At 39.0% G+C, this 72,089-nt stretch overlaps 1 long non-coding RNA gene across 1 annotated transcript in view; it reads left to right on the forward strand.

The window, feature by feature from the left end:
- Positions 1-70,171: 70,171 nt before the first annotated feature.
- The window catches only part of LOC110905478, a 2,776-nt gene continuing 858 nt past the window's right edge, over positions 70,172-72,089 (forward strand). The window contains exon 1 of the long non-coding RNA XR_002573159.2: positions 70,172-70,348. This is a non-coding gene — a long non-coding RNA (uncharacterized LOC110905478). The remainder of the gene's footprint in view (positions 70,349-72,089) is intronic.

Below are 72,089 nucleotides of genomic sequence, written 5' to 3' on the forward strand. Positions count from 1 at the left end.
TGTAATAGAGGTACGGTGGACGCACCAATAATGCTTTATATACTTGTATATAAGTGACCCTCTCACGTTGCAAGCATGATGTTATTTAAGGTTACTAGAAGTTCAGGACTCTAACCAGTGTTGTTCGATCTTTTCAACTTCATGTTTCAAGCTCTCACAAGTTTCCTCTAAATAAATTTCGGGACGAAATTTCCTGAAGTAGGGGAGACTGTGACACCTGTGTCACTTCAGCCATCAAACAAATACCAACCTAATGAAATATTGTATTTCATACTTGGGATTTGTATAAACATGTGTATCATTTGCACATATCAACTCTTGTTCGATTTCGGGCTTTAGATCGCTTTTTGGAGGGTTATAAGCGCACTGATGCGTAAATATAACCAGTTTAATGCAACAAACACTCCGGAATAGTGACATAGGCTTAACATACCTTAAATAACCTTTACATAACTTAGAAATAAGTTTTGGAAGGTTTGGTATGCCGAAATCAAGTTTATTCGCTTACAGGGATTAAATTCGACAAACTGCGAAAGTATGCCAATTTGAACTGTAACGAACCTTCTGGAACTTGACCATAAGTTAAACATACACTAAATATCCTTTACATTGCTTAGAAATAGGCTTTGAGGTATTCGGTGTGCTAAAATAAACTTTTTGGTCATTGAGGGACTAAAAGCGTCAAAAAGTGCATAAGTTTGCATTTTCGCGCATAACTTACGTTCTGAATATATCCAGACATCCAAAAATTTATGTAATCATTAAAATATTTTATTTTAGTGATTGGCATAATAAAATTCCATTCGTCGCGTAATTTGGATCATTTTTGCGTTCATTACGATTTCCGTCGTAATTAACCGAACAACGCAACCGTACGACCAAACAAACCGACATCCAAGATGTTTTTGAGCATATTTTAAGTTCCCTATACTTTATCTTTATTTTATAGCCTTGAAATGGGGTTAACGGGGCTTAAAAGTGCAAAACAATCAAGTTTTACAAGTGCAGGGACCATTTTTGAAATTTCTGGCAGATACATTGAACTTGGTCCACTTTTGAGATTTGATGGTTTTAAACCCATGGTTTTGCAATACCATGGGCTGATATTTAATGCTTATTACAATTCTATGGGCTCATATTAGGGGCTCCCATGGTTTTACAAAACCATGGGCACATGTGTACGGTTGAGATTAAATCACGTTTTTCGACGAACGATCTTAATGGTTCAAGGAAATCTATAAATACCCAACCCAACTTCATTCATTTCCCACATTTAATCTGATTCAAAGCTTTCTAAGTGGAAGTATATACTTCCTACCTGAAAGCGAATCGGGTTAAATCTTGCGGGGACCTTCTGTAAGTATTCTTTCGCGTTTTTCATTCGTTTTAGCGTTAAAGTCAAACTGCGTTTGACTTTCTGCATTGACCAGTTTATGGTCAATGCGAAGTTCGTTTGAACTTCATAACGTGAGCGTAATCACGATGGTTATAGTCCCTAGTGACTATACCTACTGATTTCCACGTTATCTAGGCTCAGTGACGAGTCGTAGTATCGGCCAAAATGCGTTTCCTCGCGTATTTTGTAACCAAACTACTCTAGGGTATCAAAACCGTTTGTTTTGATACCAAACCTGTTTTCTAACCATACTAAACATGTTCTAGCATGTTTAGCTCATCGCTTTTAGATTTGTGCTTGTTTAGGTTCGTAAAGGTAAGGGATCTAATCAATCGCTTATACTTTTGAACCCGACCCATTTATTCGATCATTAGGATCCTTCCAAACACTATAGGTGGCCATAGTTGTATATAAAATAACCTTTTAAGGTTATACCTTATGGTCACGTCGTTTAAGTAGTTGTATGATAAGTAATTCTTATGCCTTAGGAAAATTACCAAAATGCCCTTTTTACGCATAAATTCATTTTAAGCATATGTAACCTAAGTTTTGACATCTAAACTGATTAGACAATAATATTAGACATGTTAAGGCATACATTACTTGTCATAGGACTAGTTAGGCGTTCCGAACGCGTTTTACACGAACGACGCGTTAAAGTAGCGTAAGCTACCTAAACGGGTCGTAATGGGTCGTAAGCACTTAGGTTAGGTTTCATTTTAGTATGTAGGCTTTACTAGACCATATCATATGAGTTCCAATACTCATTTGGTTTACGAAACCTCATACTATCCGATCCCCCAATTTAGGTCCGGTTATTTATGTAGTTATCTATATAGGGTGCTGTTTGATTCCGTGATCCCTCTAGCTTTGCTTGGTTGTTGTTCAAGACTTCTAAGCACCCTCAAGTGAGTACATAGTCCCCTCTTTTACTGTTTTTCAAACGTTTTGGGGTGAAACACATGTGCCTACTTGTTACTTTCATGTTTTCATGTTTTCATATCATATACTTGCTATTTTCATTAGTACACTATTAGTACATGATTTCATTATGTTTTGCTATGTATGTTTACTTAACATGCTAGCACATTGTTTTACATGACTTTTCTGCTTTGTATGTTAACTTAGCATACTTAGTACATTTGATTTACATTACCTTTTCATGCTATGTATGTTCATCATACTAGTACATTGTTTTACATCACATCACATGCTATGTATGTTCATTTAGTCCATACTTAGTACATTCACATCACATCACATGCTTACATTGGGTATAACATTTGGTTTGTAAAAACGGGACTTATATACATTCATTAACATTAGCTACGCCGCTCAGTAGTAAGTAATGGTACCATAGGACTTGAAAAATCCCGTTCCTGACATCCTGGGTTGGTTTGGATGAAAGGAATGACTGAATCCGAAAACATTTCACATTGATAACCTTTACTTAAGGTTATCCGTCTGTCTCAAGGCTTGAATGTATGCGTTTAACACACCGCATAAATGTTAGTATCAGTATAGCATGCATTTCCACAAAACATAACATTGATTTAAACTGAGTTTTACTTCAATACTTTGTTTTGTGCATTTTCACCTATGGTTTAGTGATACATATTTCACTTGCCATACATGACATTTTGTTTACACATTACATGATTGACATTTGACATAGACATTTTTGACATGGTTTTCAAAATGACATTTGACAATTGGTTTAGACATGGGCAATTTACATTGGTGGTTTGTTTGGGGAAGTGATTTAAGTAACGTGATGTGTGTAATATGATGCAAGCATGGTGGATACGCCGGTGGTACTTCCTATATATAAGTGCTTGTATCATATTACATATCGTAGCGTTATTTGAAATATCTCAATTTGGACTTATACATTTTACACAAATAACCTATTTTTCACAAGACTTTGTTTTACAAAACATTTTATTTTACAAACTATTTTACTTGGTTATTCATTTAACCATACATTATACATTATTTATATATATCATTTTTATCGCTTTTCAAATGATTTTCAAAACAAAACATTCTACAAGGATCATGACTGACTTTTGTTAAACAACTTTTTTTTCCAAACTTATAAGTCATGAATCCTAAATCAACAAAACCTATGTACTCGCCGGCATTTTTATGCTGACGTACCTATTTTCACATGTGTTTCAGGAGATGATGCATAGGATTGATCAAGATACACATAGGCGGACTTGGGCCTTAGTGACAATAAAAGATGCAAGATGTCACACCCCGACCACGTAGAACATACAAAACGTGGCGGAAACGTCGGGGAGTGTTGTAACAGAATCAATTGTTTCAAATCCATGGCAAATGAAGTTTCGTTTTATAAATCAAACATGAAAGTTTACATTGTCTAAACAAGAATCAAAGGGTACATAACATAAATTAACTAGTTCTTGTCTCGTTTTAAGTCACTAAGGCACAGGTCCGCCTAAGTATGTCTTGATAAGTCCTATGCATCATCTCCTGAAAACACATGTGAAAATAGGTACGTCAGCATAAAAATGCCTGTGAGATACATTGGTTTTGTGAAAACGGAATTCATGACTTGAGTTTGAGAAAATGTTAAGTCATGAACCTCGTATTTTGCTTTGTCTTGTAAATCATTTGAAAAATGGTAAGATCAAATGATATGTATAAATAAGAGAACAATGCATGGTTAACTGAATAACCATGTAAAAAAAAAGGGTTTGTATAAGATTTGTTGTTTGTAAATCAATGTCTTGTGAAAAGCATGTTATTTGTATAAAAAGTTCTATGTCTCAAATTGAAATGATTCAAATAACGCTACGATATGTAATACCATACAAACACTTATATATAGGAAGTACCAGCGGCGTATCCACCATGCTTGTATCATATTACACATGCCTCGTTACTTAAATCACTTACTCAAACCAAACCATCAAGATGAAATGTTTAACAACAGTAGAAATGTTCATGTATAGTCAAATGTCTATTGTCAAATGTAATCCATGTCAACGGATACAACTGGTTTACACGGTTCAATGGTTACAGACGGTTCATGAAATCAAAGGGGTAAGACGGCTCACATAGTCAAATGGTTACAACGGTTCAAAATGTAGTGTAGTGTGTTCATATGCTGGATGAGCATATGCAACAGAAATGCAATGTGAAACAATGTACTACGTATGCACACAATGGGCGTACGTAGCATGAAATGTATTGTAGAGTACAACGGTTCAAAATGTAGAATAATGTGTTCATATGCTGGATGAGCATATGCAACAGATATGCAATGTGAAACAATGTACTACGTATGCACACAATGGGCGTACGTAGCATGAAATGTATTGTAGAGTACAACGGTTCAAAATGTAGAATAATGTGTTCATATGCTGGATGAGCATATGCAACAGATATGCAATGTGAAACAATGTACTACGTATGCACACAATGGGCGTACGTAGCATGAAATGTAATGTAAGCAATGTACTAAGTACGCACACAATGGGCATACATAGCATAAACACAATGAAATCATGTACTATATATGTACTATCGAACATAGCAGTATATGATGTGAAAACCGGAAAGCATGAAAGTAGCAAGTAGGCACATGTGTTTCACCCCAAAACAGTTTGGAAAACAGTAAAAGAGGGGTTCAATGTACTCACCTGAGATTGCTTTGGAGTTCTTGTATAATAACCAGATAATGTTAAAGATCACGGGATATCAAACGGCACCTAATAGGTAGCTATCTTAATATACCGGACCAAGTCGGAAGGATCGGATAGTACGCGGGTTCGTAAACCAAATGAGCATGGAGACTCGTGTAATATGGTTTAACAAAGCCTACATACTAAAATGAAACTTAACCTAAGTGCTTACGGTCCATCACGACCCGTTTAGGTAGCTTATGCTACCGTAACGCGTCGTTCGCGTAGAACGCGTTCGGAACGCCTAACATCGCGACCACTAGGTATAACCTCGGAAGGTTATAGCTATGGTCACCTAAGGTGTTTGGTCGGATCCTAATGATCGATCAAAAGGGTCGGGTTCGAAAGTATAAGCGATGGTTTAGATCGCTTACCTTAGGACCCTATATAAGCACTATACAAAAGTGACGAGCTAAGCATGTTAGAACATGCTTAACTAAGTTTAGAAACAGGTTTGGCATCAAAGCAAACGGTTTTGATGCTCACGAGTAGTTTGGTTACAAAATATGCAAGAATGCACATTTTGGCCGAAACTACGACTCGTCACTGAGCCTAGATAACGTGGTAATCAGTAGGTATAGTCACTACGGACTATAACCATCGTGATCACGCTCACGTTATGAAGTTCCATGAACTTCGTGTTGACCATAGGCTGGTCAATGCAGAAAGTCAACAAAACGTTGACTTTCGGACTCGAAAAGCGAATAAAAGAGCAAAAGAAGACTTACGGAGGGTCCCCGAGTGCAAATCTAGATCAAATAGCTCAGGTATGAAACAATGGTTCCAACTTAGAGCCTTAAGATCAGATTGTGTGGGTTTTTGGAACAAAGGGGGGGGGGGGGTATTTATAGGAAAAGTGGAACCGTTAGGATCGTTTATCGAATATCGTGCCAGATCTCGTGCGTACACTTGTCGCAATGTTGTGGTAAGTCAGAAAATGCCCCCTGGCTCTTGATTGGGTGAAAGGGCATTGCCCCTTGATCGATCGAAAGGCCAAACTGCATTAAATGCAACATTTATTCTGTCTGACAGTCTCACGCGGCCCGCCTAAACATTTAGGCAAAACTCACGCGGGCCGCCTGAAGCTTCTGATCTGCACATACTTTCAAAAATGGCAGTTTTGGTCCCTGTTGCGTATTTAAGCCATTTCCGACACTTCTAAGGCCCGTAAAGCAAATTTTAAGGCCCTAAAATGATGCCTAAACATTGTGGACATGAAAGATGCTAAAAAATGTTCCGGATGTTGGTTCGTTTGGTCGTACGAACGCGATGTTCGCTTAATTACGACGGAATGCGCATAAGCGCGAAAAACGATCCAAATGACGCGACGAATGGATTTTTCTCATGCCAAACACTAAGGCATAATATAAGGATGCTTACATAAATTTTTGGATGTCCGGATGTATTCAGAACGTAAGTTATGCGCGAAAGTGCAAACTTGTGCACTTTTTGACACTTTTAGTCCCTGAATGACCCAAAAGTTTATTTTAGCATACCAAACCCCTCAAAGCCTATTTCTAAGCTTTGTAAAGGATAATTATGGTATGTTTAACTTATGGACATGTTCCGGAATGTTCGTTATAGTTCAAATTGGCATACTTTTGCAGTTTGTCAAGTTTAGTCCCTGTAAGCGGATTAACTTGTTTTTGCCATACCAAAGCCGTCAAAACTTATTTCTAAGTTATGTAAAGGTTATTTAAGGTATGTTAAGTATATGTTGATGTCCCGGAGTATTTGTCGCATTAAACTGAGTACGTTTACGCACCAGGTTGCGTATAATTCTCCAGAAGGTGATGTAAAGTTTGAAATTGAACAAGAATTGATATGTGTAATAGATACACATATTTATACAAGATCCCAAGTATGAAATACAATATTTCATCGGCTTGGTATTTGTTTGATGGTCGCGGTGACACAGGTGTCACAGTCTCCCCTACTTTAGGAAATTTCGTCCCGAAATTTATTCGTAGGAGTCTATTTGTGACTTTGCCAAATAACCACCAGCGATATGCAAGGCAATATCCTGTCATTTCCTTAACGGTCATTCCTCAGAAACGAATATGAACAGACGGAGTCATCTTCAACGGTTGCTTCCTCAGAGTTGTAAATGAAGGATTTCACAACGAATATTCATTTCCTCAACGGATAACTCCTCAGAAACGAAAACGAACAGACGGAGTCACTTTCAACGGTTGCTTCCTCAGAGTTGGAAATGAAGGATTACACAACGGATATTCATTTCCCCAACGGATAAATCGTCAGAAACGAAAATGAACTAACGGAGTCATTTTCAACGCTTGCTTCATCAGAATTGGAAATGAAGGATTACACAACGGATATTCATTTCCCCAACGGATAAATCGTCAGAAACGAAAATGAACTAACGGAGTCATTTTCAACAGTTGCTTCATCAGAATTGGAAATGAAGGATTTCCCAACGGATATTCATTTCCTCAACGGATAAATCTTCATAAACGAAAACGAACAGACGGAGTCATTTTCAACGATTGCTTCCTCAGAGTTGGAAATGAAGGATTACACAACGGATATTCATTTCCCCAACGGATAAATCGTCAGAAACGAAAATGAACTAACGGAGTCATTTTCAACTGTTGCTTCATCAGAATTGGAAATGAAGGATTACACAACGGATATTCATTTCCTCAACGGATAAATCTTCAGAAACGAAAATGAACTAACAGAGTCATTTTCAACGGTTGCTTCATCAAAATTGGAAATGAAGGATTACACAACGGATATTCATTTCCTCAACGGATAAATCTTCAGAAACGAAAATGAACTAATAGAGTCATCTTCAACGGTTGCTTCCTCAGAGTTGGAAATGAATAGGGTTAACTCTAGACACATGACAGAACTTGCTGTGATTTCTGTGCACTAAATTCCATAATTATGTATGCATCCATAATTACGTAATCCCTTGCACAGTCCGCACAGTTTGTTTTGTAATGTTTCGGGGAAGGATATCAAACTTGTAATGAGGGTGACTAGACTTCCATCGGTTCCTTTTTAATTAGATCGACAGGGGATCTTCTTAGTTAGGCCACCAAGGAGTCCTTTCAGCTATATCATCACATGATATCCCTAGCCAGATTTTTTTTGGATCAATCTGTTTATCTAGACCACTCAAGGGGTCTAATTATGAAGTAGTACTTTATAATCCAAAGGACTTAACTATAACATAGAAGTCCATTGAGGATTTTAAGTAATACCCCTGGGTATCCTACGATGAATCTCTTGTACAAGGATATGTAAGATTCTACGAGGATTTGGATAGCATAATTTGGATCACACAACAACACATAAGGGAACATATAAGCACAAAGTCACATACTTGTTTAACTTGATCATAATTTGTTTTTAACTTGTTATTGATTGAATACGGATATGGAAACCAATCGACGGGTCTTAATGTTCACTGGAATCTATCTGAGAAGATAGGAAGATCTCCCAAAATTTGATTTTTGATTACAAGGAATCACCACATTCGAATTAAGGTATACAACAATTAAGGACTTACGGGAAATCCTTAGGTACCCTATTAAGGATTTATAGTGGTACTTTGGGTATTCGTCACGTGTTGTAACCTGCGCCTTGTACTTCGTTTCCTTAGAATAGACGGGTACTTAGGAATTTCGTGGAAGACGCAAGAGATCATAGGATGGGAGAATTTTGGGGGTAGTTTGTTCTTTAAGGAATACGGTTCCTTGATTGTCGGTATTGTAAGGGGGTATGTCGTTTATATATGTAACCACACAAATACATTGCAATGTAAATAAAAATTTATTTACAAACAACGATAACAACGGTTTCTTGGACCTTGACAACAAAAGAAAATAATACATAAGACGTGATTATTTCTAAACGATGTTGTCTTCTTGTCAGTCAGATGCTTATCCCTGTGCTGGATTTGCATTAGCAAGCTTTGGGCAATTTCTTCGGAAATGACCCATCTCGCCACAGTTGAAACAAGAGCCTGGTAGACAACGACCTTGAGCAGGATTGTTGCCAGCTTGGTTTGGCGCAGCTGCAGCTGGGCAGACTCTTGCTGTGTGGCCTATAAGTCCACAAGTTTGGCATTTGCGGCATTGTACATTGGCGTGATGATGGAGGCCACATTGGTTGCACAAAGGTGCAGTTCCATTGTATGGTTTTCTAGCAGGGGGTTGAGCTGGTTGGTTGGGGACGGCTTGACCATTGTGAGCGACCATCGCGAAGTTCTGAGAAGCCTTTCGCTTCTTTGACTTCTTAGGAGATTGAGTCTGTTCATCCATGGTCTTTGATTCCTCGATTGGCTTCTTGTCACCCTTTCGAAAAAGTTTATGCTTTCTGATCTGCGATTCAGTCAAGGTTGCAGATAGCTCAATGGCTTGACGGAGTGTGGTAGGGTTGCTACCAGTGACAATGTCTTGTACCGAGTCAGGCAGGCCGTCGATGTACCTTTCGATAGCCTTGTCGAGTGGGGCGACCATAGTCGGGCAAAGTAGACTCAACTCCTCAAACCTATCTGTATATGCCCTGTGTTCGCCACTATCTTGTTTTAAATCATCAAACTCCTTCTCCAACGCTCGTTGTTCATGACGAGGACAACACTCTCTCATCATAAGAGCTCTCAGTTCAGCCCATGTTTGTGCTAGAGCAACATCTGCACCATGGTCTCTCATTACCCCATTCCACCTCTTCTGAAACACACTCGAAGAAAACTCGACCTTGCGATTTTCCGGACACTGCACGTGGCGAAAGGTATTCTCGATGCTCTCGAACCATTGGAGAAGCCTAGTTGCTCCCTCAGAACCACTAAACTTGAGTGGTTTAGCCGAGTTAAAGCTCTTGAAATTGCATGTACCATTGTTGTTGTTGTTGGCTTGGTTCCATTGAGCAAAGAGATTTGGGAATTTGAGCAGCCATCTGCTGCGCAATAATTTCTGCCAGCTCGGCAGTTGCTATCTGGTGTTCGTGTCGAGGAGGCATTCTAAAAGAGGAAAACATGAAAGGAAACAAATAAAATGGTATTGGGTAAGAATAGGATGTTACAATCACTGACCATAATCACGGTTGATGGTCACTTGTTTGAATCATGAAGCAAACAAACAACACCAAGGCTGAATCAAAGCAAATAGATCCTCATAGTGTATCGCGAAGACATGCTCGCCTATAAGTGGACACTCACCCCAAGAGTTCCCAGGTAAGAGTGACTGGTCCGATTATGTGGATTTGTACGAACACTCTAACCTTAGACAGAAAACCCAGGGTACAGGATTCACTCTTCCAGTTCGCACGTGTTCACACTAGTTAGGACCCAAAACTTTGACGGGAGTTTTGAAAATTCAAAGGGGTTCAAAACCTTATAACAGAGGGTTCAAAACCTAGTAATCAATCATCCTAGAACAGATGATTGGTTTTCAAAGCGGTTTTGAAATTTATGTTCTTGTTGTGGTCGTCGCCTAAGGATAGGTGACGGTATTATTTTGTGACTAAACGCAAGTAAACTCGCGTTAGGGTCCTAGGAAGGTTATAGACTAGGTCAAAGCATTACTAATAACCTAATTCCCTATAACCATTGGCGCTGATACCATCTTTTCTGTCACACCCCGACCACGTAGAACATACAAAACGTGGCGGAAACGTCGGGGAGTGTTGTAACAGAATCAATTGTTTCAAATCCATGGCGAATGAAGTTTCGTTTTATAAATCAAACATGAAAGTTTACATTGTCTAAACAAGAATCAAAGGGTACATAACATAAATTAACTAGTTCTTGTCTCGTTTTAAGTCACTAAGGCACAGGTCCGCCTAAGTATGTCTTGATAAGTCCTATGCATCATCTCCTGAAAACACATGTGAAAATAGGTACGTCAGCATAAAAATGCCTGTTGGTTTTGTGAAAACGGAATTCATGACTTGAGTTTGAGAAAATGTTTAGTCATGAACCTCGTATTTTGCTTTGTCTTGTAAATCATTTGAAAAACGGTAAGATCAAATGATATGTATAAATAAGAGAACAATGCATGGTTAACTGAATAACCATGTAAAAAAAAGAGTTTGTATAAGATTTGTTGTTTGTAAATCAATGTCTTGTGAAAAGCGTGTTATTTGTATAAAAAGTTCTATGTCTCAAATTGAAATGATTCAAATAACGCTACGATATGTAATACCATACAAACACTTATATATAGGAAGTACCAGCGGCGTATCCACCATGCTTGTATCATATTACACATGCCTCGTTACTTAAATCACTTACTCAAACCAAACCATCAAGATGAAATGTTTAACAACGGTAGAAATGTTCATGTATAGTCAAATGTCTATTGTTAAATGTAATCCATGTCAACGGATACAACTGGTTTACACGGTTCAATGGTTACAGACGGTTCATGAAATCAAAGGGGTAAGACGGTTCACATAGTCAAATGGTTACAACGGCTCAAAATGTAGTGTAATGTGTTCATATGCTGGATGAGCATATGCAACAGAAATGCAATGTGAAACAATGTACTACGTATGCACACAATGGGCGTACGTAGCATGAAATGTATTGTAGAGTACAACGGTTCAAAATGTAGAATAATGTGTTCATATGCTGGATGAGCATATGCAACAGATATGCAATGTGAAACAATGTACTACGTATGCACACAATGGGCGTACGTAGCATGAAATGTATTGTAGAGTACAACGGTTCAAAATGTAGAATAATGTGTTCATATGCTGGCTGAGCATATGCAACAGATATGCAATGTGAAACAATGTACTACGTATGCACACAATGGGCGTACGTAGCATGAAATGTGATGTAAGCAATGTACTAAGTACGCACACAATGGGCATACGTAGCATAAACACAATGAAATCATGTACTATATATGTACTATCGAACATAGCAGTATATGATGTGAAAACCGGAAAGCATGAAAGTAGCAAGTAGGCACATGTGTTTCACCCCAAAACAGTTTGGAAAACAGTAAAAGAGGGGTTCAATGTACTCACCTGAGATTGCTTTGGAGTTCTTGTATAATAACCAAATAATGCTAAAGATCACGGGATATCAAACGGCACCTAATAGGTAGCTATGTTAATATACCGGACCAAGTCGGAAGGATCGGATAGTACGCGGGTTCGTAAACCAAACGAGCATGGAGACTCGTGTAATATGGTTTAACAAAGCCTACATACTAAAATGAAACTTAACCTAAGTGCTTACGGTCCATCACGACCCGTTTAGGTAGCTTATGCTACCCTAACGCGTCGTTCGCGTAGAACGCGTTCGGAACGCCTAACATCGCGACCACAAGGTATAACCTCGGAAGGTTATAGCTATGGTCACCTAAGGTGTTTGGTCGGATCCTAATGATCGACCAAAAGGGTCGGGTTCGAAAGTATAAGCGATGGTTTAGATCGCTTACCTTACGACCCTATATAAGCACTATACAAAAGTGACGAGCTAAGCATGTTAGAACATGCTTAACTAAGTTTAGAAACAGGTTTGGCATCAAAGCAAACGGTTTTGATGCTCACGAGTAGTTTGGTTACAAAATATGCAAGAATGCACATTTTGGCCGAAACTACGACTCGTCACTGAGCCTAGATAACGTGGTAATCAGTAGGTATAGTCACTACGGACTATAACCATCGTGATCACGCTCACGTTATGAAGTTCCATGAACTTCGTGTTGACCATAGGCTGGTCAATGCAGAAAGTCAACAAAACGTTGACTTTCGGACTCGAAAAGCGAATAAAAGAGCGAAAGAAGACTTACGGAGGGTCCCCGAGTGCTAATCTAGATCAAATAGCTCAGGTATGAAACAATGGTTCCAACTTAGAGCCTTAAGATCAGATTGTGTGGGTTTTTGGAACAAAGGGGGGGGGGGGTATTTATACGAAAAGTGGAACCGTTAGGATCGTTTATCGAATATCGTGCCACGATCTCGTGCGTACACTTGTCGCAATGTTGTGGTAAGTCAGAAAATGCCCCTTGGCTCTTGATTGGGTGAAAGGGCATTGCCCCTTGATCGATCGAAAGGCCAAACTGCATTAAATGCAACATTTATTCTGTCTGACAGTCTCACGCGGCCCGCCTAAACATTTAGGCAAAACTCACGCGGGCCGCCTGAAGCTTCTGATCTGCACATACTTTCAAAAATGGCAGTTTTGGTCCCTGTTGCGTATTTAAGCCATTTCCGACACTTCTAAGGCCCGTAAAGCAAATTTTAAGGCCCTAAAATGATGCCTAAACATTGTGGACATGAAACATGCTCAAAAATGTTCCGGATGTTGGTTCGTTTGGTCGTACGAACACGATGTTCGCTTAATTACGACGGAATGCGCATAAGCGTGAAAAACGATCCAAATGACGCGACGAATGGATTTTTCTCATGCCAAACACTAAGGCATAATATAAGGATGCTTACATAAATTTTTGGATGTCCGGATGTATTCAGAACATAAGTTATGCGCGAAAGTGCAAACTTGTGCACTTTTTGACACTTTTAGTCCCTGAATGACCCAAAAGTTTATTTTAGCATACCAAACCCCTCAAAGCCTATTTCTAAGCTTTGTAAAGGATAATTATGGTATGTTTAACTTATGGACATGTTCCGGAATGTTCGTTATAGTTCAAATTGGCATACTTTTGCAGTTTGTCAAGTTTAGTCCCTGTAAGCGAATTAACTTGTTTTTGCCATACCAAAGCCTTCAAAACTTATTTCTAAGTTATGTAAAGGTTATTTAAGGTATGTTAAGTATATGTTGATGTCCCGGAGTATTTGTCGCATTAAACTGAGTACGTTTACGCACCAGGTTGCGTATAATTCTCCAGAAGGTGATGTAAAGTTTGAAATTGAACAAGAATTGATATGTGCAATAGATACACATATTTATACAAGATCCCAAGTATGAAATACAATATTTCATCGGCTTGGTATTTGTTTGATGGTCGCGGTGACACAGGTGTCACACAAGACTAGTTAATTATGTTATATTTCTTTGTTTGTTTTGACATTGTAGCACACTTAATCAATAAAACAAAATTTCAATTTTCCTTGTGTGATGTAACAATGATTCTGTTACAACACTCCCCGACGATTCCGCCACGTTTTGTTGTTTTACGTGGTCGGGGTGTGACATATCGAAGCTGCTCCATTCGAAGCACTGTATGGACGCAAGTGCAGAACTCCAGTTTGTTGGGCGGAAACAAGAGAAAGTCAATTATCAGGTCCAAAGATTGTACAAGAAACCACAGACAAGATAACTCGAATCAAGGAAAGACTGAAGACGGCTCGAGATTGCCAGAAAAGATATACAGACAATCGCCGCAAGCCACTAGAATTCCAGATAGGAGACAAAGTACTTTTGAAAGTCTCTCCTTGGAAAGGAGTAGTACGATTCGGTAAGAAAGGAAAACTAAGTCCAAGATACGTAGGACCATTTCCAGTAATCCAACGTATAGGACCTGTTGCTTATCGATTACAACTACCAGAAGAATTAGCTGGAGTACATGATGTATTTCATGTATCCAACCTCAAGAAATGTTTATCAGACGAATCCCTGGTAGTACCTCTTCAAGATATAGAGGTAAATGAAAAGCTGAAATTTGTAGAGAAACCACTGCAAATAGAAGACAAGAAAATCAAGTTTCTCAAACACAAACGACTAGTGCTAGTCAAAGTCAAATGGGATTCAAAGAGAGGGCCAGAATACACTTGGGAATTAGAATCAGAAATGAGACGCAAATATCCTCATTTATTCTAGTAAATCTCGAGGACGAGATTTTTCTTAAGGTAGGGAGAATGTAACAACTCTCACTAAAAATAATAATTAGAATGATAATTAGTCAATAAGAAAACCCTAATTAAGACACCCAAGTAATTCTGCATTAACCCTAAAATTTTCAGAACAATCAGAATCAGGATCAGGGCCCCTAAAACCAAGGGGGGTAAACCCTAGCTAACGATTATCTAAAATATTCGTTGTCCAAATTGAATTTTGTTTAAGAGTTGAGTTAGCAAGGCTAGTCCCGAACCCAGCTAGCCTATATAATTAGACTGCTTCCCTTACGGACCGTAAGGGAAATGGCATACGGTCCGTAAGCGTGTCCAAAAATCAGTATAAATAGCAGACATTAGCACTTCCTTTCTGAAGTTAAAACGACGTAAGAATTCTCTGTGTACGTCGAATTATAGCAACAACAGTCCACACCACACACTAATTTACGAAGTGCTGCCACAAAACAGGGTAATAACTCGATCGCTATTACGATTCATTTTCCGACCGATCAATATATCCAATGGATGTTTAAGTGCCGCCCACATTAGGGTTATACTTTGTCGTTCGTCGTTAATTTGATGGATGTTTAAGTATCGCACTTTGTCGTTCGTTGTGAGAATTTGATCTCGTGAGTTATCGTAAATGCTGTATTGATCACTAACCCGGTTTTGTGTACATTGTTATTTAAATTAGGTTAACAAGACTAATCCATATTCTGTCCGTGTTAAATCTGCAATGTGAGTCATTCTCTTTTTATCAAATGTTTTACAAAACTCCAAATTATTTTCAGAATTATAATTACAGTGATTAAGTTTATGTAATCACCAAATTACAGCCGGTATGTGGGGTATTGTGCACATTACTACTGTTGTTATCACTTTAGGTGGGCGAGCCTAAAATTTGTGATACTCGTCACTATTGGGGCAGCCAATAGTGGTATGACCATAGTCACAGATCCGGTCGAGTGACAAATACTGTTGGTAGTTGGTAGATATCAGAAACATTGTAATCTCTCTTAACACTGTAAATTATAATAAACGGGTCATTTTAAATAGGATGATTCACTCAGTATTTCCCGCTGACAAAACCTTTTTCAAACATGTTTCAGGTGATCTATTGTAATTCAGGAAAAATGCTGGGGAACATTTCAAGCTTAAGAAAGTGGCTCATTATAAAATAACGAAATATGTTTTGTAAAAATAAAGATTTCTCAGTGAAATCATGTTATTGTAAATTACCGGGTTTATATCCCGAGTTGTGAAATAAAATAATAAGGAAAAGTTTTTAGCTTTAAAAAGATCCTGATGATAAACTTCCGCTGCTTAAATCAAATGGATATCACGAGATTTCTGTCCCGCGGCTCTTGAAACGGGTCAAACCGGGTCGGGGCCGTGACATTCCTGCTGATGATGAGGTCCCACCTATTCCCCCTCAGATCACTGATACACGTCACGTTGATACCTCTTTTACTTTCCCTCAGTTTACACCTCCAGCGCGACCTGGAGAGGGTTCTTCGGCCCATCCTTTTGGACACGTGCCGATGTATGTTCCCTTTACGTCACAGTTTTCACCTGTCTTACCCCCTGTATCTCCATTTCATGTGGCACCTTTTGATCCAGCCAGGGAGCCGTTTCTCTGGTCATCACCACCTGTTATGCCACCGACCGACCCCTACCATCCTTTCCATATGGGGCACTCGATTGAGGACGTTTTGATGTCTTTTGTTTTTCAGCACGAGGCACACACACAGCGCATTCAGGAGCTTGAGAGAGCTCAGCCGCCGCCGTGTCAGTGCCAGGGTCAGACCCACTCCCCTTTGCAGCCCTCTCAACCTTTACCACCGGATTATGCTGCACGCCTTCTCACTTTAGAGCGGCAGGTTGCTTCTTTCTTACGTACTCAGAGAGCCATGGAGGAGGACTGGCTCCAGTTGCGTCGTTTGTTTTACACTCACTTTCCCCCTCCTCCACCGCCATCTGTGTAGAGCTCATCAGTACCGTATGGGTAGACGTTGGTGAGAAGACGGCGATTGCTTTTGACTGCACAGCATTTTTGGAGACTACATTATGATTCTGACTTTTGTTGACATGTATTTGATGTATTGACACTGATTTGAGATAGTTTTTGGACTAGGGTGATGTAGCCCTTAGTCGACTGATGTTCTATGACACTGTGATGTACTTGTACACTTGCTATGTGGTCTCGATATATGGCAATCGCAGTATTCTCATCATATTTGATGCTTGATTGATTATTTATATTTTTATGACATGGGATGTTGTGTGAATGATATTTGTGACATGAGATGATATGTGAATGATATATTGATAACATGAGATGTTATGTACTATTACTATCATTATATACGTACGCTTTACTATAGCCTGACCAACGTAAACACATCTTTAGAAGATGCCGCCGAGACGTCAACAACCACAAATGCCTAACAATGAGGCAGAACTCCAGCAAATCATCGCTGCTGCCATCGCACAATACGCCGCCTCTCAAGGAGGGACTAGTGGAAGTAACTCAGGCAATACTGGCAACAACAACAACCCACCTCATGGTAATACTAAGTCTTTAAGACATACCATGACCTAATTGGATATCTTTAGCAAAGATGTTAATGTCGTTCACATGTTATACTGTACGTGCAGGGTGCACCTACAAGCAGTTTCTAGACTGCAAGCCGGTCAACTTTGATGGCACAGGAGGTGCTGTCGCCTTTGTTCGTTGGGCTGAGAAAACTGAATCTGTTCTTCGCATGAGCAAATGCGCACTAGATCAGCAAGTCACTTATATCTCTGGGCTATTCTTGGATGGAGCCCTATCTTGGTGGAATTTGCAAGTACAGACACTTGGTGAAGCTGCTGCCTACGCACTAACCTGGACCGAATTGAAGGAACTTATGCGCAAAAAGTACTGTTCCCGCGCTGAAATCCAAAGATTGGAAACAGAGTTCTGGCATTTAAAGATGGAAGGTCCAAAGATCGCAGAATACGTTCAGAGGTTTCATGACTTATCGCATGTGGTACCCTACATGGTCACTCCAGAGTTCAAAAGGACTGAACGTTTTATTTGGGGATTAGCTCCTCAAATCATAAGCATGGTGACCTCCTCCAAGCCTGCGACTATTACTGAGGCAATTGATTTGAGCATGGCTCTCACAGAGGAGCTATTCGCCTGAACAAGTTTGATGATACTGAGCCTAAGAAGAAAGAGACTCATGTGGAGTCATCAGGGGGTAACAAGCGGAAGTTTTCAAACTTCAAGCAGGGCACCAGTGGTGTTGTCAAGAAAGGAGAAGCAAGAATGCCAGCTCAGGTTACAGCTGGTAGTGGAAAGAAAGGAAAAGGATACATGGGCACCTAGCCCAAGTGTAATACCTGCCAGCGCCACCATTCTGGCCATTGTGGGTTGAAAGTATGTGAAGCTTGTGGGAAATCTGGCCACTTGAAGGACTCTTGTTGGGCCACTGTTGGCCAGGGAGGCCAAGGAGGATTTGGAAACAGAAACAATAACCGGGGTGGTAATGGAAATCGCCCACAAGGAAACATTGGAGGAAATGGGAATCGAGGCAACATTGTGAATCAAGCGGGCACTGTGAATCGTAACCAGAGGAATAATCAAGCGGGTGGAAATGGGCAGAGATCCGGATGCTTCAACTGTGGTGATCTTGGGCACTACAAGAGGAACTGCCCAGGGTTGAACCAAGCCCGTGGAAGGGTTTTCAACATAGAAGCGAGGGAAGCGCGCCAGGATCCCAATGTCATTACTGGTACGTTCCCTGTAAACCAACACTATGCATCCGTTTTATTTGATACTGGCACCGACTATAGCTTCGTGTCGTTAGAGTTTAAGAATATGCTTGGTTTAGCCGCTAGTAAATTAGATATTCCGTACTCAATCGAATTGGCCAATGGAAAGTTAGTAGAAGCCAATGAAGTTATCAGAGGTTGTGTGATCGAATTGGGAGAGCGCGAGTTTGCTCTGGATCTACTACCAGTCCAGTTGGGAAGCTTCGACGTGGTAGTAGGAATGGATTGGTTATCAGGCAACAAGGCTGAGATAGTTTGTCATGAAAAGGTTGTTCATATCCCAACCGAAGATGGTGAAACAATTGTGGTTCATGGAGAGAAGCGTGAGATGCCTTTGAGGATTATCAGCTGCTTGAAAGCGCGAAAGTGTTTGCAGAAGGGATGTGCTGCCTTCCTGGCACACATTGTAGATAAGAAAGCTGAAGAACCGAAGATCGAAGACATCCCTGTCGTGAGGGAATATCCATAAGTCTTCCCAGAAGACTTGCCCGGACTGCCGCCTCTGAGGCAAGTAGAATTTCACATTGATTTAGTCCCAGGCGCCGCGCCTGTGGCTAAGGCACCCTATAGACTTGCTCCGTCTGAGATGCAAGAGCTGTCGACACAACTTCAAGAGTTGTTAGACAAGGGATTTATCCAACCAGGCTTCTCGCCTTGGGAAGCTCCAGTTTTGTTTGTCAAGAAGAAGGACGGTAGTTTTCATATGTGTATTGACTACAGAGAGTTGAACAAGCTGACGATCAAGAATAGATACCCTCTGCCAAGGATTGATGATCTATTCGACCAACTGCAAGGTTCAAGCTTTTATTCAAAGATCGATCTTCGATCTGGATACCATCAGTTAAGGATACAGGAGGAGAGTATCCCGAAGACAGCCTTTAGAACTCGATATGGACGCTGCGAGTTCCTAGTTATGCCGTTTGGGTTAACAAACGCACCTGCAGTCTTCATGGATTTGATGAACAGAGTTTGTAAGCCGTACTTGGATAAGTTCATGATAGTGTTCATCAATGATATTTTGATTTATTCAAAGACGAAGGCTGAGCACGAATAGCATTTAAGAGCCATTTTGGAACTGCTGAAGAAAGAACAGTTGTACGCCAAGTTCTCTAAGTGCGAGTTTTGGCTGCGAGAAGTGCAATTCCTTGGGCACGTGGTAAATGGAGATGGAATCCACGTGGATCCCACCAAGATCGAAGCGATCAAGAATTGGGAAACGCCAAAGACGCCAACCGAGATTCGAAAATTCTTAGGTTTGGCTGGCTATTATCGGAGATTCATTGAGGATTTTTCAAAAATCGCTCAACCATTGACGCTCCTCACTCAGAAGGATAAGAAGTTTGATTGGGGAATCAAACAGGAAGAAGCATTCCAGATATTGAAAGATAAGCTTTGTAATGCGCCGATCTTATCGCTACTAGAAGGTACGGATGATTTTGTGGTGTACTGCGACGCTTCGCGTCAAGGATTGGGTTGTGTGTTGATGCAACGCCAAAAGGTTATTGTTTACGCATCGCGTCAATTGAAAGTACATGAGAAGAACTATACCACACATGACTTGGAACTTGGCGCAGTAATTTTTGCATTAAAGATCTGGAGACACTACCTTTATGGTACAAAGTGCACAATCTTCACAGATCACAAGAGCCTACAACACATATTCAACCAGAAGGAGTTGAATATGAGACAAAGACGATGGGTAGAGTTGTTGAATGACTACGACTGCGAGATAAAGTATCACCCAGGGAAGGCGAATGTGGTCGCCGATGCCCTAAGTCGAAAAGAAAGGATCAAGTCCATAAGGGTTAGGGCTTTAGAAATGATAATTCAGACCGATCTTTCCTTACGCATTCGTGCCGCACAAAAAAAGAAGCTCTCAAGGAAGGAAACCTTGAAGAAGAATATCTCCGTGGGATGGAGAAGCTATTGGTACCAAACAAGGAAGGAACGTTATGTTTTGAGAAAAGGATTTGGGTTCCTTTGTTTGGAGGTTTAAGGAAGGTTATTTTCGATGAAGCTCACAAATCGCGATACTCTATCCACCCAGGAGCGGATAAGATGTACCAAGACCTTAAGGATTACTATTGGTGGCCTAGGATGAAAGGCGATGTTGCTGTTTATGTGAGCAAGTGTTTAACATGCGCTAAGGTTAAAGCGGAATACCAGAAGCCTTCAGGACTTCTGCAACAACCTGAAATTCCCAAGTGGAAGTGGGAACAAATCTCCATGGATATTATTACGAAGTTGCCAAGAACGCCAAAAGGCCATGACACTATTTGGGTAATAGTGGACTGATTAACGAAGTCAGCACACTTCTTACCTATCAGAGAGAAGGATAATACGAGCAAGCTGGCCGAAATTTACATGAGAGAGATTGTTACACGCCATGGAGTACCTCTCTCAATCATCTCCGATAGAGACGGAAGGTTCGTATCAAGGATTTGGCAATCCTTCCAAGAAGCTTTTGGCTCGCAATTGAATATGAGCACCGCGTTTCACCCGCAGACCGACGGGCAAAGCGAACGGACGATACAGACTTTGGAAGACATGCTGAGAGCGTGTGTTATGGATTTGGGCGGTAGCTGGGATAAGCATTTGCCTTTGGTTGAATTTTCATACAAAAACAGCTACCACGCTAGTATTGGTGTCGCGCCATTCGAAGCTTTATATGGCCGCAAGTGCAGATCACCGCTTTATTGGTCTGACGCAGGTGATAGACAGTTGGTTGGTCCTGATGTGGTCCAGGAAACCACAGATAAGATTGCACAGATCCGAGATCGCATCAGTGCGGCTCGTGACCGTCAGAAAGCCTACGCGGATCGAAAAAGGAAACCTCTAGAGTTTGAGGTAGGTGATATGGTTTTGTTGAAGGTATCACCCTGGAAGGGTGTGGCACGCTTCGGGAAGCGTGGGAAGTTGAATCCGCGGTATATTGGTCCGTTCAGAATTATGGAAAGAATTGGGCTAGTAGCTTACAAGCTGGACTTACCTGCTGAACTGAATGGTGTTCACGATACGTTCCACGTATCAAATTTGAGGAAGAGTCCAACGCAAGATACCGTTGTCATTCCTACCGACGAAATTCATGTTGACGACACGCTCCACTTCGTTGAAGAACCTGTTGAGGTTACGGATTGGAAAGTGAACAAGACCCGCCGGAGCAGTGTCAAGCTCGTCAAGGTTGGTTGGAATGCCAGACATGGTCCTGAATACACCTAGGAGCGCGAGGACCGGATGAAAGAGAAATACCCCCACCTGTTTCCCAAGAACCCTGCATCTAGAAGCAGAACTTAAAATTTCGGGACGAAATTTTTCTAACGGGGGGAGAATGTGACAACCCTCACTAAACCAGGTATCCGTACGACTTAATTAATAATTAATTACTGCTTAATTACTGTGCTTGCTTGAAATTACTGATGAACTGCTACTTGATTTCTGATACAAGCATATTCCTGCATCATACTTTACATACCGTCACTACATTATTTACATGCTGAACCTTAGTGACAAACATGATGCACAAAAGCACAGTAGCACTACAAACGGATAACCTATTGAACATGCTGATAAGGCCAGCATCAGGCAGACACTGCCTCTAAGGCATGTATGAGCCAGGAATATTTTACTACACTAGTTGTGAGTGTAGGGATACAAGGGTTGCAGAACTGCGTCTCTAGGAATAAGTTACAATGACTGGATGTGCCTAAGACGTACACCATGCACAAAACTCAGCACTTTAATGAACAATTCAGCTTCTAGCTAACTATTAAAGTGCCAAAACATGAGGAAAATATTACTAGACACTTTCCAAGGTGACGGGAATAAGTTGTGTCACTAAAAATGGTATTAACGACACTTTAAAGCTTTGTTTAACGCTTTAACGGATTACTATCCAACCGAACAACCGGACTATACCCGGAACATGAAAATATTGTCATTAACACTATTTATCTTTTTCTGAGCCAGTTAGGGTCCCTGAATACCCTAACACCCGCCATAAAGCACAACACACTACTAACCGGGTTAAGCACTTAACTAACCTAACTAACCTAACTATTAACTAACTAATTAGTTAGATTTGAACTAGCTACCCCCCCCCCCCTTTACAAACCGTCCCCAAGAGGGGGGACATACCTTGTCCTCCAAAATATTATTTTAATCTACATGTTTAGTATCTAAATGACATAAGAACCTTTGGACCATAACCTAATCTTTGCCTATAAGTAACAAGCATTTGCACATATGATCATAACATTCACAACTCAACTCTCAAACACTCCCTCTCTCTCAAAGGCTTCGGCCGAACACCCCTACACAAGCCATCATATTTTCGAGTTTAGTTCATCCAATTCCAACATCATTCAAGTGTTAAGGATCCTATCCGAGGTGGCTTGGTGCAATCGGAAGGCAAAGGACCTCACTCTATTGCTTTTATCCTCTCATTTTATGTCTAGATTCTTCCCTAGCCTCGAGCTAGTGGTAAGTTACTTAAATCACACTCTCGAACTATTTTGAAGTGGTTAAAATGATTTGTAACGGTTAAAACTCGTAAACATGCTAGTTGAAACATGAAAGTCTACTAAAAACACTAATAGTGATGGTTAAAAGCTTGTTTGTTGTGTAAATCTTGTAGTATTCAATTTATGTGATTATTTGGACCCGATCTATGTTGTGGTAGCTCGGATCATCATTTAACCCGGGTTGTTCATGATCATGGATCATGACATAAGGTTGTTATGGAAGTAACAAGGGTTAAAGGGTGAAACTCTACCACACACGAATCATGAACTTGTGTAAAAGTGATTTTACTTACAAAATAGTGTTTAAAACTAGTAGATCTACGGATCTACAAGTGGTATTTTCAAAGGACCGAGTGTCAAAGAAATCATGTTTTCTAAAAGACGGATCTTACACTAACAAGAATGATTTTTAGAACACACAAGTGTGTAAACACTTGTGTAGCTCAAAGATTCGACAAAATAACTATTTTTGTAAAAGATGACGAGAAGTTGTAAAGACGGAATTTCTCTAAAAACGAGGTTTTTACGAAATCGGATTGCTTTATATAAAGATCCGCTAAAAGTAATGGGATTTACTTCATAATTTTAGAAAACTACAAGTTCATGTGATTTTTGCGATTTACATGTTTATGGACTAGTTGATGCGTTGAATACTGTTTTGATTGAGTAAGAAAATGGTTGATTTGATTTATAAAAGAAAATGATACGCTTGAAAGCGTGGCCACCTCCAGTTACAGAGGAAACTCTGGCGAAATTTTTCCAAAACCTAACACTTAGAATTATTTTCACTATAAGTGTTAGAAATACTTTTCGACATGTTTTCAAAATATAAGTTTCGCCACGACTTTATTTACAAAATATCGGAGGTGGGATTTTCACAAAATTAAACGTGATAAATATAAATTTTGTAAATATATTTTTCACAACGTCACTTGTCAATTATTTCATGAAGTGTATAAATATTATTTTTAGGGTAAGAATAATATTATCAAATGTTAACGAACCCAAAATAATACAAACGCTTTCACGATAAACATATAAGTTACACCGGTAATTATTATTACCACTTGATCGTTAAAACGTAACTTACGCATTTTACGGAAATAATTATGAATGCGTATTTTTGTTAAAGTATTATTTTGGGAAAATTATGTGAAATAAAAATATAATATTTTTGAGAAAAATATTTATATTTTGAAGTTAGAAATAAGATAGATTTTAAGTGCGACTTAATAATTTATTTCGAACACACATGTATTAAATCCCCCATCCTTGGGAAGGAAAATAGTTACCAAGTATGCACTGAATGTAAACACGAAATAGTTGTCTAACTATTTCCCAAAACTTAAACCATAAAGCTAAGGCACGGCCGTTCGTCTAATAGAGTAGTACATGTAGGTCGTTGCACAGCTGCTTGACTTGGAGACATACTTGGTAGAGACGCACCGCTGTGAGTTCATGTCCCCCTTTTCTCTTAACTGTTTTCAGTTTTCTAAACTGCGGGGGTGAAATACATGTTACTATGATTACGAATATTTCTTACGTGGTATGGTTAGCGTAAGGAGGGTTATTACTTAGACCATGTGAATGGGTAGGCGGAAACTTGAGGTCATTAATCCTCAGGATAGGACCGAGGGGCAGGAGCGGTAGATCTATCTGGGTGTAGCGAGCCCAGCCCCAGGCCCAGCATAACGGACCTCGGGGTGACTTTGTACCCAACGCATAAATCTGCTAGGTTTGAGCCTTCCTACTTGCATTTCACACATATCAATGGCCTTGCAAACCATTGGTGATCTCTTTTCCTTATTTGCTACATACCAGGATTTTATACATACAAAGGTTTATTTACTCACTTACACATGAACTCGCTCAACATTATTGTTGATTTTTCAACTTACATGTATTTCAGGGAATTAAAGGATCTGTCGCGGTATGACACGTTTTCCCGCTGCACTAGATATGAGATCATCCGGGTTTAGGGGATGTGACTCTTTCCTGGACAAGTCACAGTCCTTAAACTGTGTTTATGTTATGTTTGTGTTTGTTGAACAATGCTTATGTTGTTAGGGTGTGTTTCCGTTAAAACAATGTTGTTGTATTTGGATTTTAAAACGCAATCGAATGGATGATCTTGCATGAATTTATTTCTTATAGCTTTGTTATGATTAAGCTATGGTATTAAGAAGTCACACCAAATTAACCACGCTTCCGCAAAGCCAGGGTGTGACAGTACTATCAACGATTCATCAGCTAAGAATTTCTTGAGATTAGATACATGAAATACATCATGTATTCCTGCCATTTTCTCTGGCAGTTGTTGCTGATAGGCTACAGGTCCTATTCTTCTAATAATCTCAAAAGGTCCAACATACCTGGGACTTAGCTTTCCCCTTTTGATGAATCTTACCACTCCTTTCCAAGGAGAGACTTTCAATAACACTTTATCTCCTACTTGAAATTCCAACGGCTTTCACCTATTATCTGCATAATTCTTCTGTCGGTCACATACTTCTTTCAGTCTTCCCTTGATGTGAATGATCTTGTCAGTCGTTTCTTGCACTATCTCAGGTCCAGATAATTGCTTTTCTCCAATCTCTGCCCAACAGACTGGAGTTCGGCACTTTCAACCATAAAGTGCTTCAAATGGTGCAGCATTGATACTTGTGTGATAACTGTTATTATAAGAAAATTCTATTAATGGTAAGTGATCGTCCCAATTACCTCCGAAATCAATTACACAAGCTCTAAGCATGTCTTCCATTGTCTGAATTGTCCTTTCACTTTGTCCGTCTGTTTGAGGATGATAAGCGGTGCTTAGATTCAACTTGGTTCCCATGGCTTTTTGGAAACTTGTCCAAAAATGAGAGGTAAAACGGCTATCCCTATCAGAAACAATTGATAAAGGAATGCCATGCAGTGAAACTATTTCATTTACATACAATTTAGCTAACTGTTCCATATTGAAGGTTTCCTTCATTGGTGTAGGAATGCCATGCAGTGAACCATGGGTTGAATAACCCTCTTCATGATTTTTAAGTTGTCTAGAGGTGTAAGCTATATCCTTTTGGCGTTGCATTAACACACATCCATAACCTAACTTAGAAGCGTCACAATAGACTACAAAGTCTTCAGTTCCTTCTGGTAATGCTAGTATGGTTGCGTTGGTTAATCTTTGCTTAAGAATTCTAAAGGCTTCTTCTTGTTTTGGTCCCCATTCAAACTTAATGGATTTACAGGTTAACTTAGTCAAAGGAATGGTTATTCTAGAAAAATCTCGAATAAACCTTCTATAATAACCGGTTAATCCTAAGAAACTTCTAACCTCGGTTGGTGACTCAGGGGTTTTCCATTTAGTAATCGCTTCAATCTTGGTTGGATCCACATGAATTCCTTCATGATCGACTAAATGTCCAAGAAACTGTACCTGTTCTAACCAGAATTCACACTTAGAAAACTTAGCATAAAGTATTTCCTTTCTTAGAAGTGCGTGCAAATGCTTTGCATGTTCCTTTTTATTCTTGGAGTAAATGAGAATATCATCTATAAAAACAATTATGAATTTATCCAAATATGGCTTACATATTCGGTTCATCATGTCCATAAATGCAGCTGGGGCATTGGTTAAACCAAATGGCATGACAGTAAATTCATAATGGCCGTACCTTGTTCTAAATACGGTCTTAGGAATGTCCTCATCCTGTACCTTTAATTGATGATATCCTGATCGTAAATCGATTTTCGAGAAAAATCGAGCTTCTTGCAATTGATCGAACATATCATCGATTCTTGGTAATGGATACCGATTCTTAATCGTGACTTGTTCAATTCATGGTAGTCGATGCACATACGCATCGATCCGTCTTTCTTCTTGACGAATAAAATTGGCGCTCCCCATGGTGATGAACTTGGCTGTATAAATCCTTTTTCCAACAATTCGTCTAACTGTTTCTTCAGTTCCTGCATTTCTGCGGGTGGCAAACGGTAAGGTGCTTTGGCAATCGGTGCTATCCCTGGTAGTAGGTGGATTCTGAATTCAACTTCCCTGTCTGGCGGTAGTTCTGGTAATTCTTCTGGAAATACGTCTGAAAACTAAGATACAACTGGAATGTCTTTTAGTTCTTTTCCTTTAGTGTTATTGATCATAGAAATCAAATACACTAATGACCCTTTTCTTATACAACTTGCAGTTTTCATCACTGAGATGAATTTCATGGATCTAGATGGTTTATCTTCTTTAATTGTGATCTTTTCACTCCTTGGTGAATTTACTTGAATTGACTTCTGATCACATAAAATACTAGCTTTATTGGCTACTAACCAATCCATTCCTAATATTACATCAAATCCTGCCAGATTCACTTTTGATTTAAAAATTCTATTCTTGCTCCTTGCAAGATTTCAGAAATTCTAACGGTATCCCCATTTGCTGTCTCTACTAGACATTCTTGTGAGAGTTTAGTTAATGATTGATTAAGATGTTTGCAAAATGAAGTATTGATAAAACTTTGGTTTGCACCAGAGTCAAATAATACTTTAGCAAAAACATCATTAACTAAAAATGTACCGGTTATCACGTCCGGAAATCATCTTGGCTTCATCTGCCGTCAGGACAAATGCTCTAGCATTTTTAGTGTTCTTGTTGCCCATGGCTGGAACTAGTTTCGGACAGTTGGGTTTGATGTGACCTTTTTCTCCGCAGTTGAAGCACATCCCATTATTAGGTTTCCTCCTGCAATTTTCTTCCTTGTGCCCTGGTAACCTGCAGAAATTGCAGTAAGTGGAGCATTTTCCCGAATGCTTTTTCTTGCAAGCCTTGCAGTTGGGTGCAGAGGTAGAACCTACATTTCTCCTACGATTGGAATTTCCATAACGAAATTCTTGGGTAAGCCTTTGAGCTAGGTTTCTCCTCTAGTCTTCTTCTCAAGTACGGACTAATTCATCTGTCAAGGTATTGGCTAGTTCTACAACTTCTTCTATGGTTTGGGGTCTAGCTGCCTTGACTACATGTCTAATCTCCCCAATTAATGCCCAAATGTAACAGGAGATTAATACTGGTTCTGGCGATGCAAGGGTTGGTACTATTCTAGCATATTCAAAGAATGTAGTAGTATAACCCTTACTATCCACTCCAGTCATCTAAAGGTTGAGAAACTTATTTGCTATCTGTTCTTTTTCATTGGGAGGGCAGAATTTCCTTTCTACCATATTCTTAAATTCCTCCCATTCCATGTTGTAAACCCTATCAGTTCCTCTAGATTGCATCTATAATTCCTTGCGCCACTATGTGTTGGATGGCACTGTTATCCACTTGGTTTCCATTGTTATTGTTGTTCGGATTCTCATTATTCGGGTTATTGTCATTCAGGTTTTCATTGTTCGGGTTTTCCTGGTTCACTTCATTGTCCATCTGAATTTTAAACATTTACCACGTATTAATATCACAAAATTGTATTAATATAGCCAATCACATGACACGCATATTGATCAAAAACGTCGATCATTGCGACTTACTCTTTATATATAGTATGCTTCTACTACAAACCAGAACTGGAAATTAAAATTACAATACAACTAAAATGAAAATTACACTACTAGTAGTAGGCATCCGTAGTTTTTTTTCATACACACATATTATATATTATTATTTTATTATTATTATTATTATTACTACAACCTCCACCATCACCTTCACGGATATGGATTCATCCAGAAATCCATATTGCGCTTGTCGTACTTCCAGATGAGACGCTCTCCTACCAGTCTCATTCTCTCGCTACTGATGTGTGTAAAATGCAACATATAAAACACATCAATGAAGGCATAAAACTAACCCTTTTTTAGTACTAATGTTGGAAAAAGAGTGTTTTTGTCTTCCTTTTGTATTTTCAGGATGAAATGAGCTCAAAATCACAAAAGAAGCAAAAAGACTACTAATTCTACCATAAATACAAGAAAAGGAACAAAAGTGGATTGCCCGGACCCTCAACGGCACCTCCCAAGGCAAAGGAGAAGAAACAGAGTCTGAACACGCCCCGTGTCCAGCGAACACGGGGGCGTGCCCAGGAAGCAGCAGAAAAGACAAACCAGTAGAAGCTTCCATTGCCCACCACGGGGCCGTGTCCAGCGAGCACGGGGGCGTGGTGAAAGTACAGCAGGCGCATTAATTGTAATTCGCAATTACAATTAATGAGGAGAGAGAGTGTCAGGCGGGCACGGGGCCGTGTCCAGCGGACACGGGGCCGTGTCCAGCCTTCTGTTCAGCCTATAAATAGAGGAGCTTGGCTTCATTCTCTCTCATCCCTTGGCACACCACCTCTCTCACACCTCATCCACCACCCACCACCACCATAACACCATCATCCACCACCATCATCCATTGTCCATCGTAGAGTGTGTGAGTCGTCTCGGGATCCAAGATTGATCGTAAGAGTTCTTGACAATCAAGGCCATGTTTGCCTAAGTCTCTTAAATCACTTGGTGAAGACAAGTGTTTAGTATAATACTTTTTATTTTTAATCTTTTGCACTTTTTATTTGGTTTTGTATTAATGACTTTAATAACTAGTTACTTATGTTGAAGGTGATCTTTCCTTATCGTTTGTCCGTGGTGTCTTGGCATTATTTTACTGTCTATATAAAATAAAAGATTTTCACCATTCATATCTCCACGGTCTATATGGAGGTATGTTGGCTACCTGGTCGGGGGTTAAGGGAACGGTTTGGTAAGGGTCTTGCCCTTGTTCAGCGTTTAGAGGTCCTGCTTGGGACCTGGGTCAAATTTAGTAGGATCTCCTTCAATGCCCATAGGTATTGGATGGCGGGGATCCAAACTCTTTGACCCCCTCATAAGTTAACTACTATTAATACTATAACCCGGCTATTTAGGACTGTATCCCTGCTGACTCAGACTACTTAGCCGAGGGTAACGTCACCGCCAGAAGCGGGGCCTACCACAATTTGCATTAATAACTTAATTCATTATCTTTCAATAATCCGATCCTTTAGGATTGTATCCTTGCTGACTCAAACTACTGGGTTGAGGGTAACGTCGCCTTCAAAAGAGGGGCCTACTACAATAACTAAGATAATCTCTTAAACAAGTGCAAAAGTGCGAAAATAATCAAAGGTTATACTAATACACGTGTCGGATCCAAGTGATTCATCTTGTCTATCTGTTTTTATTTTTATTTTTATTTTCAGCATTTAGTTAGTTTTTATTTTTCTTAGTTTAAAACATTTTTCTAACTTTTTGATTTGATTAGACGTTGAGGATAAACCGGTATTAAAAGCTCTTGTGTCCTTGGACGACCTCGATATCTTACCAACACTATACTACGTCCACGATGGGTGCACTTGCCCATATGTGTGTTTAGTGTTAGTGAATATCGTGTTTTATAAATTTAAAACTTGGCTAAAAGTGTAAAAAGGGCTTAAATATATATCTAAAAACATATATACACTGACACGCATCAAGTTTTTGGCGCCGTTGCCGGGGACACAAGGATTTTAAGAAAGTTAGGAATCAACGGCCTAATCATATTTTTATTTTTCTTTAATTTTTTAGGATTTTTCTTAGATTTTTAGCTTCTGCAGAGCTCAACACGGGGCCGTGCCCGCTGAACACGCCCCGTGCTCAATCATTGGAACTGGCAATCCTGTTTTAAGTCAGACAGTAGGCTGAACACGGGGCCGTGTCCACTCAACACGCCCCCGTGCCCAAGATTCAGTTGCTGAAAACAGAACCGTTAGATCCCGGCGGTTGGTAATTTCTGACACAAACATGAGTGATAGTAATTCTTTTTTACTTTCGGCACTCTTATGGTTTGTGGTGTCAAATTTGTGGAGGCGAACATGAGGAATTAAAATGTTTTTTCCTCACTTATAGGCCCCACTATATAGACCCACTGATTCCTTGTAACCTTAAGAGGGGCGAAAGTAAAAATAAGCACTATTTCTCCCTCGAATGCGCCCAGCCAGATATTCTAGGAGAAATGCTCCTTGACGAGCTATTTCAACTAGAAGAACTACTTCTTAATTGGTCAAAAGAACTTAGGAAGGATTTTTTAGATCCATCCCAAGATGATGACCAAGAGGAAATGTTGGAACCGCATTCCGACAACCTCGTTGCTCCCGAAAATACCTTCTTACCTAGAAAAGACGCGGACGATAGTCGTCCCTGTGTCGATTGTGCCGTGAAGGACTCCCCATCGACTTCGTTCGATGCATACATAGACCTGAGCGATTCGGCATACACCTTCTTTAACGAGAGCCCGGGAAAGGGTTGGACTTGTCCACCTAGAATGAAAACAGGAATTACCCTCACCGACAACCTCTTGCGTTCTCGCCTTAGTATAGGACAATTAAGGTATCTTAGGCACTTTGGGGTTGTTCCAACAAGTCAAGAGCCACCCGATATAGATTAGCTCCTTAGTAAGAAACAAAACTCCGTAAAACAGCCTGCCGACACGGGGCCGTGCCCGGTCAACACGCCCCCGTGTTCACTCAGAAGATTTTCTGCTGATTCTGTCAGAATACGGACAAAATGTGTCAGGATTTTCTCTGCACACGGGGCCGTGTCCAGCGGACACGGGGCCGTGTCCAGTGTGCTGTCGTTTTCTTTAAATGCAGCCTGAATCCTGCTCATTTTTTACCACTTCACCAAGCAGAGATTCCTGGGATCTTCACATATACCATCCTAGGTAAGTGCTAAAAGAAGGTTCCTAAGGACCATCTTGTCTTTTCCACTTTTGTTCATTTCTCCTTCTTCCAAAAATTTTTCAAACCTTACCTCCATGGAAGCTTGGAAACCCATGATTCCAACCTTCTATGAAAGGTTTGTAGGAGTTTTTGCTAAGGATTCTTGTCTAAAGTTAGTTCTATAACTTTGTTTTAAATTATCTAAGCTTAAAACACAATAAAAGTGTATTAAAATAATTTAAAAACCTGGAGTCGTTAGACAAAAATCCTGCAGATAGCTGAACACGGGGCCGTGCTCACTGAGCACGGGGCCGTGTTCACTGAGCACGGGGCCGTGTTCGAGGTACTGTTTTGCAAAAGTTTAGTTATCTTCGGATTATTTCGCAGAAAATGGCCAGCAGAAACAGCGGAACATCTTCAAGAAATAACCGAAATGGAAGGAGGTCGTCTACGGCAGAGGATTCCCTAGTAAACTACGTTTACGCTTTGAGGGAAGCCATAGACGAGATGACGGGAGTAGAAGAAGCTTTGGTGGATCGTATTAATCATCTGACGGTAGGTTTGGAGGGCTGCCTACGAGAAGTAAATCTCCTGCACCAGAGATTAAACCTTCTCGCTTCCCCGCCTTTGGTCCCGGTGATAACCCAAAGGGCGTGGAATGTAGTACCCGAGGTTATCATTCCAGCAGAATGGCACGCCATGCACCAAGTACCTCAACCGAGGGTGGTGCAAGGAATCCCGGTGAGCGTTCCTCCTCGAGACACCGAAGAGAATGAAGCTACCTTTTACCTCCCAAGGGAGATAGAAGAATGGCTTTGAATGACAACCGAGGAGCCATCGGCTAGAGAGAGTTACTACATCGGGAAGCTATTCCCGAAATTTTCTTAAATAAGTAGAACCCTTATGATAACCTTATGTACCCCCTAGTTATTTAGCTAACTTAATGTAATGTCTCTCTATTAGCAATGTTATGATGGTTTTTAAGATTGATGGTTGTTTTGAGAATAAAACACACTCATGGTGGTAATGGATGAAAAAGGGAACGAGAAAAATGGAACCATGCACGAAGAACAGAGCAACCCGACAAAAATCTCCATCACAGAAGGCTCAACACGGGCCGTGCCCAACGAACACGGCCCCGTGCTGAGCCCCTGCAGAAAAATCACCCAGTTCAGGTAACTGGACACGGGCCGTGTTCAGCGGATACGCCCCCGTGTCCAGGCTTCTGTTTCAATTCTGTAATTTTTGTTACTGGCACTTGACCACGGGGCCGTGCCCGGTGAACACGGGGCCGTGTCCAGGATGCCAGTAACATAAATCTTTGCGTTTTAACCCACTTTTATACATTCTAATCAACCAAAAACATTATTTTTGGACACATTGAGGACAATGTGTAATTTAAGTGTGGGGGGGATGCTAAAACCTTGAAATTTTGCAAAATCCTAAACATAAGCCTTACACAAAACTCTATTGGAACCGCTAAACACCCCAAATTTTTTTTTTCAAAAACTTTTTCATTTTTTTTTATTTACTTGTCTTAGTTTAAGTTGGGAATAACAAGTTCTAAAAAGGTTATATTTTTACAAGTTTACAACCGATAGCGTCGTGATAAAAAAAGGAACCAACATAAGAAAATTATGAAACGGCATAACAAGTCTAGTTTAAAATTCGATTATATATGCTTGGCCACATTAAAAACCCATTCCCACAAAAGTGAGTTTTGAGCCTTTATTGAGCATAAAAATACACATATTTAGATTAAATGCTCATTTTTCGTTTCTTGTGTGAATAGCCGCTCGGTCCTTACAAATCTAGAACTTGCCATGACGATACATTCCCGGTCCTTACCAACTTAAACCCAAGTAAGTAAATGATGGAGGCATTAGGACTAACCATTTTTCTTTCAAAACCATTATTTTTCATTTTTTTTACCTACCCAAAATCCCCCTAGATAGCCCCTTTGAGCCTAAACCTTTCATTTCATTACCCCAAAACCCTTTTTACCCACCAAAAACCTTTTTATTTATTTTTATTTTAGTAACAAGTTCGCTTTTTCGTAAACTCATTTTTTTATGTGACGATCAAAAAAAAAAAATGATGAAGTCAAAAACAAACAAAAGCTATAAAAAGCTTGTTTGGAGAAATACTTCAAAAATAAAAAGTCACTAAAAACAAGGTACTTCACGAAAACCGACGCTTGTTACGATTTTCGCCCTTTTTACTAACCACTAACCAACCACCCACCTTTAAACCCAAGCCTTCACCCAAAAAGTCCTCTTGATATTTACAAAGGTAAAAAGTTAAAAAGGAGGAGGATTGATTGCTTGGCAAGCCTATGGAAGACGTAAGTTCCGTGCCGCTCTCGAGTGATTCACTAAAATATACACCTTCGGCCGAGTGTTGAGTGATCTCCCGTGAGGTATGTGAACTTGTATATAAATGGAATTTTAATAAGGCATGCTATGCCCAAATAAGTAATTTATCTTATGAAAAGTTCAAAATAAATCATAACGAATAGGATTGTAAATAAATAAAAATAAAACCTATAAAAACCTTGGATTCCCGACACTCTAGGACAAGCTAAAAAACTTCTCTTCTACCTATTCCATTTGGGAGTGTAAGCCACATTTAAAGAGTTTTGCTTGAGGACAAGCAAAAGTTCAAGTGTGGGGGTATTTGATGTGTGTAAAATGCAACATATAAAACACATCAATTAAGGCATAAAACTAACCCTTTTTAGTACTAATGTTGGAAAAAGAGTGTTTTTGTCTTCCTTTTGTATTTTCAGGATGAAATGAGCTCAAAATCACAAAAGAAGCAAAAAGACTACTAATTCTACCATAAATACAAGAAAAGGAACAAAAGTGGATTGCCCGGACCCTCAACGGCACCTCCCAAGGCAAAGGAGAAGAAACAGAGTCTGAACACGCCCCGTGTCCAGCGAACACGGGGGCGTGCCCAGGAAGCAGCAGAAAAGACAAACCAGTAGAAGCTTCCATTGCCCACCACGGGGCCGTGTCCAGCGAGCACGGGGGCGTGGTGAAAGTACAGCAGGCGCATTAATTGTAATTCGCAATTACAATTAATGAGGAGAGAGAGTGTCAGGCGGGCACGGGGCCGTGTCCAGCGGACACGGGGCCGTGTCCAGCCTTCTGTTCAGCCTATAAATAGAGGAGCTTGACTTCATTCTCTCTCATCCCTTGGCACACCACCTCTCTCACACCTCATCCACCACCCACCACCACCATAACACCATCATCCACCACCATCATCCATTGTCCATCGTAGAGTGTGTGAGTCGTCTCGGGATCCAAGATTGATCGTAAGAGTTCTTGACAATCAAGGCCATGTTTGCCTAAATCTCTTACATCACTTGGTGAAGACAAGTGTTTAGTATAATACTTTTTATTTTTAATCTTTTGCACTTTTTATTTGGTTTTGTATTAATGACTTTAATAACTAGTTACTTATGTTGAAGGTGATCTTTCCTTATCGTTTGTCCGTGGTGTCTTGGCATTATTTTACTGTCTATATAAAATAAAAGATTTTCACCATTCATATCTCCACGGTCTATATGGAGGTATGTTGGCTACCTGGTCGGGGGTTAAGGGAACGGTTTGGTAAGGGTCTTGCCCTTGTTCAGCGTTTAGAGGTCCTGCTTGGGACCTGGGTCAAATTTAGTAGGATCTCCTTCAATGCCCATAGGTATTGGATGGCGGGGATCCAAACTCTTTGACCCCCTCATAAGTTAACTACTATTAATACTATAACCCGGCTATTTAGGACTGTATCCCTGCTGACTCAGACTACTTAGCCGAGGGTAACGTCACCGCCAGAAGCGGGGCCTACCACAATTTGCATTAATAACTTAATTCATTATCTTTCAATAATCCGATCCTTTAGGATTGTATCCTTGCTGACTCAAACTACTGGGTTGAGGGTAACGTCGCCTTCAAAAGAGGGGCCTACTACAATAACTAAGATAATCTCTTAAACAAGTGCAAAAGTGCGAAAATAATCAAAGGTTATACTAATACACGTGTCGGATCCAAGTGATTCATCTTGTCTATCTGTTTTTATTTTTATTTTTATTTTCAGCATTTAGTTAGTTTTTATTTTTCTTAGTTTAAAACATTTTTCTAACTTTTTGATTTGATTAGACGTTGAGGATAAACCGGTATTAAAAGCTCATGTGTCCTTGGACGACCTCGGTATCTTACCAACACTATACTACGTCCACGATGGGTGCACTTGCCCATATGTGTGTTTAGTGTTAGTGAATATCGTGTTTTATAAATTTAAAACTTGGCTAAAAGTGTAAAAAGGGCTTAAATATATATCTAAAAACATATATACACTGACACGCATCACTACTCTCTAAAATTTCTTCTCCGAAAGTTCGGAGCTCTTGCACATTTTCTACACTCATTGGGGGTGCAGGTGCTGGGACTGGGTTGGGGAACTGGGGTGCGGGTTCCTGGTATGGGAAAGGATTCTCTAGAATTTCTCTAATGTATGGATCATTATCGTAGTAGGGATCTAGAGGGTCCAAACCTGGGTAAGCTCCTAGATTCGGCATGGGCAGGTCTTTTGGTATGGGGTAACATTGCACATAATCCCTATTGTCATCCCACCATGGGTCGTAATCTGGGTCAAGGGGATTGGGTGCTGGTACCCTAGGTATATCCTCCTCTGGGTTGAAATCATGCATTTCTACTTGATTTTCTGGGTTGTTTTCTATTTCCATTGGCTGAGCTGGGAATAGTGGTAAGGGTTGAGGTGCTATCAGGTGCTCCAGGTTAGGGTCGGCTGCTAGCGGCTGCTAGGGCTCTCTGCTGTGCTATCAGGTGCTCCAGGTTAGGGTCGGCTGCTAGTGGATTCTAAAACAAGACAATCTTCGCACTTTAGTGATGGAAATTGGCTAAACCCCTATTAAGCATCTCCTGGGTATGGGCATCTGTCTCTCTTTTAGCGGCTGCTAGGGCTCTCTGCTGTTGCAACTTTTTCATTCGTTTCCTACGCACATGTGCTCCCCTACTGAACCATCCTCTCTTTTTTAGGAGGGAATGACTCTTCAGACCGAGCCTTAAACACGAATATTCCTTCTTCACTATCAGCTGAATACCATGAGAGGGCAGGCTGCGAAGATGTGCCTTCGAGTCTAGGTGAGATGGACAACTGACGATATGCGTCGGATGGTCCTTGGTCGCTCATACTGTAAACTAACAAATTGTCAAATAACACACAACAATAAAATACAAATATGCACGTAGTTCCATAATTTATTTCCTAACAGATTGAATTTTGGTGTCAGCAAAACACTTCTGTGGCTGAATCAGTGGCTTAGCTCTGATACCACCTTCTGTAGCAACCTCGTCCCCTAACAAACCAGGGAACGGGCGACCGCGGCCAGTTTCGGTGGTATCCGTATTTTATCCATTTTGGCAGCGGAAATTTCATCAGGACCGTAGTTAGGAAATATTTTATCAGAGTAAAATACCACATTTTCATAATATTAAACATGTGGGAATATTCCCCAAGTTTTAAGCACACACATTTTCATAGCGGTAAACCCTATTTTATTTAATAAAACATCTCTTTATTTTTAGGTAACTTTATTGCCACTTTTCCAAGCCTTCAGTGCTGTCCAGCTGGCTTCTATTAGGCTTTCACATTTTGTTACCTGAAACGCGTTTAAAAACATTTTGTCAGTGAGAAATACTGGTGAGTGAATCCCAGTTTAATCAAGTTTAATAAAGACCATTGTACAGTTTTGGGGGCGCTCGCGTAATTACATTTGTTTCTATCTATTCAATTACCACCCACGGTACTATCAACCCGACTTGTGGTCATGTTACTCCTCGCAAGGCAGTAACAAATTTTGTATACAAAACCCCAACATACCGACGATAAATGTTACTCCACGTGTTAGTATAATAACCCAAAATTTACATTAGTAATACCCTCCCCGATACGGCATTCCAACGACTACATCGGGCAGAACCACGACAGCCGTTACGGAACCCTGTATCAATCGGGCAACGTATCTATTACGTAACCGGGGTTATGATACTTACAACGGGGCAGAACTTCGTTATTTAGGGGGGGGGGTATTATACCCAATTATAGTGCCTACTATTCAGAATTTCGAGTGAGAAAAGAAATGTGAGCAAATTCGAATGAACTGCTGATGCCTCCTTTATATAGGGCCTGAATTCGAGTTCCTCGCGGCCCGCGTAAGAGTAAGCTAAGGCTTACGCGGCCCGCGTAGTAGGGGTGTAGCTGCTAGGGTTGCTGATTCGTCGGTATAGGTTCGACACGATCATGACACATGTCGGCTCAGGGCTACGCCTCGTTGCAGGGCTGTCGCGCCCTGCGTAAGAGTCCCTAAAGGTTTACGCGGCCCACAAGCGACACTTAAACTTGATTTTTATTTAATTTTAATTACATATTGTATTTTTAGGCTCGGTTTTCACATACGGGGTGTATTTTAGGACATATTGGGACATTTTAATTACATTAGGGGTGTCTAAAAATATTTTGGAGGGTTGTTATATTAATCGATCAATGACTACCCAAATTGCATCGTGACCTCCAGGTGTGCGTGGTAACTTATTGATGAGATCCATTGCAATGTTCTCCCACTTCCATACCGGTATCTCTGGTTGTACAAGCAAACCAGATGGTCATTGATGTTCAACCTTGACCTTGAGACAAGTTAGGCGTTTCGATACATACAAGGCAAATTCCTTTTTCATACCAGGCCACCAGTACTGAGTACGAAGATCCTTGTACATTTTGTCAGCACCAGGATGGATAGAATATCGAGACTTGTGACATTCGTCCATCACTAAAGTGCGAAGATTGTCTTGTTTTAGAATCCACAAACGATTCTTGAAATAGAGTAACCCATTGTCTTTCGTTTTGAGTTTAAGCTCAAGCTGATGTGATAATTCTTTACCTATCAGTTTTTGTGTAACACAAGTACGTTGAGCTTGAGAGATGCGAGTTTGGTTATCAGATAGAGTTCGAATAGAATTAAGCTTAACTCGTTCCTTTCGACTTAGCGCATCGGCTACAACATTCGCCTTATCAGGACGGTAGCGAATTTCGCAATCGTAATCGTTCAAGCGTTCAACCCAGCGTCGTTGTCACATGTTAAGCTCCTTCTGATTGAAAATGTGTTGGAGACTTTTGTGGTCTGGGAAAACCACACATTTCGTGCCATAAACATAGTGTCTCCAGATTTTGAGTACTAAAACCACAGCTCCCAACTCAAGATCATGAGTCGTGTAGTTCTTCTCGTGAACTTTCAGTTGTCTTGACGCATAAGCTATAACTTTGCCTCGTTGTATGAGAACACAACCAAAGCCTAGATTCGACGTGTCACTAGACAACAAAATCATCGTTTCCATCGGGCAAAGATAAAACAGGAGCATCACAGAGTTTTTGTTTCAGCGTTTGAAAAGCTTCTTCTTGTTTAGGTCCCCACTCAAAAGGCTTATTCTTCTGAGTCAAAGCAGTGAGTGGAACTGTGATCTTTGAGAAGTTCGACATGAATCGTCGATAATAACCAGCAAGACCAAGAAAAGAACGAACTTCTGTAGGCGTCGTAGTTGTATTCCAATCCTTAATAGCAGCTATTTTGGAAGGATCCACATGAATACCCTGCTCGTTGACTATATGACCCAAAAATTGAACTTCCTTTAGCCATAATTCACACTTGGAGAATTTGACGAAAAGTTGTTCCTTCTTTAGGAGTTCCATCGTCAGACGAAGGTGTTGTTCGTGATCAGCTTGAGACTTCGAATAAATGAGTGTTGGGGCACTACATCTGTTGATTTCGTCTTAGATCGAGTCTGTCATTGTAATGTATAGATTAGGGCACGTTTTACGAGAAAACTGAAGAGTTTACGTGTTTTAGAGTAGAGGTCCGCTTATACGGACGTGGTAGGTCAGCTTTTGTGTCAGGTCCAGTTATTCGAACATGGTAGGTTAGCTTTTATGTCAGGTCCGCTTATACGGACATGCCGTATAAGGGAACCTATCAGGTCCGCTTATATGGACATGCCGTATAAGGGGACCTCCTCACCTATATATACCGGATAAGGGGACCTCATTTGTAACATCTAGAATTCCATACCGAGGTGCTGCCGGTGTAAGAAACGATTGTAAAAGCTGTCAAATTAATCAGAAAAGAGAATTAAGAAGATATCTAGCTGTTTCTACGTCAGGTACTTGTTTTCTGCACCTGTATCTGATCAAACTCCTCTGATTGACTCGTTCGGGTCAGAATCCGCTCCTACAAGTGGTATCAGAGCTTCAGGAGGAGGAGTTCTATTGAAATTTGCTGGATTTCGTCACGTATTCTTTCTTTTACATCTTCTTTCTTCGTCAGACCGAGATTTCACGGTCCGTTTCAGCTGATTTTTGGATATGTTGTGCGTGTACACCTGATCTACAACCCTACCAAGTTTCAGATCGAAACTCCTAGCCATTTAGGAGAAATCGAGGTTTTTCGGTTCGTTTTCGCGTCAAACAAATAGGTCCGCTTTTACGGCATCGTGATAGGTCCGCTCCAAATTCGTGCTAGATCCGCTCAAACGTGATAGATTCGCTCGAAATTTAGCAGATCCGCTCAAAAAAATTGATAGATTCGCCCCAAGTGACATTTTATGATAGGTTCGCTCCAAACATCGACATAGGTTCGCTCAAATGAAACATGGTTCGCTCCAAATAATGATAATGTTCTGGTTCGCTTTTTAGGCACATTTTTGACAGTTCCGCTCATAAGACTTTATCTGATTCGCTCATTCGGTTAAAAAAAAAAAAGAGAAAGGTTCGCTTATAAGTCGGTGGTTCGCTCATAGGACATGTGTTTGGTCCGCTCATGGACAAACATTAGGTTCGCTTTTTGATCACGGTTCAAATCAGGACTTGTCGGTTAGTGGGCTTATAGATCCAATCACGTTTTACAAAACTGTTGACTGCATTTAAGATTTTTCGGCCCTATCATATATTGTCTTAGTGGAGATAATGGCCCAATTCCTTGTCAAATCTAGGCGGCCGAAACAGGTGGTTGATTAGTGGATCTTTTGGTCAAATAGGAATTAAAGTGATCATAAAGTTGAAATATAATTGTCGACCACTATCATCCATTTAATACATAAAAGTCAGCCATTTATTACGGCCCAATCACAATATATTGTTAACTGTTGTCGATTTAATGGTTTAGGAATTAATGATACATGTGATCACAGCTCACTATTAATAAAAAATCATTGGTCCATCTTGCCGCCATTTAATAAAATGTCTAATAACTTTTGAGCATTTAGTTTTAGTTGCATGTGTTTGTCGGCTACATATAAAATTTGCGGTCCAATCATGACATTTTTTTTGGTTCTAGATTGATAAAGAAAATTGTGGTTTCGAGTTGTTGAGGTCAAATAGGATTTTGGAATCTGACAACCCAATCAATTGTTCATTTTAATTGATTAAAGGTCCTATTAAAAGTTGTGGCTAGCATTAGAACGTTGGGTTCATTCAAAAAGTGTTAAGAGAGTTTAAAGGCACATATATTCAGCCCAAGTCATAGTATCGGCCCAAGTTCAAAGCATAACAAGTTTTTGGAGTTGAAATTGGTTTTAGAATGTGTGAAGTATTGTAAAGGCGAATTCTATTTTTACACGGTTTGAATTCAATTCCGGTTCACAAGAGAGGTGGTTCTTTCCGTTTAAATTCTAACTATTTCAAGGTCGGGTGTTTTAGTCAGGTCGCGTAAAAGGATCCAATTTGCTTGAAAATCGGTTCTAGTTCGTACGGTTTGGAGTTCAAAGGTTTCAAAGGGTCAAGTCGTTTGAATTCGATTCGGGTCATAGCAGTTTGTATAGTTTGTCAACTTTCTGTCCGCACCGAATATTCACCGGTTCGAGTATCAGTTCGTTGTTGTTAATTGATAATTTTTAAACTGATTGTGTTGTGTTTGTTTGTGTTACATCAGGTATTCTTACCAGGTGATACAGCTCATTTAAAATTCGGAAAAATGGATGAGGATTTCTACAACGCATTCGCTACTCCAGTTACACCGATGAGTATTACACAGAACACGATGTTGGAAAACGAAACAGGGACGATGCAAAAGCCTCCCAAACTAATGAACATCGAAGAATTTAAAGGTTGGGAAGGTCGGTTTGAGAATTGGGTGCAAGCTAACTATCTTGATGCTTGGGAATGCGTCGAGACAAAGTATGTTCGACCTTTGAATGATGATGAAGAGCCTGTTCCGATAAAAGATCTTACTGCTGATGCTAGGAAGAAGTATAAAGATGAGAAAATGATGCTAAGTCTTCTTCAACAAGCAGCGAAAGAAGATATTATGGTGCTTTTACAACACAATGGAACGTCATATTCGATTTGGAAAGCATTACGTTCAAAGTTTCGAGGAAGTGAGGAGATGGTTAAAAGCAAGAAATCGCTTCTAAAGAAAGAATTTGATTTGTTTCGAGGATTAAAGAATGAAAGTACACGAGAGATTATTGAACGTTATTGTAATCTGCTTGCTAACATGAAAAGGTTGAGTATTGAGAAGAGCACTAATGAGTTGATAGAGAAACTTGCTGATGCGTTGCCCTATGAGACTTGGGGCACATACCTTATGATGATCAGAAACAAGAAGGGTTTTAGCAATCTGACGCTCAGTAAGTAAGTTCATTGAAAAGATAGAAGCTCAAGAAATGGAACAACGGAAAGTTATCAGAATGAAAGATTTTGATGGTGAACATGACATCGGGTTGTATTATAAGGCAGGAGTTAATGAAAAGAAATCTTCAAATATATCTCCTAAAGTTGAGACTGCCTACAGTGCCAAGAATTCATCTGGAAGTCCATCATCTGAGTCCAACAGCAAAACCAGCTTTACTTCATTTTCATCATATGATCCAAACATTTCTGCAACTAAAAACAGGAGAAAATTACAGTGTAACATTGTGTTAAATCTTGAAAATGATCAAGATTATTCTGAGGAAGTTGCCAAAAACCAAATGTCTTTGTTAGGAATGGTTTTGGAATCTTACACTTGTTTTGTTGCAGGTCGTATCGGGAATCCAATGTTAACCAAAGAAGATTACGACCAGATAGATGCTGAAGAAATGGAGCTGATGGACATAAAGTGGTGTCTGGCTAGTGTTTTACGGAGAGCTGAGAAATTCAAACAAATCACGGGGAGAGATGATCTTCGTGATGCGAATGTTTCTACTTTAGGTTTTGACAAATCTAGAGTCACTTGTTTTCGGTGCAGGGAAAAAGGACACTTCAAGAGAGAGTGCACTAACCGAGAAGCAAGTGGAGCTCAAAATCCGTTCAACAACAACAATGATTACTATAGGAAAGCCATCTACCACCAAGTTAGTCAACAATCATCTCAACAACAAAAACTTCAAGCTCAAACTGCACATGGAAGAGATGTAATTGAAGACACTGGAAAGAGGGCTTGTGTGAGTAGTTATGATTGTGGAAAAAGAAGGGATGGTAGTGCTTTGATAATTGATCAAGATGATGAGAGATTACCAGAGGGTTTTAGCTGGGTAAATTTCACTTGGGATGATTATATTCCTGATCAAACTACAGCTTACTCTGCTTTTACGGCAAAGGTTGTAGATGATAGTGATGATGATACGGAATATTGGGCAAGAAAATCTAAAGAAGATATGAAGCTGCTTGCTAAAAGTGATAGTGAAGATGAAAAAGCCAAGAAGAAAAAGAAAAAGATCAAGACACCGGTGAGCAGTGATGATGAAGAGGTTCCGGTGGTAAGAAGACAAAAGGTAAAAGAAGTTCCAAAATTCAAAGTTGATGAAGAAGTTGATGCGAAAAAGATTCCGGTAAAGTGTGAAAACTGTGAAGCTGTAAAGAAGCAGAACAGCACTTTGATTTACAACTTGAACAGTTTGAAGGAGTCTTATGATGTGCTGAATAAGACGATGAATCAGTACAATCAAACGAGTGAAGAACAAGCTGTAGCAATGAAGACTCTTCAGGGAGCGTTTATGACGAAGCAGAAAGTTGTAAACAACTACATTGAGAAGTGTGCTGCTTTAGAACAAAAGCTTGAGCTGCAAAGAATTGAAACGGAGAGAGTTAATCGTTTATTAAAAAGTTACTCATGTACTTCCTATGTTATTGACAGGATTTATCCGACGGTTGAGAGCATGAAGGTATGGGAAGACGATGAGGTAACTGAAGAGAAAGCAGCTGAAGTTAGTATTGATGAAAAGATTGCTGACAAGAAGAAGAATGACAAGAAAAAAGACACTGTAAAGACAACATCTGGTAAGAAGCAAGGTGTCAGTTATAACAAGTGTCCACCCCCGCTGGAAAATGGATATTTGCCTAGATATCCTAACGATGAAAGAATCAAAAAGGCAACAAATTTACAGTGGGAGTCAGAGTCGTCAGTCAATCTTCCAGAAAGTATTGATGTTGTGTTTACATCATCTGACACTGATCAACAGTCTCAATTGATGAAGAAAGTCGTGGATCATGTGTTAGAGAGTGATGATGTTGAATAATCAAAGTCTGGGTCAAACACACAGTGTCAAACAGAAAAACAGGAGAAATTAGTTTATGATAGAAATTTTCTATTGTCAAAATCTAATTTGGATGATGGATTGTTTAAAGTTGCCTACACTTTGAATGATTCTGACAAATTATATTCTGATGAAGAATTTCCAATAGAGGTGTCAAAACTGAACTGATTAAAAAGGTTTTCATACTCACAGAAATCAATATTTCTGAAATAAAAGGCTTATGTCTTATTGATAAACCTAAACCTTACACCTCAAGAGTTCAACAGAGATTAAACAAGAAAAAGAATTACGGTTCTGGTTCAGATTTCCAAAAGAGATCAAACCATAACGGTAATTTCAAAAAGAAAAGATTAGGTTTTACTCCTACAGAAAAACAGAAAAATGAAAAATATGTTAGTGATTTTAAATCCAAAATGTCATGTGTTTCAGGTACATCAATTGATGAAGAAGAAAAGACAAACTTCTGGAAAGAATCAAACAGTGAGTTTCTGACGAAGAAGCAAGTTGAGTTGAAGAAGATAGCTGAGCAGAAGAGAGATACGAGAACCTGTTTCCGATGCAACACTGTGGGACATATTGCAAAAGATTGTTCGAATGCGATACAATCAAAACAGGGAGTATTTCGTAAAATCAAAGATAAAGTGTTTGCGTTCGAATCACCACTTGATAGAACAAAACTGTTTAAAGATTCTATTTTTGAAATTGGTGAGAGTTCGAACAAGTTTTACAAGAAGAAAGCCAAATCTGACAATCAGAAATGGGTTGTTAAGAAGGTTGGTGAAAGCTCTAGCGATGATTCTGATGGATCAAAATCAGAGGAGCTATCTTCAGGCGATGAAACTGATTCCACAAAGTCAGTTGAGCCACAAATTGTTTCAAAATGTGAAGCTGATGTAAAAATTGATAACTCAGTTCCGATTGTTAATGATGAGGAGTTTCCATTACTTCGGGCTGAGAATTATAAAAAGAAAATTGGTAAAGTTGAAATTTCTAACCAATTTTATCATGATGAACAGGAATTTGATGCTGAGAAGGTCTTTAACCCCAAGGTAAAACACATCTTTGGCAAGATGATTGATCGAAAAGTCAAAGGGGTTAAGGAGTTTTATGAGAAGAAAACAGAGAAAGAAAAAACTGAACTATCCCTGGTTTGTGACTGGGATGGTACATATTATGAACAGTAAGTCTCGGGACTTGCCGGAGCTCCCAGGTTGGTAAGCGTGGAGCATGAATCGGCATCTTTCTTGAATTTTATTCGGTAACGTCAATCATACAATCGGTAAAGAGGTTTGTTTATGTTTGTTGGTTATAATTACAAGTAGTTAGATGATTTGATTCCATAAGGTAAATCAAGGACATTAATTTGTACTTGTATTTTCCTACATCTGGTTGGAAGACAAGATGATGAACCACATCCCCGAACATTTGTTTGATAAATCTACAAGTGGTAAAATCAATCAAACTTATTTTCCGGAAAAACCATTTTGATTAAAACAAACTTAAGTGTTTTGAAATCTAAATGGGAAAATAGTTTGTTGATAGGGGGAGTTCTGATTGTTTATGCCTAGTGAATGGCGATTTGAGGTGATTTGATATCGGTTGTCATGTTTCTGTACAGTTTGTTTTCATATTTTCATTAATGTGTTTGCATTTTAGGGGGAGTTAGAAAATTTCAGAAAATCCAAAAACATTAGAAAATTTGAAAAAAGTCAAAAACATGATAAAATCAAAAATGAGTTTTGTTGCGAAAAAGAGGAAATGATAGTACATCAGTGGACTATCACAACATGCTAAAGAATTGGAAAGTCAAAATGTGATACACGATCTTACTGCGGATGTGTCAGTAGATTTTCGCACATTTAGTAAATTGAAACGAGATATAAACGTAAATCAAACTTGCTTGATTTGTGGGTAACTATTCTTGGATATATGGGTAACCCCCGAAATCTTGTTTGAAGGGTCCCCTATTCTGAGATACTAGGTCTTTATACTCAGTGATATCTGGGGTATTATCCCGGGACTTCTGCTGTATGGAAATACTGACCTAGTCCCCGGATAATGCTTTTCGCAAAATGCTTGAAACATAGCATCGCCCTCAGTAAGCTGATGAAACAATAAAATTGATAGTCGCTGTTGTTGTAATCAAAAGATCCTCTAAAGGGGACACACCGAAAAGTCGAAGCCGTCATCTCTCTGCGTATACGGAAGTATCGACCTGAGCTCTCACGGCCCTTGCACATAACCCCTTTACAGATATCATCTGTGGTATACTCACCTGTAAGACTGAATATTTGGGATCTGGATACGGGAGTATATTCAAGTGGAGTGATACACAATTAAGTTTAAGTCTCTAAAACATTAATATCGTATCTCGAATCAATTGAAGTCTGTGTGAAAATTTAAGTGGACAAACATACTGACAATCTAGGTAAATTGTTTATAACTGAGTATGTTTAAAGCTTAACGGTGTTGGTGATTTGTCTCAAAAACTGATATGATCCTCTTGCACGAGCTCACAAAAATATTGTCTGTAAATAGTTCATTTCTGCATGTATTTCCTTTCAGAAAATCCAAAAAGATTTTTGGTGTGTTTTAGCATAAATTTTTGAAAAGTCAAAAAGATTTTCGAAAACTGATGTTGAAAAGCTGATTATCAAAATTCGAAGTGCTAAACATGATGAACAATTGGTTTGGGGTGTTTGTGTTTGTTTTGATAAAGAAAAACGTCAAAATTCCAAGTGGTTCATCAGTATCTGATTGATTGATTGGTTTGTAAAAAGTGATGATCTTATGCTTAAACGTTTATCATAAATCTTATGTTTGTGGTAGAGTTTTATGCAGGAAAAGTCAATATTTGAGGGGGAGCACATGTTGGACTTGATAAACTTAAAGATGTCAAACTTCAAAGTGAGGGAGTCTGTTGATGATAAAAGAGAAAGAGAAGAAGATAGAGAGAGAGAGAAGCCCAAAGACTGATCAAGACTGAAGATATGAAGACACAGCATTGTTGTGACTCGATAGTCGACTCCATCAACATCTGAGGGGGAGTCTGTTGGTGCACTACATCTGTTGATTTCGTCTTAGATCGAGTCTGTCATTGTAATGTATAGATTAGGGCACGTTTTACGAGAAAACTGGAGAGTTTACGTGTTTTAGAGTATAGGTCCGCTTATACGGACGTGGTAGGTCAGCTTTTGTGTCAGGTCCAGTTATTCGAACATGGTAGGTTAGCTTTTATGTCAGGTCCGCTTATACGGACATGCCGTATAAGGGAACCTATCAGGTCCGCTTATATGGACATGCCGTATAAGGGGACCTCCTCACCTATATATACCGGATAAGGGGACCTCATTTGTAACATCTAGAATTCCATACCGAGGTGCTGCCGGTGTGAGAAACGATTGTAAAAGCTGTCAAATTAATCAGAAAAGAGAATTAAGAAGATATCTAGCTGTTTCTACGTCAGGTACTTGTTTTCCGCACCTGTATCTGATCAAACTCCTCTGATTGACTCGTTCGGGTCAGAATCCGATCCTACAATGAGAATGTCGTCAATGAAGACAATGACGAACTTGTCTAAATAAGGTTTACAAACCCTATTCATTAAATCCATGAAGATAGCTGGGGCATTCGCCAAACCAAAAGGCATGACAGTGAACTCATAATGACCATATCTCGTGCGGAAAGCAGTTTTAGGAATATCTTCTTCGAGTACACGAAGCTGATGATACTCAGAACGTAAATTGATCTTGGAAAAACATGTAGCGCCTTGCAGCTGATCAAAAAGATCATCGATTCGTGGTAGGGGATATCGATTCTTGATGATAAGCTTGTTAAGCTCACGATAATCGATACACATACAGAATGATCCATCTTTCTTTTTCATAAACAGAACTGGAGTGCCCCAAGGTGAATAACTCGGTCAGATGAATCCTTTGTCAGATAACTCTTGAAGCTGTTTCGATAATTCTTGCATCTCAGACGGCGCAAGACGATAAGGTGCTTTTGCAATCGGGTTGGCACTGGGTACAAGATCAATATGAAACTCGACTTGACGAACTGGAGGCAAACCAGGCAGTTCATCAGGAAACACCTCTGGATAATCTCGAACAATCGGAATATCTTGAATACACTTGCTCTTGCCTTTCTCCTCGGTCACATGTGCCAGGAAGGACACATATCCTTTTCGTAGGTAACTTTGGGCTTTCGTACACGACATGAGTTTCAAACCTCTAGATGGTTTCTTACCATGAAACTCTAGAACTTCACCAGACAAAAGAGGAATACGGACAATCTTATCGAAACAAACCACCTCAGTATGAAACTTAGTTAACCAATCCATCCCTACGATAATATCAAAACTCCCAAGTTGCATCGGTGTGAGGTCAATAGGAAAAAGATGGTTATCGAGGTTCAATTGACAATCGTGAATAACAGAATCGAATACAAGAGGTTTACCAGTAGCAACTTCGACAAATAAGGGTTTCCTCAGTTTAGTTCTAGGCATCGCAAGTAATGGCTCAAATGATAATGAAACAAAACTTCTATCAGCACCAGAATCGAAAAGAACATATGCAGGTTGATGGTTAACAAGGAACGTACCTCTACCAACCTCGTTGTCAGCTCGAGCCTCATTAGCATTCAGATTGTACGCTCGTTCACGAGCGGGATTGGCATTCGCATTGACCAATTTCGGGCAGTTGTTGCGGAAATGACCCATCTCTCCACAATTGTAACATGAACCATGTGGGAATCTAGCAGCATTTCCCTGAACTTATGTTGGATTCTGAGCAGCTTGATTCTGACCCAAACGACAAATGTTGGTTGTGTGCCCAAGTTTACGACAAGTAGTGCACTGTTGACAAGCCTGTTGGGTCGCATGATGAACATTGCACCTATTGAAGTGGGGTGCGGTACCAGCATACTATTTCTTTGCAGGAGGTTGTGCTGGTGGGTTCTGAGCGTTCTGATTGGTAACAGCAAAATTTTGGGAAGCCTTTCGCTTCCTCGACCTCCTTGATGACTCGCCCTTCTTCTTTCCCTTACCCTTTTCTTGAACGGGATCAGTCGACTGCTTTTTGTCACCCTTGCGGGTCAGTTTACCTTTTCTGACTTGAGACTCAGTCAGAGTTACAGCCAGTTCGATTGCCTAACGAACAGTGGTAGGGTTACTACTAGTTAAAATATCTTGCACAGAATCGGGCAGACCATCGACATACCTCTCAATCGCTTTCTCCAACGGGGTAACCATAGTAGGACACAACAAACTCAGTTCCTCATAACGATCCGTATACGCACGGTGTTCTCCCCCATCTTGTTTCAGATCATCGAATTCTCGTTCCAAAGCCCTAATTTCATGACGGGGACAGAACTCTTTCGTCATGAGAGCTTGAAGCTCTTCCCAAGTTTATGCTATTGCCACATCGGCACCCCTATCACGTATCACACCGTTCCACCATGTAAGAGCACGCTTCTCGAAAACACTGGATGCAAGCTCAACCTTTCGTTCATTCAGACACTGAACATGTTTAAATGTACTCTCCAGACTCTCGAACCATTGTAGGAGCGCAATTGCTCCTTGAGACCCAGAAAACTCTAATGGTTTAGCCGAATTCAAAAGTCTTAAAACTGCACTGAGCATTGTTGTTATTGTTGTTGTTGTTGTTCACTTGATTAATCTGAGTTATTAGGTTCGGAATCACAGCAGCCATCTGCTGAGCAACAAGGGCTGCAATTTCGGCGTTAGTTTGAGGTTGTGCATCTTGTCGTGGAGGAATATTCTAAAAATAACAAGGAAACATGAGAAACGAGTGAGATCGACAATTGGATAAACAAAATAGGTATTGAAAACATCGACAAAACACAAGGAAGGTGATCATTTGTTCGTTACCTCGAACAAACAAATGATATACAGTGACTAATCAAAGTAAATGGTTCAATATAATGTATCGCGAAGACATTCTTTAGCCTATAAGTGGACACTCACCCCAAGAGTTCCCAGGTAAGAGTGACTGGTCCGATTATGTGGATTTGTACGAACACTCTAGCCTTAGACAGAAAACTCAGGATACAGGCATCCACCCTTCCAGATTGCACGTGTTCACATTATCTATACCCAAACTTTAACGAGATTTTGAAAATTTTGAAGGTTCAAAACCTTATAATAAATCATCCAAGAATAGATGATTGATTTTCGAAACGGATTTGTTATTGTGTTCTCGTTGTGGTTATCACCTAAAGATAGGTGACGGTATTGTTTTAAAATCTAAGCGCAAGTAAACTCGCGTTAGGTTCCTAGAAAAGTTATAGTCTGGGTCAAAGAATTACTAGTAACCTAATTCCCTATAACCATGAGCTCTGATACCAACTCTTCTGTCACACCCTGACCGCGTTAAAACAACGAAACTGCGGCGGAAACATCGGGGAGTGGAGTGACAAAATTATTGTTTCACAACCATGGATCAAAAAGTTTCGTTTTATTTAGTTATTAAATATTTACATTGTCTTAAAATTAAACAAACAAGTTCACATATCGACTATCAACGTTATTTAGTCACTAAGGCCTCGTCTAGTCCTAAGTGAGCATGCATCCTAGTCGCAATCAACATCATTCAACACAACCAGAAACATATGTAAAAATAAAGTCAGCATAAAAATGCCGGCGAGCACATAGGTTTTGTGTGAGTGTCAGATTCATGGCTCGTTTACATGTTGAAATAACTCGCACAACTTCGTTAATCGATATTAGAAAACCTTGTTTTGTAAAATGTTTATATTGTAAAATGAATAACCAAGTCAAAACAGATTGGTTATAGTTTATAAAACCTCGATGCCATGAATCTTAACCCAAAACATTTGTTTATGTAAACCAAATTGGAAATCGTTCTCGTAAAATAACTCGTATGGTTTATATCATTTAGTAAACATCGTTGTGTGTCTTCGTTTAAAAATCGTTCGTCCAAGTGAACTAAATAATGCCACGGAATGTAATATGATAAAAGCACTTATATATAAGAAGTACCAGCAGCGTAGCTACCATGCCTTTATCATGTTACACCTGTCCCGTTATCTAATCACATACCAAAAACCCATCGTTTAAATTGTTTAACTCGTTCTCGTTATAGACCATCATTCATTTGTTAAAATCATTCAAATCGTTCCAAATCGTTCAAATCGTTCATAATCGTTCAATCGTTCAAATCGTTCTCGTTTTAATTGTGAAAAACTCACTTATAACATTCAAACCTTCACAACTCGTCCATCGTTCAACTCGTATTAACAAATCACCAAAGGGTAAGTTAACAATTAACAGGTTCAGTCGTTACCCACATAACCCCCACACATAACCATGGGTGCAGTCCGATAACGAGATTCGTTAGATCCTATGGTACCATAACCTAGTACTGGTCGGTTCGGCCAAAATTAATGAATGTCATTCGTTATGTAAATACGTCTAACAAGTTCGTTCACATTATCGAAATCATTCTTGTTTAATATAAACCATAGTATTCGTTTTTGAAATCATGGTTGAAAGCATCAGAATTATTTAACACATATGAATCACCCCAAAACAATCGAAAATAGTAAAATAGGGAATTATGTACTCACATTGAAATGCAAGTATCCTTGATCTAATGAACTAACAAAGCTCGGGAAAACCAAGGAAATCTAGTGGTACCTAGTAATCAGATCGCTATTTAATAAATCGACACCTAAATCAGAAGATCAGGTAGAATGAGGTCTCATAAACCAAATGAGTATTGGAACTCATGTGATATGGTTTAACAAAGCCTACATTCTAAATCGGAACCTATCCTAAGTGCTTACGAACCCTTACGACCCATTAAGGTAGCTTACGCTACTTTAACGCGTCGTTCGCGCAAATGCACGTTCGAGACGCCTAACTAGTCCTATGACAAGTATTATATGCCCTAACATGTTTAAATATGTTGCATAATCAGTTTAAGTGAAAAAAATTAAGTTACATATGCTTAAAATCAAATTATGCATGAAAAGGGCATTTTGGTCATTTTCCTAAGGCATATAATCTACCTATCATACAACTAATTAAACTAAGTGACCATAAGGTATAACCTCGGAAGGTTATTCCCTATACAGCTATGGTCACATAATATGCTTGGTCGGATCCTGACGATCGACCAAACGGGTCGGGTTCGAAAGTCTAAGCGGTTGTCAAGACCGCTTGACTTACGACCCTATACAAGCACTTGACTAAAAGTGACGAGTAAACATGTTAAAACATGTTTAACTAAGTTAGAAAACAAGTTTGATTTCAAAACAAAGTGTTTTGATACCCAAAAATAGCTTCGTTGAAAAATACGCATAAACACGTATTTTGACCGAAACTTTGACTCGTCATTTCGACTAATCGACGTGGTAATCAGTTGGTATAGTCACATGGGACTATAATGATCGTGATTACGCTCACGTTGCAAAGTTCAAACGAACTTTGTATTGACCAATTCATGTTCAAAGCAGAAAGTCAAACACTGTTTGACTTTCATGCTTGAAAAGCATAAACAAGCATGAAAGAAACTTACAAAAGGTCCAAACAAGGAAGATTTGATCCAAAACACTCAGGTATGAAGCATAAACTTCAACTTAGAGCATAATTGAATCAAATGTGTGAGGGATGAATAAGAAACCCACTTCTATTTATAGGAAGTTTGGATTAACAAGAGCATTCCAAGTGTTAGGAGGATCAATCTTGACCCTACACTTGTGGAACATGGTTTTAAATACAATGGGAATCCAAAAACCAGCCTAAGGTATTGAGAAAATTGCATAAAAGACCCTAAATTTCAAGCTGGTGGCTGAAACTGTTTTTGTTGGGATTGAACCCTATCAGAGGAACAGATAATGTAAAGCCAAAACTGGGTCAGCTCAGTGGATTCAAAATAAGCAGATGCTGATATACATATCTCTCCCCTTGAAAGTGATTACAACAACTGATGACCTCCTATCTGCTGATCTTACTAACTGCTGACCAATAACTGCTGCTCAATTGAAGATCTGATGAAGACTCAAGTCCTGCTGATTCAATCTACTGCCTTGAGTCAAGCACTGCTGATTCGGACAAGTGCTGCTGGGTTCACAGTAGTAGAAGGTTGCAGCAGTTGTTCTAAAAGTCTGTTTGTAATAGAAAGTAATAGCAGTAGTTAACACAAGCAGTGTCTGTATAGATCAAAGGTTAGAGTTTGTTAGGAGGTTAGATGTCACTTTCATGGTGACGTCAGCTAAAGATGCTCAGTAGTTTGCAAGTGCTTATAAATAGTACAGTACTTTGTACTGTTCTATTAGCTCTTCACATCATTCGTCTTCTTTGCACGAACAAACTACTGAGCTCAGGCTGAGGGGGAGTTTGCATTCATACATCATCATTGTAATCGTGTTTGAAATAAATTCAATCATTCGGTTCTTTGTGTAAAGATGTTTGATTAAAAGTATTACTCTCATTTGATTGTATACAAAGTTTGTGTTCATCTTAATTTCCGCTGCACACTCATTCATTTCCATCTTATTTTACAAACAAAAGTACAATCAAAAGGAAACTCAGATCCAACAATTGGTATCAGAGCTAGAACAGTTAAATTTGATTTAACAATCATTTTGACGTAAATAGTTCAGCTCAAAACAGTTGATACTGATCGTTTGTTCGTTGTTGAAAAACAGAGTAAGGATTAATCACCATTATAGTTGATTTTTCAGTACCTGTAAAACAACAAGAATGACGTCACAATCTCAGGACGATAAAAACAACATTGGCTCGCTCTTTAAACCACCTATGCTAAAAAGAAACGAGTACAACATCTGGCAGAGGAGGATGGGTCACATCCTTGCTCAACAAAGCACAGGTTGTTGGAAGTCTGTTATCTTTGGTCCTCATGTTCCTACAGTGCCAAGCGCTGAAGATGCTAAAAAAATTGTTCCTAAACCTGTTGAAAATTATACTGAAACGGATTATCAAAAATTTGAACTAGATGCTAAAGCATTTAGTATTGTTGCATCAGCGCTCCCCAACGAAATATATGCTGGACTGTTACATTGTAACAGTGCCAAAGAGTTGTGGGACGCACTTAAGGAACAGTTTGGAGGTACCGAAGAGGTCATAGAAAACAATAGGGAAATCCTGAACCAACAGTATGAAACATTTTGTCATGTTAAAGGTGAATCACTAACTCAACAATTTGAGCGTTTCAGTTGTCTCATTAGTGAACTGAGGCTTGTTAAGGTCACGTTTTCAAACTCGACTCAAAATAGCAGGTTCCTCAGATCACTGCCAGAAAAATGGGACACAATAGCTATTGTCACCAGAACTGCACCTGAGTTCAAGGATCTGACCTTGACCCAACTCCATGGTCGACTCCTGACCTTTGAGAGGGAGTTGAACCAGAAAAGGAAGTTACAAGAGTCAGCGAAAACCGTTGATGATTATTCATTCGGTAACACTGCTCTTTTGGGTCAAGCAGAATCTGGTGGTAGTGGTAAGGATCAGGGTTATGATCACTTCATTGACATAACTGCTGGTGCAAACTTCAACAACCCTGATCCTCACTCTACAAGTTATGCATTCACTGCAAATGAAAACCAGATGTCAGACAATTTAAGCTTTAAACTCAATGATTTACAGCATTTCGATCCCACTGACCTAGAAGAAATGGACATCCTGCACCAACTGGCCTTGCTAAGTGTTAGAACTAGCAAATTTTATAAGAGAACTGGGAGAAAATTTCCAGGTCTTCATGGGAACCTAAGGGTTGGGTTGGATAAATCGAAAATCAAGTGTTACAAGTGTAACAGGTTGGGATACTTTGCTAGGGAATGTAGGAGTCAAACAACTGGTCCCATAGTTACTCACCCTAGTTCAAATCCTAGACCTCAAACTCAAAACACTGTGCAATATGCCCAATATGTCCCAGCAGCACATATGAACACTGCTCACTATGTGACACCCCGTAGATTTCGTTGATAACTTACGTTGATGTACACGTCATAAATTATTTTATTATTGTTTAAAATGATAATAACTTATGACAAGCGTAACGTGTTATTAGACCGGTGTATGTGTCTAAATAATTCATATACACGTACATCACATATATTACTTCCATATATATATATATATATATTTGCACAAAAGTTTTTTTTAGAGACATTAGATCTCCACCACCACACACATAGATTATTATAGTCTAAAGACCATGTCTTGTACCTTAACACTTGATGTCCTGCTAATTCAATCCCTATGGGCTATGTGTGTCAATATGACAAGACAAATGAATGGCAGCATGTGCATGATGCGTGAGTTTCAATCCAACATCCATAAAATAGATTTTTTTTTCTTTCTAAACTCTACAACATGCATTTTATTTAATTAAATGCCTAAAATACTTGATACACTACCATAACCCTCCATCTCCTTCAAAAATTCTAGTTGCAGACACAAGGAAACCCTCATCATCTTAAACTTTGAAAATCTTATCTACACCTTCAATTCTCAACACAAACAAAACACAGAGACTTTTTTTTTACTCTCCTTCCCTCTCGATACAACTCAAACCAAACACACCTCTCGGCTCACTCCCTCTCCCCTGCTTATTAACCCACTTTACCACACAAACACCCAGTTATGTTCCCTCTCTCTCTCTCGATGTCGAGTCGGCCACCACAATCCATCTCCGGCCGCTGTGTTGAACCGACAACACCCCCACCGTGGCAGCGTGAAGGTTGTACGACGACGACACCCCCCCTCTGGCGACTCAGATTTGCAAAGAATGACGACTGGAGTGCGAAGATTTCGCATCAGAAACTCACACACGAAGCTCCGGTACGGTTTTCCGACAACCGGCAGAAAGAGATAGCGGCAGCGTGACGGCGGTCGGTGTCGAGGGTCCGATGGGTTCTCTGTCCGGTAACCATGTCTACTCGTCTCCATTCCAGATCTGTTAGTGGATCTGATAGTTTTTTTTAAATCCTACTTTCTTTTGTTTTCCGGTAACGATGATTAATGGGGACGAAGATGATGATTGATAATGAATAGATGATGTGATGATCAGATGATGAAGAGACGAGGCAGTGTGGTGACAATCACCATTTCCGGCAACGAACGCCGCACAGTTCCGGTAAGGAACCTCTGTGTTTCTTTCATTTTGTTTTTTTTTCTTTTTTCAAAGATTTGATGAAAGTTGATGCTGATGCTGTTAAGTTTGCTCAAGATCGGCTCAAGTATTCATATCGGGTTTCTCAGCTTCGGGTGTTGTTTTGAGTTATTTTAAGCAAGGTTGGGGTTTTGTTCGGGTCAGATCTAGTCAACGAGTTCGAGTCAACTCGGTCAACAACGGTTAAACAGGTCAATGCCCGGTCAACATGAAGGACCCGGTAAAGTATTAAGCGTAGCAAATTAGTTAAGTTAGATTTATATAGTTAAACGCGGAACCGAGCTCGACCGATACCGTTAGTGATTAATTATGTTTTATTTTTGTCGTATTTGATAAAGATTTAGTTTATATTGTGTGAATTGATTGAATTATTTTTGAGATTTGACAAAATACGACAACTTTTTATTGTCGGGTTATTCCAAAAACAGAGGAAACTCTGCCCGATTTTCCTTAAAAACCCGAATTATAAAACGTGTTTAATTCTTAACGACACTTTTCGGAATTCGAGTTTTATTTTAAAATAAATATAGAGATATTTATTTTGGCGACGATTTACGAAAGATATTGAAACTTAGACACTTTTATAAAATAAATATAATTAGTTATTATATTTATAATAGTCAACGCTAACTCGAAAACTCTTATAATATATATATTTATAAATATTTATTCAAATATCGATTTTCCGAACACTTTTATACGATAAATATAATGTGTACACCTATTTCAAACACCATGAGTTTGAATATTTATTTCACACCACGACTTCAAACACTTTCTATCAAATAAATATAACGATTTGTATTTATTTCAAACTTCGAAATTTATATTTCAAACGTCAATGGTTTCGAATATATGTTTATTATATATACTTACACCTTATGAAAACTACGACGAGTCGTATTACTATTACATCTACGCCTTTTATTCACGACCACTAACACGACGCCGTAAGTATATTTATATTTAAATATATAAATATACATATATTCTAAACCATTCGAAAACTAAGTCACCCTCGAGACTTAGTTTTGTCCCGATTATAAACGGGATCAAATAACCATAGATTGGTTATTCTAAATCAAAATACTAACACCTTCATAGAATCGTTTAGTTAACGATTCGGTAGAGCTCGGACACGTAGTTTAACTACGTTGTTTTATTAGAACTTATACGTTATTCCCTGTTAGGAATACTGTAGATGCACGCTAGCTACTTCACGTTCTTGGATCGACACTACGGAAACACACTAAGCTAGCATTGCATAGGAACGTCAAGGTGAGTTCATAACCCCCACTTTTTTTACTGTTTTACATTTTTATAAATGTTTTCGGGGGTGGAAAGACATGCAAGTTTTGCAAAAGTAAACAAATTTTCGTTGAACGAAAACTTGTATTTCTAAACCATATTGCGAATGGATTTCAAGGAACTCAAAAGGTTTACGAACGGTTTATACTAAACATACCGGTTTTACAAAACAAACGCGTATTTTCACAAACGTGCATGATTTTCATGACTAGTGACAGGAATATCCTAGTTACTACAACGGGACTGGGTTATTCTGCGTACGAACAACGAGACAACCCAATGGGTTTATGTCCCCCCTTTTCTTTTGAAATACATATTAACTAGGGTATGATTATGCTATGGAATGAACTCTTGGATCACGTGCGAATAGGCGCTAACTTAGGCACCATTAATCCTTTTAAGGACCACGGAACAGGGGGTAGATCTATCGGGTACGGGCGAGCCCCACTCACGGTCCTTGTGCGGCCACTTAGAGTGCTTTTGTGTCCCTGTCGAAGTGAATCGACACTTAAATCGTCTACTGGGTTGAGTGCTTCCTATGTCGGCACACATATTAATGTCTTAGCTACACATTAATGATCAACATGTTCATAGACGCTTTACATACCAACTTACAACACTATAACTTTCAAATGTTTTTAATATTCATTTGACGAAAACTCATAATACATGTATTTACAAACTTTGATAATGTTTTCAACTTATGTACAAGTAAGAGGACGTGTTGGTCCTGCTTACAAAGACTTCTTTTGGGCTCGGCCCATTCTCTCTCGTGCAATGCACAAGGATTTTCGTGGGCTAGACTCACAGTTTTCATATGATATATCGAGAAAAATGATTCTATTATGTTTTCTCCACAACTTTTAAACCGGTTATCAAAAAGATTTATTTTAAATCTTTTCAAAACAAACTATGAACTCGCTCAACTTTATGTTGACTTTTTCGCATGTTCTTTCTCAGGTTGAATTTTCAAACTATGGAACGGTTGGAATAGGAGAACCCACGGGAATTCGAGTACTTAGCGGTGTTCATTTTCTAGAAGTCCTAGCTTATTTGCTTCCGCTGTGCAATGAAGATACCGGTCCAGTCACGCCAAGCTCTGATATTTCTAGGTGTGACAGATTGGTATCAGAGCTATAGGATTCAACGAATTAGGTTTCTGTAGAGATACCTAGGCTTTGACCTCACTTTCCTCTGGGGACTTAGATTTTTAAGACTTGAACATATACAGAACGCCTAGGACTTGAATATGGGTTCCAACCGTTGCCGAAAACAATGAGTCCACAATATTGGTTTTAAACATACACAAGTGTTGTGTTGATAGACGGTTCATGAAACAAATTCATACAGTAAGCAAAACCTTAAGAGTTTTGATAACACGCTTATAGGACCTTTGGAAAACTCTTGATGAGAAACGTTTGTCAAAACTCATTAAAGGTCCTCACGTAGGAGTCGTGACTATTAACTCGGGCGCACACTATTATCTACATTGTCTATGCTATCTTATTTACCTGAGCAGGCAACCTACGCATAACGAAACGCTATTGCACGAGGATACATGAAACTCAAATCATACGCCAACGGATGTCGGAGCACATCACATTCTACGCGGAACTAAACGCTAGTGCACAAGTATACCTGAAACTAAAACTATACGTCAGCGGACGTCGGCGAGGCCTTTGGAAAACATGATTAAGCATGACAACAACGATGCTAACCCCGTCAGTGGGAGAACTACTGGTCGAAAGCGGCAAATTGGCAAGTGATCCTGCAAACGACATGAATCTCGCTGAGGTACGTTAGAACAAGATTTCAAAACACTCGGTACTTAGTCTAAAGAGACTCACAGTTGCTGGCGCTACAAAAGAAGTCACATGTCTTCGCATTCCCCCTACTTCATTCATGGCGATTATGCTACGTACAACATTCTATGGTAATGTCACATAACAACCAATCATCACGTGAACTTCCAGGTAAAGTCCTTAAATTTCTATTGTTGAAATTTCGACTTCTTGCATATAGTGAGTAGATTTTTGCATTTCTACTCCGCCTAATGATCGTTGCACCACAAAGATTTTCTTCCATGATAGCAAACACTCAGTTGTTTTATTTTTAATGAATTCATATGTACGCACACATTGTTTGTCGCGCATATGGTTCGTTGATCCGTGAAGACCATTAGAGGGCTTCACTCCAAATTGTCGTTTTATCAAAACTCAAATATCATTCGCTATACTTGATCTTTGCATTGTGATCTAGATGACCCGCATTGATGTTGACTTTTTGATATCGAGTAAACGAACTAGTTGAGACTCTTTTCTTTTGTGTTACATTACATGGTTTGTTCATTGCAACCATTTCGAAATTCTATTGTCAACACATGCATTCATTGTTGAAATGTGACTAAACCAAGTTCAATTGTTTGAACTTACTCGTAATATATATTCGATTCAAGATTCCATATGATGGATTGAGGCCATCATATTCAAAATAATCCCAACGAGCCCTTCAATTGCGTTGAACCATAACAGGCTTGTTTGGTCTTCGACTTCATTGAATCATTTCCTTGATCACGATCACCTTGTGGTGACGTTTTAACAAGTTTGAAGCTTGTGCTAATCTCGTTGCTCACCTCATGTACGGATTTAATTATTTATTTATTTGTTTATTGATATTAGATCCACTTTGTTAGGTTATCATGTTAAAGCAATCTTAACACAATCGTGTGTTAAGATAATGGTACACAAATTCATGTCATATTCCGGTGTACCTCCTAACGGTTCTTTCAACATCGATCGAACATTTTGTGATATTCATTGCTTTTTCATCTTCTATCGGAAAACATTATTTATTTGTTTCATTTTCAATTGGAAATCCTATGAGATTCGTTTGAAACAAATATTCAGACTTACTTCGTTGAATCTCTCACTTGATTTCAAAACATAGGTGATACTTGTTCTATCACCGCTATTATTGAATTGTTTCATTCACTACGACACCTTGTGGTGTCGGTATAAACTTGTAGCTTGGGCTAATCATGATCGAGTGTTTCATGCAAAACACAGGTGATACTTGTTCGATCACCGCTATTATTGAATTGTTTCATTCACTACGACACCTTGTGGCGTCGGTATAAACTTGTAGCTTGCGCTAATCATGATCGACCGTTTCATGCAAAACTACGTACGCTCTTTGCTTGGCTAATCATTTAAATAGTCTTAATGCAACTATGTATTAAGACGATGATACACCAGGTTCGGTTGTATTTCATTTCGGTGTATCCTTGCAATTCAACAATGTCAACACGTTGATTTTGTCTTATTCATTTATTGGTTCGACAGTAGACAAATCATTTCTTGATTCTATTTATTCGAGTTTGTTGAATTCGAGTTTAATTTATACAACAACCAACGCAAGTTGCCGTTGGTAGTGAATTCTATTGTTTCAAAAATTTATTTGCATATTGTGAACGTTCATTTGGAATTCTATTGGTCGAAATCCCTCCTATGTTGAATCGCGTAAAGTTGGTCGCATTGGTGATAGTATCACTACACTGCGTTCACTTGACATCGATTTCTGGAACAAACTCAGCTGAATCGTTGGGTTCTTATTGATGCAAAATGTCCTTACATTCACGTAATCTGAATAAGTCTTGATTCGATTACGCGGTCATTTACTTTGGTATTATTTGGACTTACCTAGGAACGACACAACTCTAAGGAGATAACATAGTCCAAATTTCGAGGACGAAATTTCTGTAACGGGGGGAGAATGTGACACCCCATAGATTTCGTTGATAACTTACGTTGATGTACACGTCATAAATTATTTTATTATTGTTTAAAATGATAATAACTTATAACAAGCGTAACGTGTTATTAGACCGGTGTATGTGTCCAAATAATTCATATACACGTACATCACATATATTACTTCCATATATATATATATATATATATATATATATATATATATATATATATATATATATATATATATATATATATATATATATTTGCACAAAAGTCTTTTTTTAGAGACATTAGATCTCCACCACCACACACATAGATTATTATAGTCTAAAGACCATGTCTTGTACCTTAACACTTGATGTCCTGCTAATTCAATCCCTATGGGCTATGTGTGTCAATATGACAAGACAAATGAATGGCAGCATGTGCATGATGCGTGAGTTTCAATCCAACATCCATAAAAAAGATTTTTTTTTCTTTCTAAACTCTACAACATGCATTTTATTTAATTAAATGCCTAAAATACTTGATACACTACCATAACCCTCCATCTCCTTCAAAAATTCTAGTTGCAGACACAAGGAAACCCTCATCATCTTAAACTTTGAAAATCTTATCTACACCTTCAATTCTCAACACAAACAAAACACAGAGACTTTTTTTTTACTCTCCTTCCCTCTCGATACAACTCAAACCAAACACACCTCTCGGCTCACTCCCTCTCCCCTGCTTATTAACCCACTTTACCACACAAACACCCAGTTATGTTCCCTCTCTCTCTCTCGATGTCGAGCCGGCCACCACAATCCATCTCCGGCCGCTGTGTTGAACCGACAACACCCCCACCGTGGCAGCGTGAAGGTTGGACGACGACGACACCCCCCCCCTCTGGCGACTCAGATTTGCAAAGAATGACGACTGGAGTGCGAAGATTTCGCATCAGAAACTCACACACGAAGCTCCGGTACGGTTTTCCGACAACCGGCAGAAAGAGATAGCGGCAGCGTGGTGGCGGTCGGTGTCGAGGGTCCGACGGGTTCTCTGTCCGGTAACCATGTCTACTCGTCTCCATTCCAGATCTGTTAGTGGATCTGATAGTTTTTTTTTAAATCCTACTTTCTTTTGTTTTCCGGTAACGATGATTAATGGGGACGAAGATGATGATTGATAATGAATAGATGATGTGATGATCAGATGATGAAGAGATGAGGCAGTGTGGTGACAACCACCATTTCCGGCAACGAACGCCGCACAGTTCCGGTAAGGAACCTATGTGTTTCTTTCATTTTGTTTTTTTTTCTTTTTTCAAAGATTTGATGAAAGTTGATGCTGATGCTGTTAAGTTTGCTCAAGATCGGCTCAAGTATTCATATCGGGTTTCTCAGCTTCGGGTGTTGTTTTGAGTTATTTTAAGCAAGGTTGGGGTTTTATTCGGGTCAGATGTAGTCAACGAGTTCGAGTCAACTCGGTGAACAACGGTTAAACAGGTTAACGCCCGGTCAACATGAAGGACCCGGTAAAGTATTAAGCGTAGCAAATTAGTTAAGTTAGATTTATATAGTTAAACGCGGAACCGAGCTCGACCGATACCGTTAGTGATTAATTATGTTTTAGTTTTGTCGTATTTGATAAAGATTTAGTTTATATTGTGTGAATTGATTGAATTATTGTTGAGATTTGACAAAATACGAAAACTTTTTATTGTCGGGTTATTCCAAAAACAGAGGAAACTCTGCCCGATTTTCCTTAAAAACCCGAATTATAAAACGTGTTTAATTCTTAACGACACTTTTCGGAATTCGAGTTTTATTTTAAAATAAATATAGAGATATTTATTTTGGCGACGATTTACGAAAGATATTGAAACTTAGACACTTTTATAAAATAAATATAATTAGTTATTATATTTATAATAGTCAACGCTAACTCGAAAACTCTTATAATATATATATTTATAAATATTTATTCAAATATCGATTTTCCGAACACTTTTATACGATAAATATAATGTGTACACCTATTTCAAACACCATGAGTTTGAATATTTATTTCACACCACGACTTCAAACACTTTCTATCAAATAAATATAACGATTTGTATTTATTTCAAACTTCGAAATTTATATTTCATACGTCAATGGTTTCGAATATATGTTTATTATATATACTTACACCTTATGAAAACTACGACGAGCCGTATTACTATTACATCTACGCCTTTTATTCACGACCACTAACACGACGCCGTAAGTATATTTATATTTAAATATGTAAATATACATATATTCTAAACCATTCGAAAACTAAGTCACCCTCGAGACTTAGTTTTGTCCCGATTATAAACGGGATCAAATAACCATAGATTGGTTATTCTAAATCAAAATACTAACACCTTCATAGAATCGTTTAGTTAACGATTCGGTAGAGCTCGGACACGTAGTTTAACTACGTTGTTTTATTAGAACTTATACGTTATTCCCTGTTAGGAATACTGTAGATGCACGCTAGCTACTTCACGTTCTTGGATCGACACTACGGAAACACACTAAGCTAGCATTGCATAGGAACGTCAAGGTGAGTTCATAACCCCCACTTTTTTTACTGTTTTACATTTTTATAAATGTTTTCGGGGGTGGAAAGACATGCAAGTTTTGCAAAAGTAAACAAATTTTCGTTGAACGAAAACTTGTATTTCTAAACCATATTGCGAATGGATTTCAAGCAACTCAAAAGGTTTACGAACGGTTTATACTAAACATACCGGTTTTACAAAACAAACGCGTATTTTCACAAACGTGCATGATTTTCATGACTAGTGACAGGAATATCCTAGTTACTACAACGGGACTGGGTTATTCTGCGTACGAACAACGAGACAACCCAATGGGTTTATGTCCCCCCTTTTCTTTTGAAATACATATTAACTACGGTATGATTAAGCTATGGAATGAACTCTTGGATCACGTGCGAATAGGCGCTAACTTAGGCACCATTAATCCTTTTAAGGACCACGGAACAGGGGGTAGATCTATCGGGTACGGGCGAGCCCCACTCACGGTCCTTGTGCGGCCACTTAGAGTTGTTTTGTGTCCCTGTCGAAGTGAATCGACACTTAAATCGTCTACTGGGTTGAGTGCTTCCTATGTCGGCACACATATTAATGTCTTAGCTACACATTAATGATCAACATGTTCATAGACGCTTTACATACCAACTTACAACACTATAACTTTCAAATGTTTTTAATATTCATTTGACGAAAACTCATAATACATGTATTTACAAACTTTGATAATGTTTTCAACTTATGTACAAGTAAGAGGACGTGTTGGTCCTGCTTACAAAGACTTCTTTTGGGCTCGGCCTATTCTCTCTCGTGCAATGCACAAGGATTTTCGTGGGCTAGACTCACAGTTTTCATATGATATATCGAGAAAAATGATTCTATTATGTTTTCTCCACAACTTTTAAACCGGTTATCAAAAAGATTTATTTTAAATCTTTTCAAAACAAACTATGAACTCGCTCAACTTTATGTTGACTTTTTCGCATGTTCTTTCTCAGGTTGAATTTTCAAAGCTATGGAACGGTTGGAATAGGAGAACCCACGGGAATTCGAGTACTTAGCGGCGTTCATTTTCTAGAAGTCCTAGCTTATTTGCTTCCGCTGTGCAATGAAGATACCGGTCCAGTCACGCCAAGCTCTGATATTTCTGGGTGTGACAGATTGGTATCAGAGCTATAGGATTCAGCGAATTAGGTTTCTGTAGAGATACCTAGGCTTTGACCTCACTTTCCTCTGGGGACTTAGATTTTTAAGACTTGAACATATACAGAACGCCTAGGACTTGAATATGGGTTCCAACCGTTGCCGAAAACAATGAGTCCACAATATTGGTTTTAAACATACACAAGTGATGGGTTGATAGACGGTTCATGAAACAAATTCATACAGTAAGCAAAACCTTAAGAGTTTTGATAACACGCTTATAGGACCTTTGGAAAACTCTTGATGAGAAACGTTTGTCAAAACTCATTAAAGGTCCTCACGTAGGAGTCGTGACTATTAACTCGGGCGCACACTATTATCTACATTGTCTATGCTATCTTATTTACCTGAGCAGGCAACCTACGCATAACGAAACGCCATTGCACGAGGATACATGAAACTCAAATCATACGCCAACGGATGTCGGAGCACATCACATTCTACGCGGAACTAAACGCTAGTGCACAAGTATACCTGAAACTAAAACTATACGTCAGCGGACGTCGGCGAGGCCTTTGGAAAACATGATTAAGCATGACAACAACGATGCTAACCCCGTCAGTGGGAGAACTACTGGTCGAAAGCGGCAAATTGGCAAGTGATCCTGCAAACGACATGAATCTCGCTGAGGTACGTTAGAACAAGATTTCAAAACACTCGGTACTTAGTCTAAAGAGACTCACAGTTGCTGGCGCTACAAAAGAAGTCACATGTCTTCGCATTCCCCCTACTTCATTCATGGCGATTATGCTACGTACAACATTCTATGGTAATGTCACATAACAACCAATCATCACGTGAACTTCCAGGTAAAGTCCTTAAATTTCTATTGTTGAAATTTCGACTTCTTGCATATAGTGAGTAGATTTTTGCATTTCTACTCCGCCTAATGATCGTTGCACCACAAAGATTTTCTACCATGATAGCAAACACTCAGTTGTTTTATTTTTGATGAATTCATATGTACGCATACATTGTTTGTCGCGCATATGGTTCGTTGATCCGTGAAGACCATTAGAGGGCTTCACTCCAAATTGTCGTTTTATCAAAACTCAAATATCATTCGCTATACTTGATCTTTGCATTGTGATCTAGATGACCCGCATTGATGTTGTGTTAGGCCCTAAAGTGTGAGACTGACGCATCAAATTACCACAATGGGCTATGGTTACGAACTGGGCTTTACCGGGTTAGTTTATATTAGGTTTTGGACCTTTACAGGTCACTTGGGCTAAGCTTTAGGCCATGTGGGCCAAGCAGGCCCAAGGGGAGCCCATGTGGGAAGTGGGCTTGCCTAGGTATATAAACAAGTTTTCTACTTGTTTTAGGGTTTGAACCTCCTTGTTACACAATTTCCTAGAGAAGCTAGAGTGGAGGCGATTCGATTGTGGTGTACTCATACCAGACGTTTTTGCTTGTTAAAGTAATCGAAACGTGTGTGAGTTAAAAGTTATTTCGGTGTTCTTGCTTTTCATATTTTTCGGTTTATCTTGAATCATCTTGTGATTGGATTCCGCACTCTCACAAGATTAGGTTTGATATCATTGAAAGATCCGGTTAAACGGGACTTACAAGTGGTATCAGAGCCTTTAGAACCTATTTCTAGGCTCGGTGTGATATCAAATATTCAAGATTTCGAATTTTCGTTCATCGCGTTCTTCGTGTTCTTCGTTGTGTTCTTTGAAATTTTATCAAAAATCTCTATATTTTGGTGATCTGTGATTCTTTGAATGTTGTTAGGATTTGAATTTTTTTTTAAGTTTGAAAAGGATTTAATAATCCCATAATTTTCGAGATTTTGGTTAATAGGCTTTTGAAAAAGTTCTTTCTTTCCAAAATTTAAAAATAAATTTCAAACTTTCCATTCATTGTTCCGTATCCAATGGTTTCAAGTCACATGGTCAGTTACAAATGTTTTTGAATTGAAGATCTCGAGTCGCAATCACCTACACGATTTCGAGTTATCACGTTCTGAGTCGCAATCAGTTTGAGTCGCAACCACAAGATCACAGTCAACGGTCATCTTCTCAGCAGCCACTTGAGTCGCAACCTTCTGAGTCGCAACCACCTGCAACACCGTCATCTGAGCTCATTCTGTTCCGAATCGTAACCGAGATCTCGAGTCACCTTCACTGTTACGAGTCATCCAGTCGCAATCACAGGAGTCACCTTCTCCGTTCAGTCATTGTCGGACTACCACAGTAACTTCCAACATCAGAATCCGGTCTCGAGTCACTCTCTGACTCGCAACCACGGTTTCGAGTCCATCGCTTCACAGTCGCAATCATCCGTCTCGAGTCGCAATCACGGTTCCGACTTGTCCACTCGCAATCACCGTTCCGACTTGTCCACTCGCAACCTGCAACAATCATCATCATTTCAGTCGCAATGACGGTTCCGAGTCCCACACTTTCGACTCGCAAACTCCATCTCCGAGCATCACCGTCTCCATCATCTCCTCTAGCATCATCTCCGTCTAGCAATCATATTCATTGGTTATCATTCACTGCTTATCATTCAATCATCGTCGTCGGAGCTACAATCATCACTTGCAACTCCGTCACCGATCGCCGATTTAGAAACGTCGGAGTTGCAACCATCACCTGCAACTCCGTCACCGATCGCCGATTTAGAAACGTCACCGCCATCAGTGTTAACCGCCATCACCCTCATCACCGCCATCAGGGTTAATCTTTGTCGTTAATTATATGGATTGAATTTGGGAGTGTATCGCAGAGAGTGAGAGACAAGTTGCATGTGTTTTTAAAAAAAAACTAAATTAGGGTTTTGGTGGATTTTAAAGGAAGAAGACAACAGTTGCTCTCGTTTAAGTTATTTATTATCATAATAATCATAATCATAAATAGTTTTCTTATATATTAATTAAAAAATTTTAAAAAAAAAGGGTTTGTTTTGTTTGTGATATCGGTCTGACAGGTTTTGAGGTGCGGTTCAGAAAGTGGGTTCATTCGCGTGCAAAGGGTTTGAGTTAGCGAGTACACGGGTGCTCGTTTAGTTTGTGTTTTGAGGAGAAGAACAAAAGTATCAACCACCCATTGAAATTATTATGACATTACGTGAAGAGATGCTTTCTGTCTTTTGCACTCCTGAGTGTAGAGAAAGAGTTGAGGCATATCGGTTACACAACGCTGAGTTGATTCAAGATTACAAAGATATTAAAAATAAAAACTTTACTTTGGCCAAAAATGAAAAACTTTACAAAGAAAAAATTGAGGCCCAAAGAAAAGATATCGTTCAGTTAAAAGAAGATCTCAGCGCTAAGAACTGTAATTTTTTAGATGCTCTAGCAACAATTAGTGACTTGACCAAAGAACTAGAAGACCTAAAGGTCAAACATCAGGTAAATGAAATTAATATTAAAAAATTTGACACTTCTAGTAATTTGGTCAAGAACATTTGTGATATACAACTAGAGTACAAAGAAAAGAAAGGGGCTGGTTGGGATACACAAAAGCTCCTCCTCCTTACAATCACAATTATACATATTTGCCTTTCACGGAAGAGGAGCTAATTAATGAGGGTAAAATGACTTATGGACCAAAAGTTGATAAGTCATCTGTCAAGAATGAATCTGTTAGCAATAAAAAGTCAGCCCCATCAATTGTGACAACTGCCACTTTACGGTAACTTTTCACACTTAAAATACTCATTTTAGCTACATTTTTAGCTACATTTTTATTCATTTTGAACATCCGAACTGCTTATTTCGTGGCATGCACATAGAATACTCAAGGAATACTCACTTAGGATGCATATGACTCATTTTTATTAAGTACATTTGGAACAGTTTAAACAATGCATCGAAACTACTAGAAAAGCACCTAATAAACTAGTATTCTGACGAAAAAGCAGAATCCGCAGAAATCATCTAAACGACATCTTTAGGACTTAGACGAAAGTCCAACATCTTATATATATTAAACCCTAACTAGGAATACAAGGGTTTGATTTAAATCCTTTCCGAAGTCCGATAACACTAAAAATTGCCCGAAAAGCACTAAAAGCGATGATTTCAACACTTTTCCGCAGAAATTCTGCTGAAATCAGCTTTCTAATATTTTTACGACATGTAAAAATATTATTTGACATATAATTCATGTGAGGATACATTCGGGTATCATCCGAGTCAATAACTACATCAATTCACACAAGTTTCGCAACTTAGCGTTCAAATAACATCTAACCGAAACAAATCAAAACAATTATCCGAACAATGTCAAATCTTTTTTTAATGATCATCTAGTGTTAATTGGATCATTTTGGTCTAGTAATGATCATTTAACACCCTTTAAACACTTAAACACTTATACTTATAAACTACCTAAAACATCTAACTAAGAACTCTAACATTTTTACTAAGTAATTCAAGAAGGAAAAGCAAAGGGAACCCCCCCCCCCATTCACGGTTGCAACACCCCTTTGTGGGACCCATTTTTTTTACTTGTTACCACAAATATCCTAGATGGTTACTAAAGTCTTGCAAGTGGATGCAAGTGGTGAAATATGATCATTACTAGTAACTAGTTACTTCATTCCTAAGCTTTTCATTCATGCATTTCACTTTCCATTTTCACAACACCAAAAGCTCCCAAACATACCCCATTTTCGGTCCATATACACCATCCCCCATCTTCATTTTCAAGCCACTTTCATGATGATCAAGATGCATTTTCATGGAACTTAGGAGGATCTAAGGCAACCACAAGTAGAAGCAAGCATTTCCATCCATCTAAGGGCTTTCAACCATCAAATCTTCATATTCTTTGCTTTTCATTTTCACCTAGATCATCCCTAGCCAAGAGCTAGAAGTGAGCCTTCTAAATCCTTTATTTTCATACTTGTTTATGTATTTATTGTTAAAGAACAACTTATAACTAAAACAACAATACAAAATAAGATGAAAATATAAAGAAGCAAAATAATAATCATAATATAAAAGTGTGTTTATGTTGTGATTTATTGATGATTACTTGCATATTTGATCTAGTTTTGATGGTTAGCATACAAATAACTTGTTAGATGATGTTTAAAAACATAATCTAACAAGTGTTCATGAAAGTGTTTAAGGGTTTTGTTAAACATGAAAGATTAGATGGATGATCATGATCTTTGTTTTTGTTAAAGTATATAAAGTGGTTAACTAAAAATAATGCTTTTACAAGTTATAAAAAGAAAACATACAAGATGGGTTTTTATAAAAAGCTTGTTAAAGCTAGAAGTAAAATATGATTTTTGGACTAGTAAACATATGTAAAGATCATACCAAAACCCTACATGATTATGAGTTCATCTTGATAAGTTATGTTATAAATCTCTTATGTTTTTATTAAGAAAAATATGAGAAGATTGGTGGTGATTTTATAAGAAAAGATGTGTTTTTATTAAACATGGCAAAGTCCATATTTCTAATAAAATATGGCCAAGTTTTCTTAAAAATCATAAGTTATAAAAACTATTATTTTTGACAAAATCTTTATTAGATTAAAAGATTTTTAAGAATAGTTTTTATAAAAATCAAAGTTGATATAAATATATATTTTTGAGAAAATATATATTTAGTTAACTTAACAACTTAAGGGCTATGTGTTATATGTTTGTATTAGTTATATGTATTATAACTAGGAACTTGAATACAATGATACAAATGAACACAATAAACATTTCGACTAAAGTCTTACAAGACTTCACATATTTACGCCTTAAAACGAGTTACGGACGATTCAAATAATCGGACACCATTTATGGTCTAAATGAACGACGGACGACTACATAAGTGAATTACCAATCCGAAGAGTTACTACGATGTTTAGACAATTTTTCGACACGAAATATAAATATGCTATCGATAACAAATTTTCGGATGTTTATAAACTTACAAAAACTAGTATGTTTTTATTTACTAACAAATGTACTTAGTAAATTTTTATAAAAAGGTTTTTATAAAAAATGAAAGGCTTATTATACTAGTGGGCTATTTTATAACAAATGGGCTTATTATACTTAATGGGCTTAACATAAAGACATGGGCTAAGCCCAATATCAAAAACACATGGGCCAAGCCCAATACCAAACATATGGGCCAAGGCCCAACACTATTTAAGCCCAACACTATTCAAGCCCAACACTATTCAAACCCAACACTATTCAAGCCCAACACTATTTAAGCCCAACACTATTCAAGCCCAACACTATTCAAGCCCAACACTATTCAAGCCCAACACTATTCAAGCCCAACACTATTCAAGCCCAACACTATTCAAGCCCAACACTATTCAAGCCCAACACTATTTGAGGCCCAACACTATTCAAGCCCAACACTATTTGAGGCCCAACACTATTTAGGCCCAACACTATTTGGGGCCCAAAAACATGAAAACATGGGCTCGGCCCAATGATACCATTATTGTAAACACAATCATACAATTGATACATATAAGACACGAGATTAAGAGGACTAAATCCGACTATACAACTCACATGATACAAGATGACATATATGTATATATTTGGTGAAATATATATATATATATATAACAGATTAACAACTCA

This window comes from Helianthus annuus, chromosome 14, assembly GCF_002127325.2.
Source record: "Helianthus annuus cultivar XRQ/B chromosome 14, HanXRQr2.0-SUNRISE, whole genome shotgun sequence".
In the NCBI taxonomy this organism is placed as follows: Eukaryota; Viridiplantae; Streptophyta; class Magnoliopsida; order Asterales; family Asteraceae; genus Helianthus; species Helianthus annuus.